Genomic DNA, 60,948 nt, shown 5'->3' on the forward strand with positions numbered 1-60,948 from the left:
TAAATTTCTGAAAAACATAAATAAATTAAGATGTTAGATAGGATATTTAATATTATATGCAAAGGCATAATGATTGGGTAATACACTTACTTCCATACTACCCTTAACCTACGGTTCACAACTAAAAACATCATTTTAGTGGCTTTATAAAAAGCACTTATCTAAGCAAAAACTACTTGGGAATAAATAATAAACAGATATTTCAAAAATACAAAAAAAAGGCCTTCGGGAAGTTGAAATATCTAAAGTGTTACAAAGTTGACTCTATTAGTCAGGGTAGGCTAACTGTTGTAACAAACAGTACCGACACCCCAGAGGCTTAACACAAGATTTACTTCTTGCTCCTGTCACATTGCTTTGCAGTCATTTAGAGTCCTGGGTTTCTTCCATTCCATGGGGCCCCAAGTCCTTCACTGCATCTTCAGCGTCTGCTGCTGAATTATGGAAGAGAGCAAGTGTGGAAGAATCTCTACCCCTAAAAAGGGGTCAGGAGATGTTTCCAACAAACTTTGAATTCTAATTCACAGTAATATTTTTATTAAGATGTGGCTACATCTAAAGGTTTTTATACAGTAAGTCAATATGAAAAGACCCATTAGATAATTAATAATACCAGTATTGAATTTCACTGATGTGGCAGAAACAAAATGTAAGGAGGTTTGTGAATGACTGAAATGTGATACCTAAGGTCCCTTCCAGGTCAAAATTCTACTGCTCTGTGACCTGGATGTGATTGCCCTCAAGTTCCTCAGTTTCAGGTAACTCATTTATAGTTAAGTATGTGTTTCTTAGCCCTTGATTTTGCTGAGGAAAACTTATTAGTATGTTGGTATAATGATTCCCTCGGGCCTCAGTAGAGCACAGGGAACCACAAGTACCTGGTACACTGACCCACCGTGAAGGACTGATATTTCCATTCTCTATATGTGCTCTGACCTGGAAATAGTTAACAAACACTAAGATACAGATACACACACACACACACACACACACATACACAACCCCAGGACCTGACTGGTTGTTTAAATATCATATAGCACTGCTGACAGGTTTTTTTTTTTTTTTTTTTTTTTTTTACAGAATATCAGGCTTGTAAAAATCCAGAGAAAGTCACAAAAAAAGCAAAATGAGGCTTAAGCATCATTATACAGATGCATGGGCCATGAAATTTTGCAATATTTGCTTGTCTCTGAAATGTTTCTAATATGTTTGACCTAATGGAATACATTCAGAAGACTGCTGGCCAAGCATTACCCATTGTTATGGGCTAAATTGTATCTCCCCGAAATTTATATGTGAGGTCCTAACCGTCAGTACGTCAGAATGTGACTGAATTTGGAGGTAGGGTATTTAAAGAAGTAGGTAAAATTAAACAAGGTCATTAGGGCGGGTCCTAATCTGACTGCTGTTTTTACAAGAAGAAATTAGGACACACGCACACACAGGGAAGACCATATGAAGACACAGGGAAAAGACAGCCATCTATTAAACTGAGAAGCCTCAGAAAAAAATCAACCCTACTCATACCTGAATCTCAGACTTCTAGCCTGAATAACTGAAAGAAAATGATTGTTGTTTAAGCAACCAGTCTATGGTACTTTGTTATGGAAGCCTTAGCAAAGTAATACACCTGTGTTTACTAAAACCCTACGCAGCTGTGTTTTCTAACACATGTTCTTCCAACTCCTGGGATAGCTTTGGTTTCCTCTAGAATAGATTTTAAAAAAACATATTGTGAACTAAAGACAGGTATCCTATCCAAGGAATTTTGTTTTTTCTTTTTAAAGGTTCAGATGTGACTCAAGACTACAAGTTATTTAATGTGGACCCATTATTTCCCAATCAAGATAGTACATGTCCAGGCATCAATGCAGAATCAATTTTTTTAGGGCAGGTTCTAAAATATAAGACAAAATTGTCACTTCGAAATCCTTTGTACCCTCTTATCTTGAGAAGAAACCTTTTAAGGGGCTTGATTCTAAAATAATACTTAGGTCAGTGTGATTGTATGCTAGGGACCCAACCAATTTGCCCAACTCTTGTAAGTTGGCTACTTCTTAGAGAGACATTATTTTTAGGGCAAAAGTCTCCAAAATATAATTTAGTAAACCACTGTTTACTATAAATATCCTGAACAGAGAAAGGCAGAGAGGAAGGGTGGTCATGTTTGAATCTGTGTCCCTTAAAGACAGATAATTTGGTCTCATCACTATCCAAAAAGCATAAACAGTAAGTCTTGAAAGTGAGACATTTTACTGCGAATTTGTAAACCACAGCAGTATTCCCAAAGTGGCCCTGTTAGAACACCAGCTTCAGTAGCTGCTCCTCATTAGAAGGGTTTTATGATCAAATGGATTTGGAAAATACTGCCGTCTCTACCACACATTTAGAAACTCGCAATTTACGTAAGTATACTAAAAGCCCCAAGAAATCTTGCAGTTAAAAAAATTAAAAAAACACTGGTTAATTCTCTCAAACCCAAAACTTCTCAAACCTATCTCTGATCGTGAAACCCCTATTAACACCATTAGCAAGCACTCTGTGATACACAGGTTGGGGCTATAGTTTTGAATGGGAGTCACGAAGAAACCCTGCCAGACAGTGACGGAACACGTAACAAATGTTTACACTAGAGTTAGAACGTGAAAGGAATTGAAAGTCCCTTCCTTTAATAATAATAGTTGTCGTTTTGAGCAAAGCAATACATTTTGGTCAGGAAAATATACCGCCTCTCTTACTTCTTAAAATTCTTATTTGATTACATATTTCTTTAACTGCATGCACCATGCTAAATGCTTATGTACATGGGAAAACTCACACATTCTGCCTTTTGTTTTTTTCCAAAGAATTTTTGGCATTTATTTGTAGTAAAGTAATGTCCCTTCTAAACTGGGTTAAGAGGCAGCAGGAAGAACAAAGAGGGAATCTTCTGTAAGCATGATTTGACTCCAATTACTCCTAACACAGTGAGCTGAGTGGTTCTTTATAATCTCTGTCAAAAAGATGACTGGCTCACAGAAGTCTGGCGCTTTCTTTCCCATTGGCAAACATTTTAGTTTTCTGATTGCTTATGCCAGAAACAATCAGCACAAACGGCACACATTTCAGACACACGCAAAGAAACACTAGCCAAAATAGTATAAAGTCAAGTGAGGAGTTAACCTTTTCAAATAAATGGATAGTACATTTGATTTACAGTTTTGTATGGAATATTTTCCTACCAGCCCTGACTCTAAAATGTACAGTACAGAACAGAAAAGGTATGTTTGAGATGTGAAATTAATATTAGGTTGATGATGTTTAATTTTAAAATATTTCACTTGCATTTTTTAAGAACATGGCATTCAGAGATCTATTCACATTTGTATGAAAAAATAGGTGCCGTCAAAACTAGAAAATCTACCCAGGATGATTCATCACAATGAAGTAGGTAGATGCTAACAAATTCTGACTAGCAGAGACCAAATTGCTTCATTATACTCAATTAATTCCAAAAATCCACAAGCAAATGAGTCACCTGCCACCATTGTTTACATGAGATTTTAAGAGGATTCAGAGACAAACTAGGACTAGCCCATTTCTTGATAAACATGTACCAATCCCTCCCCAGCAACACACCCAGTCAAAGGAAATTCTCTATCATCCATCATTGCTGAACAATGAGTATTCTGGTCAATTAAAGGTATAATTTATTTTATTTGCTAAAAAATATTATCATTATTTTAATACTTTTTAAGAAATTGTACCACTTACAAAATCAGTATGAACTTTAAAAAAATTTTATTTTTAATTTTTATGAGTACATAATAGTTGTACATACTTATAGGGTACATGTAATGGTTTGATACAGGCATACAATGTGTAATAATCAAATCAGGATAACTGGGGTATCCATCACCACAAGCATTTATCATTTCTTTGTGTTAGGAACATTCCAATTCTACTCTTTTAGTTGTTGAACATTTCAATTCCACTTTTTTAATGTATATCATAACTTGCTGACTACAGTCACTTGTGCTATCAAATATTGTTCATTCTATCTCACTGTCTATATTTTTGCACCTATTAACCATTCCCACTTTATCTCCAGCCTCCCCTCCATTACCCTTCCCAGCCTATGGTAACTGTCATTCTACTCTCTGCCTCCATGAGATCAAGTATTTTAATATTTAGCTCCCACAGATGAGTGAGAATATATGAGATTTGTCTTTCTGTGCTTGGCTTCTTTCACTTAACATAATGTTCTCCAGTTCCATCCATGTTGTTGCAAATCATAGGATTTCATTCTGTTATAGGACTGAATAATATTCCATTGTGCATATGTACCACATTTTTTATCCATTCATATGCTGATGGACACTTAGGTTGATTCCAAGACTTGACTATTATGAATAGTGCTATGATAAACATGGGAGTGCAGCTATTTTTTGGTATACTGGTTTCTTTTCTTTTGCATATATACTTAGCAGTTGGATTGCTGGGTCATATGGTAGTTTTATTTTTCATTTTTTGATGAACCTGCATACTGTACTCCATAGTGGCTGCACTAATTTACATTCCCACCAACAGTGTACGATGATTAACCTTTCTCCACATCCTTGCTAGCATTCATTATTGCCTCTCTTTCCCATAAAAGCCATGTTATCTATCTCACTATAGTTTAGATTCTCTTAGTGCTGCATTTTCTGCATCCCATAGATTTCTGTATGTTGTGTTTTCATTTTCTTGAGAAATTTTTAAATTTCCTTCATTTCCTCATTGACCCAGTGGTTATTCAGGTGCACATTGTTTAATTTCCATGTGTTTATATAGTTTCCAATGTTCCTCTTGTTGTTGATTTCTAGTTTTATTCCGTGTGTTCAGGGAGAACACTTCATAAGATTTCAATTCTTTTAAATTTTTTAAGATTTGTTTTATAGCCTAATATATGGTCTATCATTGAGAATGATCTATGAACTGAAGAGAAGAACATGTATTCTCAGCTGTTGGATGTAATGATTTGCAAACATCTATTGGGTCCATTAGTTCTATAGAACAGACTAAGTCCAATGTTTCTTTGTTAATTTTCTGTCTGGATGATCTGTCCAACACTGAAAGTAGGGTGTGAGGGTCTCCAGCGATTGGTCTCTCTCTCTCTTTACCTCTGACAATATTTGCTTTATACATCTGGGTGCTCCCGTGTCGGGTGCATATATATTTAGAATTCTTATATTTTCTTGCTGAATTGACTCCTTTATATAATGATCTTCTTTGTTTCTTTTTACAGTTCTTGTCTTGAAATCTATTTTATCTGATAGGAGTATAGCTACTCCTGTTCTTTTCTGGTTTCCATTTGCCTGGAATATCTTTTTCCATACCTTCATTTTCAGTCCATGTGTGTCTTTACAGATGAGATGGGTCTCTCATAGAAAACACATAGTTGGGCCTCGCTTTCTTATCCATTCAGCCACTCTATGTCTTTTGATTGGATTGTTTAGTTCATTTACATTCATTGTTATTATTGATAGGTAAGGATTTATTAGCGCCATGTTGTTATTTGATTTCTGGTTGTTTTGTAGTTCTCTCTTTCTTTCTTCCCTCCTTCCTGTCTTCCTTTGTGTACAAGTGACTTTTCTCTGGCAGTGTAATTTTTTTCTTTCCATTTTTTATGTATTTATTGCAGGCTTTTTAAATTTGAGGTTAGCATGAGGCTTGCAAAAAGCATTTTATAACCAATTATTTCAAACAGATGACAACTCTGCTTACATAAAACAAAACAAAAAAATAAGCAAAGAGAAATCTAAAAGGAATTATATACCTTAACTGCATCCCCCTCCCCACTTTTTGACTTTTTGTTGTTTCCATTTATATCTTTTTATACTATCTCTTGAAAAGTTATTGCATTTATTATTTTTGGTAGGTTTGTCTTTTAGTCTTCCTACTCAAGACATAATTGGTTTATATACTGCAATTATAGCAATAGAGCATTCTGTATTAGTGTACTTACTGTCACCAGTGAGTTTTATACTTTCAGATGATTTCTTATTGTTCATTAACATCCTTTTCTTTCATATTGAAGAACTCCTTTTGGCATTTCTTATAGGACAGGTCTGGTGTTGATGAAATCCCTCATATTTTGTTTGTCTGGGAAAGTCTTTATCTCTCCCTCATGCTTGAAGGATATGTTTTCAGAATATAAAATTCTAGGATTAAGGATTTTTTCCTTCAGTACTTTGAATATGTCATGTCACTCTCTCCTAGCCTGTAAAGTTTCCACCAAGAATTCTGCTGCCAGGCATGTTGGAGCTCCTTTATATGTTATTTTTTTTTCTTTTTTCTTGCATCCCTTAGGACCTTTTCCTTATTCATGACCTTTGAGAGCTTAATTATTAAATGCCACCCTAGACACATGAAGTATTTCTGAACAAAAATCTGAGAAAAGTTCCAATAATATTAAGTTACTATTTCAAAAGTCTTAGTAATGTTTCAAGGGATATAATAAAGAATAAAATTATTTATAAGAGGTGTTGGCCTTCTCTGAACAATGCTCAGGAGAAGTATACCTCTTTATTTAGTGGTTTATCATCATATGTGCCAAAGGTGATTCTCTTAAATATCATACATGTAATGAGCACATTTCTATTCTGTTCTCTCTCTAATGAATGCTGCTTATAATAAGGATGATATAGTTGTCATTGATTAACTCTGTTCTTTGTATCAGGATCTGTGTCACATGCTTTATATGTTTTGTCTCTAGTTCTCATGGCAACACAACAAAGTAGTTATTATTATTACTATCATTATCATTTCATTTTAAAGATATAAAATCTGAGATCACAAAATTTTTTAATTTTTTATTTTTTTATTTCAGCATATTACAGGGGTACAAATGTTTAGGTTACATATATTGCCTTTGCCCCACCAGAGTTAGAGCTTGAAGCGTGTCCATCCCCTAGACAGTGCACACTACACCCATTAGGTGTGAATATACCCATTCCCTCCTCCCCACTCCCACCTGCCTGACACTCAATGAATGTTACTACTATATGTGCACTTAACTGTTGGTCAGTTAAGTCAGTTACAAAAAACAATGGTGATTTAGCACCTTTTGTATTATCCTGAGATTACAAAATTTTAATTAGCCCAAAGTCACATGCCCAGTAAACATTCAATCCTACTTCTATAGTTCTCAAAAGTCCAGGATTTTTCCTCCATTCTATAATTTCATTTGCTGTTTCTTCTTGTTCAGCCAGCTATAAAACAAAATCCAAATAGGTATGTATATCCCCTTGAGGGTGAAAAATATAATGTATCCTTGACAGTCTTTCAGGTTCCAGAATAAAATACAAGAATTGTGTCGACCTGGAGCAAGAGATTCCTTGTCCTACTTTTGGCCTGTTGTATTTGTGTGTGAAGATTTGTGTTATTTCCTCAGGCTTCCTTTATGGAGCTGGGGTTGTTGTTTATTTTTAAATAGCTTCTTATTCTCAGGACACACCTGTGTTACACTTGACTTTGAACAGCTTTAAAATGTGAAATAGTGCAAGTATTGTTTTCAATTTGTGCTTTTTCAGAGTCTTCCATACCCTCTCAACTCTCAAATTTTAATGTGTGCAATGAGGCCTGTTAGATTGCAATAGCCCAGGCTCATCTCCAAAGATTCCAGTTCAATAGGTCTGGAATGAGAAGGAGGATTTCTAAATCATTCTGAGGCAGGTGATACTCAGATGATAACTCAAGAAAAACAATTGGATTTTATCCTTCTCCATGACAAACTGAATATGCTTATAATCTTTTTTAAATAATAAGGGTGACAAGAAGATGAGCTCCAAGTTCAGATGAATATATGCTTATGTTCTGCTTCTGTTGCTTGCTAGCTTTGACCTAGGACAAATGTCTTAACCTCCCTGAGCCCCAGTGTTGTGAGGAAGTAACAAGATCAAATGAGAGAGTCCTTAACTCGGGGTTTATCACTTAACAAAGCCCTCAAAAACATGTCACTTTCCCTTTTTAAAGCTCAGATCTTTGCACTCCAAATCCAGTTTTCTTTCTATTCCACAACACTGCTGCTAAGGAAAAGCCTGCTCAAAATTGTGCAGCTCAAAAATGCTGCCTGTCTTCTTAAAACTCCTATGCATCAAACCAAGGCTATTTATTTCCTTGATGATTAATCTTCTGCTCATCACTACTTGAATTTTCCACTGGCACCAGTTTGTTTTGGCATTCCGAGCCTTCTTTGGGCAATAATGCCATTTGTTTGGAGACACAGAATGAGTGTAGAAATTCAACACTTCAGCACCTAAGGTACCATGTTACAGGTAGTAGAAATTCACCTGAGCTTTGTCATGGGGACTTATTATCTCTCTGGTCCCTTTGAATATAGCTGGCAAGTAGCTTAATTCATCTTGGCTCAGCTTTTGCTCTGCCTTCAAATAGAAGTAAATTACCTTTTATTACTGGACACAATTCAGGAGACATAAGTGTCTTGGAAGAGGCTAAAAGGGTACATTCTCCACAATGTGAAATAGCTGTGCTATGGAAGAAGACAGGAAAGAAATTTAAAAGTTGGGTAATTTATACCTTAATCTTTATGTATATAGATCCTTGGTGAAATGCAAAATAATATTCTCTGATTTATTAACTTCTTACAGCCTATGGACTTTCCATCTTAACAGGGCCCTTAATTTAAAATGATTTTCTAATGGAAAGCAAATGGTAGTAAACTTTATGAAAGGATAGAATGGTATAGTCATTAAAACATTATTGAAGTAATATGGAATACTTATTTGAAATGACTACTGGCATTGCCAGAAAGGATCTTTAACCTTTCAGTAACTTCATAGTTCTGATTCTTGTTTCCAAATTTAGATTTCATCAGCATCAACAGAAAATATAAGAACAGTAGTCTCAGTGCAGGTTCGGCATATATTTAGGATTTATTTTGCCATCTTTCACTTACAGTTCACTAGTAGACCAAAGAAAATTTGGAAACAAAAATTAGATATTAATAAAAATATATTTACTAGCACTTTATTTTGTAGTTTATTTTTTTCAGGCAATAGCGTACCCTCAGGAATCTAATTTGTGGTGCTTATTGCCTCCAGAATAAAGTCAGTGCTCTAGCCCTGCAGTTCCCAGGCTGTGTGACATTGGTGATATTATTCGACATCTCCAACCCTCCATTTTCTTATGTGTAATATGGGAATAGCAATAATTTCCTCATAGAGTTACTGTGAGGATTAAATTAAGTAAGTATCTAGGACTAATGCTAAAAGATAGTAGGCACTCACCAAATAAAAATTTTTATCATGCTGTGAGTATTAAAAAGTAAAGTAAATAATAATCAAGATCAAGTAGAATTACAAATGAAGACTGATCATCTTCATGGGATGTCTAGTCGTTTGAAGGATCAAATCATAAAAAGTTAGTTGCATTGCTGGATCTAATGGTAGGTCTACTTTTAATTCTCTGAGGAATCTCCATACTGTTTTCCATAGAGTTTGTACTAATTTCCATTCCCAAGAACAGTGTATAAGCATTCCCTTTTTACCACATCCATGCCAGCATCTATTTTTTTTTTTGACTTATTATTAATGGCCATTCTGACAAAGGTAAGGTGGTATTTCATTGTGGTTTTAATTTCCATTTCCCTGAAAATTAGTGATGTTGAGCATTTTTTCATGTTTGTTTGCTATTTGTATATTCTCTTTTTAAAAAAATCTGTTCATGTATTTTGCCCTCTTTTTGATGGATTTATTTGTTTTTTTCTTGCTGATTTGTTTGAGTTCTTTGTAGATTCTAGATATTAGTACTTTGTCAGATGTATAGTTTACAAATATTTTCTGTAGATGCCTATTTACTCTGTTGATTAAATCCTATGCTGTGCAGAAACCAGACCTGCCATTTGATCCAGCCATCTCACTACTGGGCATCTACCCAAAGGAAAAGAAGTCATTATCTCAAAAAGACACCTGCACCCAAATATTTATCATAGCACAATTCATAATTGCAAAGATACGGAATCAACCTAAGTGCCCAACAACTGATAAGTGGAAAAAGAATATGTGGTATGTATATACCATGGAGTACTACTCAGTCATAAAAAGGAAAGAAATAATGTCTTTTGCAGCAACTTGGATGGAGCTAGAGACTATTACCCTAAGTGAAGTATCTCAGGAATGGAAAAACAAACACCACATGTTCTCACTTATAAGTGGGAGCTAAACAATGTGTATATATGGACATAAAGTAGTGTAATGGACATTGGAAACTAAGAAGAGGAGGGGGCTGAGGGATCAAAAATTACATGTTAGATATAATGTCCACTATTCTGGTGAAGGGTACACTAAAAGTCCTGACTTCACCACTATACAATTCATCCATGTAACAAAAATCACTTATATCCCCTAAATCTATTGATATAATAATAGTAATTTTTTAAAAAATTACATTGTTATCTCCTCTGCAAAAAAAAAATGTTAGTTGTCACAAGAAACTTAGGAAGGCAAAGTGTTTCCTTTCATTAAAACCAAATGTGTAAGCTTTTGCTGTTTTGAGGTTGAGATCATAACACACATCTTTGGTTTTGATGAAATTATTAGTTTACTATGACCATTGCATTTGAAGCTCTCCCCTATGGGTTTATCTATGGAAGAATTCAGCATACTTACCACTTCATTAATGTGGGGGTCTTTAGATTTGGAATACAGCCTAGTAACTGGAAAATACATTTCCATAAGAAAAATTTATTACAGTTATAATAAATTAAGGATATTATTTTCAAAATATTAATTGTGTATAGGCAAAATTACTGAAGCCACAAAATATGCAACAGCTTGGAGTTTAATTACAACTGGAAGACTATCCTTTGGAAAGTGCGTGTGGATGGAAATATTTATGGGTTGGCGTGGAGAGCTGGCTCAGTACATTTGCTATGGAATAATTTTAACTGTTACCTTGTTTTACAAGCTGGATTTTATCTGATCCCTTTATAGGAGTTTTGAACAAGTCTATACATTCACTCTACATGCTGAAGTTGTTGTTTTAGTTTTCAATTTCAGATATGCTTGAGAAGATTCTAATAAACTTTCACAGGAAAGGGATCAAATGCAACTAGCAACATTTTCCATATAAGAGTGACATGATATTTTGTATGCCCCATTGTTTCATTCATCATCCATTTTACACCAGACTTTGGCAAAGGAAAAGATCTTGCCTCAAGAATTTTTATTTTTTGGACCACCAACAAACAAAAATCCAAAAATAAACAAAGACCAAACCAAGGAAGAAGGCATAAAACAGTAAAAATCAGAACCATGACTTGAATGTTAAATCTAAAAAGAAACCATATAAGTTGTCTGCTCATTCTGATTACAAAGTTGGTCGAAACAAAATGGTCTTTCTCACAAAAGATCCAAAATCCTATTTACTCTTAAATATGAAACTAGTCATACTTTGAAAATACTATTAAAGATAATGTATGCACCTGTGAGTACATCTCAAAAATGTATAATTAAAATTTAAGATGAGATCTTAAGAAAATATCATGGCTCCACCAAATCTATAGGTACAAAGATGTTTATATAATACTATTAAAATGGAAAAAATTATTTAAAAATCTAAATGTGTTCAAAGAAACTGATTAATGAAACATATTTATAGTAGATTAGATTATTCTTCAGCCATTGAGAAATGATGTTGTAGCAAAATATAGTGATGGGAAAAAAGTACATTATATCTTAAGTGAAAAAACATAAAATGTGGTCCTATGGTCCTATTTTTGTTCTAAAAATTCTGCTTATTTTACCAGAAAATTGAGTTTTAGTACTATTCACCAGTAGTTTTTTCTATAAGCTTACAGTAGTTTATTTCCTTTGAAGTTAAATGTATTTTCTAAGATTTCTAGCAATTGATATTATTATTGTGAAAAGAAAGGATTTACTATAATAATGAAAAATGAAAAACTGAGTATAAGTACTGGCTACTGTCTCTTCACAAGTAATGAGATTACTTCTACATTGACATTTCTGCTTTCAAACTTAATGGCAGAGTGTTCAGGTGTTTCTAACAGGGACAAGTCACTGGAAGAGCCAAGTCATGAACCAAGGAGGAAACTTGACCAGGGGCCAAAAGTGAGTTAGGAACTAGAGAACCAAAGCAAAGTCAGAATCTAGGGAACTTAAGAATATTTTGCAGGTCCCCCCAGCAATCAAAGGGTCTGGAGCCAAAATCCAAGAGATGTAACATAACTTCCTTGCCCAGCAATATGTTCCATGTTAAAGGGCTCCTCTCTCTCTTCCTCTGTCTGTGTCTCTGTCTCCATCTCTGTGTCTCCCCGTCTCTCTCTCTCTCAAAACAACCTTCATTAAACAAACAGTGTGAGGTATTGTGTCCCTAAGGCAATAAACCTTTAAATCAAGCAACTCTTACCTTTAGAATTCATATTCTCATGGTCAGCAGAGGAATAGTCTAATTTGAGGATTATTAATGCACCCAATCTTGGGTTAATTAAGTTGAGCCACACGCATGCAAATACATATATAGTATTACTTATGTATCTTGCATTTAGACTACTTATATATATGTATCCATTTTTAAATCCTGTTATTCTCACCAAAGATTCAAGACTGCTTAGTGACTATTCTTGAAATGTAGGAAAAGTCAGATTTTAGCAGAGTTCTGGGTGAGTTATAATTTTCCAGAAATTATGTTAGAAAAGCAAACTTAAATACCTTAAATTCTAGAGGAAACCAATGGCTTGAATTTAAATTCTAAACCCCAAAACAAAACTTTAGTCCCTGTTTTTGGAGTAGTTTTCTTGTGTATATTACAAGAAGAGGATGAGGTTACACACTGCTGGGGAATGGCCCAGCTAATGTCTCACAAAACTATAAAGATCCTTCCAATATAACTATGGTGGGGAAAGAATTACTTAATCCATTTAAAAATCTTTATTTTCAGATTAAAATAATCTCAATTCAGTTGAATTTTCGTCATAGGCTAAGTGTTTTTTTCCTTCACCTCTGAATTTCTTCAATTTTTCTGAAAATGAGATGCCCAAAATTAAACCTAGCACTAATGTATACAATATACTAACTCATACTAATGCTGGAAGGATTTCACTCCCAGCACTATTATGATAAGTAATCTCAGAATATGAATAGGCAACAACTTCTAGAGCAACCTGTGCTATGGTTACAAAGATAAAATAGAGCATGTAAGTCAGATGATAATTTCAATTAATAATAATAATTTTTATTTATTAAGTTAGTAATAGTAAGGATATACTTTTAAATTCATTACACTTGATATAAAATTATGACCCAAGGGCTGGCTCTTCCAGTAGGTTTCCAGCTGACTTCCCAGAGAGTCCCATGATCTCCTATTGACAACCCAAGTATCAGAGCTGCTTCTTCAAGCACCTTACTCCTGGTCCTAAGGGTCTTTCTTTGCACTTCTTATGGGACAACTTTGCAGGTCACCTCTAGAGAGCTAACCAAAACAGCTATGTACAGTGTAGAAGCCCTTCTCTCTGTTTGTGGACAAAAATACATTTCACCTAAGTATAGGCTGGCTACTCAATTCATCTTAGCACAGGTCAACATATAAACCCAGGTTTTTCAGCCATCTCCAGTTCTACTGGTTCACTCCCTGTGAATTTGAACACTTTATATACTGCTTAATCACACCCCTAATGAGCCAACTGAGTGATTTCAAATACTCCACTAGATGGCAGAGGTGTTCACAAGGAAGTGAAGCTGAACAATGTTAAGTCTCCTTAAATAGTTTAGCAAGCAGGAAATGAAAGAACCTAATTGGAGAAATATATGGCATTCCTAAGTTACATGATAAATATGTGTTAAACTGTGAGCCACACACACACACAGGAGTTCCAATTTTAAACAAGACATAAAAGTGCAACAGCTACCTGGCTCAGCCAACACTGCTACTTGAAATAATTTTTAAACAAAATTTGCCTCATTTTTTTCCTTCATTTTTAAGGGAGAGTGCACTTTAAAGGAAATGCTGGATTACTGATGCTCCGTTGACACAGTCATTTACTTCCAGTCTGTACGCTTACAAGCCCTGGGTCTCTTCCTCTTGTCTGTCATCTGCTGCATGTCAAAACTCGTTATTTAATCAGAGCTAACATATCCCTTTTAGCCATGCAGCTGGACTCGGAATTTGACTTGGTCACAGCTTTCCAAAAGATGTCTCTTTGTTCTCTTTCTGCAGTCTTTGTTTAAGCTATCTTAGAAATTATCCTCTTGGCTTGACAACATCATCTCTACATGTGTTCTGTATGATAAAAACAAATAATGCCTAGTGGAAAGAAACTGAGACTCTTTTCAACCAAAGACCTAGATTTGAGTGCTGATTTTGCCACTTATTAACTTTCTGATCCCAGATAAGTTTCCTGACAACTATCTCCAAGCCTTGGTGTCCTTGTTAGTAAAAGGGAGAAAATAGCTCAAGCCACAGAATCACTGTGAGGATCAAAGGAGAGTATATGGGAATCATTTTAAAGTATTAGAAAAATATAAATGATTAAATATATGCAAGGACATGTGTAAATATATATGCAAATACATATTATCATTTAGTATTAACAAATCAAATGTAAAAGAAACACAGGACTCAGAGATAGCAATATTGCTCCATCCTGGACCCACTGAATCAGAAACTGCATTTTAATAAAACTCCCAAGTGATTTGCATATACTTCAAAGTTTGAAAAGAACTGGTTTTGATCATCTAATATTTATAGTTAGTTCAATTTTTACACCATTTGATCTATCCAACAATATTGACTTTCTCTGTAATTCCATGGGCGATTAGGAGGTTTCTCCTTTTAGCACTTGCACTTTTTTTTTAACCCCCATGGAACACATTATGGGATGTGAGGCTATTTGTGATTGGGCTCCCACCACCTCACGAAGCCTCTGTTCTTTCCCTCTTCATCCTTCTCTCTCTCAGGCTATGTTTTCAATGTGCTCCAATACTTGAAGCTGACATTAAGAGGCTAAATGTGCACTGTGTAGGGTCCCAGCTGGGCATTTACTTTGACTATAGCATTGCTCAAAATATTAAATATGGGGATGCTAGGAAGATGGTTAGCCAGGAAGATGTTGTAGAGACAGTTAAAAGTGGAAAATACTTGTGGCTTCATTGAGATTGGCCAGAGGCACCACAGAACATTTTCTTTCTTAATCTTTTCTCATTATATAATCTGTATATGGAATTCCTAATTCTGCATGACCTGCCATTGTGGGGAAATGGGCTTTGCTTATGGAAATAAACATGGAAACTCAATTTAAAAAAAAAAAAAAAAGGATGAATAAGAAGAATGAGGAGAAATAGGTTTCCATATAATAGAATGGTAGTTCCTCAGAGGAAATAGGAGAACATAGACTAGGAACTTTAGGTTTCAATAAGTTCCAGGGGCTAAGGGGTGAGGAAACAGCCACAGGGGTCTGGGCAAGATTAAGCCCTGAAGACCTGCATTCAGAGACACAAGGAATCCAGACTCTCTTCTTAGCATACAAAGCAAGTCTTTCAAGGTTTCATGCAATGTAAGATGAGTGCACTGGTGATAGATTTGTACCGTATTTTGATTTTAGAAATGAATCAATATTAAAAGTGATGATTTTTTAAAGCATTCTAAGTTGGAAAACGCTCAAAATTATATTGCTAAAAACATAATCTTTAAAATATCACAGCAACCCAAATATCACAATATTATTAAAGCCCCAGCAATTTGACTTGAAAATAGTTTATCATTGGTAATTACAAAGCAGCTTGCATTCTGGCACTTTCAATTAAAAAAAATCATTTTTTAAAATTGTAGACTGGTATAAACAATGGAAAGAATGACCAAGGATGACCAAATAAGCCTAATTATAAACTCACTGTAATTAAGAGAACTCAGAAGCCTTATAAAGAATTCTGCTTAACACCAGAGATTACAGTGTAAACTCAAATGGAGATTATTTGACTTTAAAGAAGTTATTTTCAGTCTTCTGGGCCTCAATTTTTCCATTTGTCTAATGCTGATTACTAACCCTCACCTTACCTGGCTTCTTCATAGAAGGTAATGACACAGGGGCCCTATTTCCTGAATGACAGTCTGACAGAAATTTTTCCCCCTGATTTTTGAAAAGTCTTGCAAAGACATGAAAATTAAATACATTTAATAAAGCATAAAGGAAATTGTCTTTCTTAAAAAGCATTATATGAAGTAGCTGCTCAGAAAAACTGGGATAGTCAATCACAGTTACTCTTGTCTTTGAAGTCAAATAATTTCTGCGTGACTGACTAAAAGTGTTTGATATCGCTAGGTATAAGATCTTAAATTAAATGCAAGCTTTTATACTGGGGAAAAATCAAGATTTTTGAGTACTCAAAAGAGTCTACCATGTTTAAGGTGTTCCACTTATTTATTCCTTGTAATTATAATTGTGTGAGTATGAAGAAATTTGGTTAGCACAGACTCCTAATTGATTTTTTACCAGAAAGAAGAAACCAGAAATAAATAAAACTTCTACTTTTCCCGGCACATAGTTAAATAGACATCTCTCCAGGACTGCTCGTTTTCATTCCTGACAGGAAGGAAACACTCAGGGAATTCATTTCCTGTAGCTACTATGGACAATCTTCCATGATGGAAGTCCCTTGCCCTTCCTTGCTATTGCATGTCCTAAAAAGTCATGCTTTCTCCTCATTTTAAAATATAAAAATAAAATACATGGATTAGAAGGAAGGGAGTATGTCTCTCTGCTGGCTGGAAACACATACTGGTTTTTGCCTAAGCCTTAGTTTGAAGACCCATTATATTTTCTTATTCTGAAATAATTTCAAACCTAGAGACATGTTGCAAGAATTATACAAACTGTTCTTATATCCTTCACTCAGATTTACCAATTGTTAACTTTGCTACATTTACTTCATCTCTCTCCAGCTCACTATTTACGTGGATGTGTATGTACACATAAAATAAATTTCTGAACTATTTGAGAGTAAGTTCTAGATATTTTACCTTTTTACTCATGTATTACTTCAGTGTGTATATCTTGAGAAAAGAAAATTATCTTACATAGCTCCAGTACAAGGACCAATTTTAGGAAACTTGACGTTGATGCTGTTACCTAACCCACAGTCCGTATTCAAATTTCACCAATTATTCAGCCACATCAACTTTTAATCAGCAAACTTAATGAATCATCTGGATATTGCATTTCTTTAAGGGACAATGGACAATCAGAAATTATAAATAGCCATTTTATTTTCCAGAATGCACTACATACCAACATGGATATATACCTAATTCATTGAACAGACATAATAGAATGTCTTCTATTGTCCGTATACAATAAAAGGAATTCCTGAACTAAGGTAACATAGCTTAACTACCTACTAGAAATGAATTAACTAAGAGAATATACAAATAATAGACAAAATTTAATATTTAATGAATTCTTTTACAATATAATAATCATAGACTAGTGGAAAGACCCTTTTTCTCTTGGAACCTCACTGAATGAATTCAAATATATGTAGAGTCTATAGGATTCTGATCTCATGGACTTACAAATTCAACTCATCTACTGCCGTCTAACAGTTTGAAGATCTGCCAATAGCATAGCAAAGGCTAAAGAACTGCAAGTAAAGAGCAAGGTTTTTTTCTCAAAATTTGATTACAGTATTTAGGGAGAGGAAAGCTTCGTTCTCCTGAACCTTTCTTAGAGCTTAACCTAAAAGCTAGCCTTCATGCCATGAGAGTTCACAATGACTTCACTAATGTGGGAAAGGTGTGATTAATAATTCAGTCAATAAGAGATCCGCTATGAGCAATCTATTTGAAAAACCACAATATTTTTTGTATGGCTGTACAGATTGTTCAGGAAACCTTGGAATATGTCCCAAGAGGTCAAAATATGAATGTTAAGGCTGATCCCAGACAACTGTACAAAATGCAGACATCATGGCTGCTTCCCTGAACAGAAGACTGTGGAACAGGAAATTCCAGCAGCTTTCGAGAAACATGATCAATTTTTGACTTAGTAAATGCATAAATCCATAAATTATTTAATTAATGCTTTTTATAAAATTAGAACATTCTAGTCAAACAGAACAATAGAATAAAGTTGAACCTAACTAAGTAGTACTAAGATGGGCATAGCTTTGGAAAGGCCAAATATGAGTAAAAAAAAATCTAAGTTTCTTATTTCTTTACCTGATAACGTTTTTCATTTCTAGTTAAATTTTCAGAATTTCAGTCACCAAAATATCAAATGTCTTCATATCTACAATGAAATCTCTTAAGTGTTAATTAAAAAATTATTATCTACTGACTGCATCACAGCTATAATAACTATATGTAAGTTGCATAACTTAATATGCTCTGTGAACAATGAGTTCTCAAGTATTTCCAAGAAAAAATAATTAAAGAATATGTGCCTAGCAGATATTTATATTTGTCTAAGGAATTTTTGTTGCAATTGCTATTGTATTTTAAAATTGCAAATATATTTAAAAACTTCTACCAACTGAAAATTTAAAAGATAATTTTTAAAAATAGATATCTCATATCCTCCCCTAAAAAATTATGTGTGTATTTATTTCAGCCACTTTTCAAAAATTTAATAAGAAAATTCTTTCTTATCTGTTTCTGGCTCAATTTAAACAATTATTTAGATTTTTTTTTCACTTAAAGATCACTTTTTAAAAGTTACTATTAACGGTTGATAATTAGGCAAACAATATAATCATTGACTAGACCCTTTGTGTGGATCTGTAAAAAAGTTTTCTATTGATTTTGTATAATTACATTATCTATATCTACACACATATATATCTTTATTGAAAATTTTTTTAAGAAAAGTATATTTAGCTAAGTTATGGAGAAAGATAGAAACTTAAAGTGGCTTGGCAAATAATTTAATTATAAAGTTCAGCCTGTAGATAAGGAATTTTAAATAAAGTAGGACAGCAAAATATCTGAACCAAATCATGTGGTGATATTTCATTTGTACATAATATTCCCATGAATAACATGGGAAAGAGAAGAAATTTAGCACAGTGCCTAAATTTTATTGCTTATTTAATTCTTATCTTCATTTCTTAGGATAATTAGGCTAAGTTTTAATTTAAAAAATTTTTTTGAAATGTATTATCTGCAGATGCTGTTACCAACAATTCCTCAAAATCTATTCAAAATAAAATATACTATACTGGATAAAATATTCCCAGACCAATCCCACCTCCCACAGCCCATCCAATACCCTCCCTGCCTAACTCATCCAACCAACTCATATCTTTGAATTGTGATATTTAGTCCCCAATTCAAAGTTATAAAAAGAATAGTCAACTAGGAAAAAAAAGTCCAAAGCTCCTTGGGATGGAGAATGTGAAAACATGGTAACAGCTGCTAGACACAGATGAAGTTTTTTGGGTTTTATCCATAATAGAAAACCACTACACACTCCAGGAAGACTCAGAAACACCCTTGATTTTCTGTCATTTGAAAGCTTTACATCACCCATGAAGGAGCAGCTGCCTTTTGCATTTATTTGAGGGCCATTTGCATGGAACAGAAACTGAGGGCACTTACTAAACAGAACAGGAAGCTACATTGTCTGAACTTCACCTCCTTAGATTTCAAATTTTCATCTTTTCTTTCTGTTCTTTAAATTTGCATCAGTAACAAGCATCGGGGTCTGGAGTTGACTTCACTGCAAACTAGTGTGGTTTAGGAACAAACAACATAAATAAAACAAGATGAGTTCTCTGCTTACCAAACTACTTAAGCTGCCCTGACCAATATTTTCTCCAAAAGTACCTGCAATTTTGACTACACTCATGCCTTTCTGAGTTTGTTTTCTGACTCATAATATAAATTAAGTTCCTAATCCAGATCATCCCTCTGCTCTGCATTTTTCACAGATTAAGAATCTTTATATTTTATTTTCAAAAGAATAAATATCATAAATGTGGACAACTTTGTCAGGCGGCCATTTAGAGAGAGAGAACACAACAAAGGGTGTTCCACTGCCTCAGCCTTTGAAACAGGCATAAGTTTGTAGGAATTCCATCAGGTTATTCATCAGCATTATGTACTGGAATCTGACAACTTGCTTTTGAATTTCAACTCTAATATGGGAAAGATCCCAAAAGAGCAAATATTTAACGTTTCCCAGTCTCATTCACCTCATTCATACATAATACTTGGCTCACAATGTCGTGAGGATGAGATCCAAGATATTGTGTGTAACTTTTGTGGTGCATGATAGTATTCAACCATGCTTTCAGCTGATAGTATTCAAGCATGTTTTTTACCGTGCAAGGACTCCTGAGTGACAACATCTTGAACTCATATATATAACAAGGAGCCTGAAGGCAGGTGGTGGCGCACATAGGCTCAGTGACTCAGCACAGTCTGGGTCTCAGCTCTGTTAGCGCTTGATCTTTTCCTCAGGTTTATAAGCGTGTAGTCACAAGATGGCTTCCTGATTTCCAAGCATCACTTTAGTGTTCTCTAGACAGTCTCCTTCTAGGTTTCATTAAGTGGAAATACATCACATACTTAGCTTTAAAAGGTGCTAGAGAAATTAGTACTTGTTTTGTTTTTGCAGGTTCTACAGTGAATGTGCCCAAGGGCAAGGGTAGTGGGAATGGGTGTCGGAAAAAATAACCAACAATATCTGCCATGTTTCCTTTGACAAACTTTGAACAGTATGTTAGTAATGTTATTAAATTCCCCCACAACAAAATATTTTGTTTTTATTTTACATAGTGTACTTTTATTTTTCTCCTGAGGTTGCCTACTTTATCAGCTCCCATAAGTCTCTCTGGCCCTGGCCTCAGCAGCAAGACATGGTATGTGTTTTTTCACAAAAGCTGATTAGTCTGCCTTCTGTGAAACCTGGCACAGGCATCAAAACAACAGACGAGGCACACCCAGGATCCCCCTAAGGAAGATAAAAACATACATATCCAATTAGATTATAGAAAGCAACATCTTAAAATTATAATTTGGTAATAACTTTATTAATAAATAATTTACATATGGTGTTTCTTTAAATACTCTGTGATTACTGAGTGTGGCAAGATGTTCTGCCTGAATCTGCAAAACCTGATTCTCTGCCTCTCCTGTTGCTTCTGCCAGTTCAAGGGCTTCCTTAATCTTTATTGCCATCTTCTGGAGGATTTGCTTTTATATGCAAATAGGTAGTACTAGGCCAATGCAGGTCCTCTCTTAAAGGAAACTGGAACCACAGGCCCTTTTCAGGGTCTTACAGCACTGAAAAAAATAGATTAACCTTAGCCTGGGCTGTGGAGGCAGTGCACCTCAGAGTGCATTTCAGAAATAATAGGAAAGCCATCTGCCTAGAAAAACAGCTCCCCATTTACAAGCAGAGGCCTGTATTTTCACTATTAAAGTTCCATTTTAATGGCATAAGGCTTTGACCCATGTCAAAATGTAGGTACCACTGGAAATAGTAACTTTTGAAACTCAAATCGATCAATTCTACTTCAGTATAAAGGAGTTTGGAGTGCTTTCCTATTATGATAGATTATGAATGGGGAACAGAGGTGAAGAACACAATATGTGAGTAATCTGAAACTCATGTCTCTGAATATCAGCCATAACTGCCCTGCTGCCCAAAAGGGAGACAGAGGACACCACAATTTGGAGTTGAAGCTACCTAGGGGAGGAGAGACCAAGCTGTGAATACAAAGACAATGACCAATATGGCAGCCAAGGGAGTAAGGCAACCATGGTGTGTAAACAGCTCACATCCAGGAATCCAATCCCATAAGACAAGCTGAGCATTCATGGGAAATCCACTGTTGGCAGTGGTGAAACTTTAGGTTGAGGGGCTGAGAGCTAGCATCAGAGAGATCTAGCGGCGGAGTAGCATCCCAGTCACCTAGCCCCTGCTTAAGGGTGGGCTCCAGCCTCTAAGTCCAGGGCTATGAAGGTTAGCACAAACATCTATCCTTAGAGGGTTTTGAAGGCTTATAAAATGTCAGGGAGCAAACCTAGGACTATGCATTTCAACTTTCTTGTATCTTGATTTATAAAGACAATGATAATATTTTTATCTTGGGAAAAATGGATGAAGCTACTCCTAGAGGTGGCTCTGGCCACTCAGCACATCTGTAACCCTCCATCTCCACATGAGGGATGGGAAGCTCTGACCTAGAGGAGAGGCTGAGGCCTGGTTCTCTAAACGGACTCCAGGGCCGAGCCAGAGGGAAGGAAGTAAGAGGATTCTAACTCAGAAGGTTAGTGAGGGACCTGGGGTTGTTGCTGTGCTAGGAATAGCAAGCAGATGGCTCTTGTTATGCAAAGACTTAAAGAGGATCTGAGATAAGAGGAGCAGGGGGAAGGATAGGGAGCAAGCATGCTTGGGTATTCCAAAAGCTGAGATTGTATAATAATGTCACCTAGGCCCAATGGTTGCAGTATCCATCCCTCCTTTTTTTTAAAGAACATAATCATACTGCCAAAGCATTAATTCATGCAATAAATATTATTATAATAAATCTGTACATGATTATCATAATTTCAATACTGCAGATAAACCCATGAGCAAAGCAAACAAGGTCTGATCTTTAATCCATGAGCTTGAAACCAGTGAGGAGACTTGACATTAAGTAATAAATCCAAATCTTTTCTCATACCTTGTAGTAAATTCTATGTGGGAAAAGAACAGAGTACTTTCTCTGAGAGAGAACATTAACAGCGAGTACTCGGCTACTTTAGATTAAGAAATTAAAAATGACATTTGTAGAAGTTATGTTAAGGTATTCTAATATGCAACAGGAAAATATTAGCAATTGTTTGATATTTTAAAATACAAATTAAACTTTATTATTAAATATCATATATACACACAGTATTATATATATGCATGTTATATGTGTAGTAATCTATGGTAATATATACAAATACATTACTTACGTAGGGGTTGTTATACAATGGCTAATGGCAAACAACTAAAGCCTACTTCTTCAAAAAAAACCACTTTTATTATGAAATATGACTCATCATTGCTGGATTCTTAATTACTTCTTTGCTCATATGGAATAACAGTTAATATTTTGCAAAAAATTAGAGACCCAGAAGAAAAAGAGGAAATCAAAGGTCCCACATTCTACTTCTAAATGCATATGCTTTTACATACACGAACTTCTAAAAAAGAATTATTTGACCTTGGTTAATCTTTATGCAATCTTAATATAATAGCTGAAATCTGGGTAAACAGACAAATGACAAAGACAAATTGGCACCTGTGTTCCAAGATCAGAGGCTTCCAAGTTGATAAAGAAATTCTGAGCAGTAGTAGATGCCCCTAGCTCGGGGGAAAATATCTAAGTAACTGCAAGTATTCACAGAATAATCACACAAGCTCTTTCTGGTATAGTACACCGTCCAACTTAAAATATAGTCAATTTCCAAAAGAGAATAAAAATTCTAAGCTTTGAAATGACCTAACTGGAGGTTGGTGGTTTTGTTTTTGTATACAAAAGTTTGTGAGCATCTAGAAGGGACTATGGAGGGGTCCTTTGAGGTGCTGATTACTCAGTGTACTCAATCTGAGAAAATTCACTGAGTGTACATTTAGGATTTGTACAAACTTTCTGTTTGTCTATTGCATGTCAATTAAAAGTGGTTCATTTGTTGTTTTTGTTTTGTTTTGGTTTTAGTTTGAGAGGGGAAAAAAATCAAGTTCAAGGAAATACAGAGACCCTCTACGGGGACACTAGAACAAATTTAAAAGAAAAGCTCAGAGCAGTTTTTACAAAATTGTAAATTAATTTATAAGACACCTCCAAGAATATTACTTATTTTCAGTAATGGAGGGATATGCAGGAGATGCACAAAAGTTAATAAAACCAGAAATCATCGTATTTGCCTAAATCAAAATTTCTCCTTAATTATAGACTTGAAAAACTAGTATCATCCTTTAATCTGTATTCTGATCACAGCTTTATCTCACATGTGTTCTTCATTTACATACACCTGGAAAGTTTTATATTTCTTCTTTTGCAATTTCAATCACTAATGCCTAAGGCAAGTACTCATAAAACTATAAACACAGCACTTGCCTCTTTCAGCTGTAAATAAAGAACAGAAATAATTGGATGACTACTCCTCAAGAAGAGTAAAATGGAGAAAAATTTGAAGTTGTACTTATTCAATGTTTATGAAACAATCTGTTAAATTTAAAATTATTTTTCTCTTTCATGTGGCAAATTTTGCTACTCTTTTCTTTATATTTTACAGATATTTTGAGACAAGAAACAACTTCTTCCCAGTATTCATTCTTATTCTTTTGGATATTTTTCCATTTATGAGCTTGGTGCAAAAGTACTTGCGGTTTTAGCATTGTTGAAATTTGCCATTCGATGTTGGAATACATTCTTAAATAAATATGGTTATGTTATGCATCATTTTAGTGCGCATTTCTCACTTTTTTTAAGCTTATGACTTATTACTTGCTGTTAATGTTTATTTTAGACTATGGAAATGATGTTAGCCAAAAAGCAAATTCTAGTGATTTTCTTATTCAAGTTGAAAATCGGTTGTAAAGCAGCAGAGACAACTCGCAACATCAACAACGCATCGGACCCAGAAACTGCTAACGAACGTACAGTGCAGTGGTGGTTCAAGAAGTTTTGCAAAGGTGACCAGAGCCTTGAAGATGAGAAGCACGGAGGATGGCCATCAGAAGTTGACAAGGACCAACTGAGAGCAATCATCGAATCTGATCCTCTTACAACTACACGAGAAGTTGCTGAAGAACTCAACATCGACCATTCTACCTCGTTCAGCATTTGAAGCAAATTGGAAAGGTGAAAAAGCTTGATAAGTGAGTGCCTCCTGCACTGACCAAAAATCAAAAAAATCATTGTTTTGAAGTGTCACCTTCTCTTGTATGCAACAACAATGAACCATTTCTTGATCGGATTGTGATGTGCAAAAAAAAAGAGGATTTTATATGACAAACAGGGATGAGCAGCTCAGTGGTTGGACCGAGAAACTCCAAAGCACTTCCCAAAGCCAAACTTGCACCACAAGAAAGGTCATGGTCACTGTTTGGTGGTCTGCTGCCAGTCTAATCAACTACAGCTTCCTGAATCCCAGCGAAACCATTACACCTGAGAAGTATGCTCAGCAAATCGATGAGATGCACCGAAAACTGTAATGCTTGCAGCCGGCACTGGTCAACAGAAAGGGCCCAATTCTTCTCCACAACAATACCCAACTGCACATCGCACAAGCAGCGCTTCAAAAGTTGAACAAATTGGGCTACAAAGTTTTGCCTCATCTGTCATATTCACCTGACCTCTCGCCAATCGACTACCACTTTTTCAAGCATCTCCACGACTTTTTGCAGAGAAAATACTTCCACAGCCAGCAGGATACAGAAAATGCTTTCCAACAGTTTGTCGAATCCCGAAACACAGATTTTTATGCTACAGGAATAAACAAACTTATTTCTTGCTGACAAAAATGTGTTGATTGTATTGGTTCCTATTTTGATTAATAAAGATGTATTTGAGACTAGTTATAATGATTTAAAATTCAGGGTCCAAAACCACAATTACTTTTGCTCTGACCTAATACTAATATATTTTTTAACTCTTAATCCACTTGAAATTTTGAATTTTCACATCATGGGTACGTATATAAGAGCAAGGCTCTTCTCCATTATATGCTGCACCACAGACACCATGGATTTTCGTCAGATATGTAGGATTGATGAAGAATATTTTAATTAGTTACTTCCCCTCTGAACATATAGCAGCTATGAAGCTGTAGGTAAGAATTAGGTTCAAATTTATCTCCTTAGTGGTTCATCATCACTCTTAGAGAACATCTCAAACAGTAACCTAGGACACAAATTATAAAGATTAATAATTGTCATTTACTTGCAAACAAAAGGCAAAGGAAAAGGCACAGTTTATGTACTATGGAAAATTACAGCTTTTGACATCCTTTATTTTCCACATGAATGGAGCCTTAAATTCACTGAAGAGGAAAAAAAAATCCCTGAGTGTTTGCTGATGTTGTGGTTTATTTCAACAGTTGTTTCAGATCATATCATACAATCCTTCATTCACTTTGTGAAACCAGTTACTCATGGTCATTCAGTTTCTTTCATATTGGGCCCTAACAGAAGCATTGACCAAGCCTATTGTTCTCAAAGGTTAAAACACCCCATGAACCATTACATCATTGCCAAAGTATGTCCAGTGCTCCAGGTCATAGGAACAAACTCAGCAACGTGATCAAAGATTCCTGGAAGGGAAAGGGGGAGATCTGAATCTTAATCTGATCTCTGCAACTAACTAGATAAGAAAAGCTCAACTAGTTGTCCTACCTTGAGTCTCTGTCCCAGATATAATTTTTTAAATAAAAGAGCAGTTGTCTAATGTAGCCTTTCCTAAAATATGTTCCAAAGCACTGAATTGCTTCATAAGAACTTGGGGCAATGCTGAGACCTATATCCCCTTCTTGGAGGTTCACAAAGAACATTAACCCAGTAAAGTTTCTGAGAATTCCTGCAGTTCTGCTTAACTTTGTTCAACCCACACTGATCATTTTACATTTTTTGTAACCTAATACCCCGTAACATCTGTGGAGGCTGCATTGAGAAATGCTGTACTGGTGATTTTCAAACTAGGTTCTGAAGAATCCTCTTAGATATTGCCAGGAAAATATAGTGAGGAGTGAGGAGCAGGGAGGCAGAGAGGAAACAGTCAGCAGGCAGGACTTTGGGGTCCTGAGCCCCACTTTAATTTTTTTACTTTTGGGGCTCTAAATAATATTCTGTCAATACCATAGAACCCTAAATCTTTAATTTAATAGATTTTACAGAATCTTTAATCTTTTTACTTTGGAACCTCAAAATATAATATTTTATATAATATTCTAAAATTATCTGACTTAGAAATGATTTATTTCTAGTCTGAATTATTATGTTGAGCTTATTATGGGTTTGCACTGTGTTTCTCAGATAGGTTCTATTATTGTTCATGATTATTCATTCCTGCCTAAACCTTGCTGTGCTTTCTTGGAGGCAGAGTTTGCTTCCCTGTCCCATTGATTTGGGCTTGGCCATGTGGCCTGCCTTGGCCAGTGGTATGTAGATGTCTAATGTGGTTTTGTGGTTGACTCATGTCCCCTTGACCTCTCTTACCATGAGAAGAGCATGCCCTAGATAGTAGATGCCTATCAGCTGAGGCACAATAATTACAAGACACATGAAGCCCAGCTGAGACCAACAAAGCTACAGCCAACCCACAGCCCTCATCTAACATAAGCAAGAAATTACCTTTCATTGTTGTAAGCCTCTGAAATTTAGGGGTTGTTTGTTGATACCGCAAAAGCTGATTGCTACAATGCTAAAACAAGTGTCTGCACTATACCCTTATGTAGCTTTAAACTAGACAGTAAGGTCCAATATGTAAGATGCTGAATATATTAATAATTTTGCAATTAATTTATGTAACATTTTAAAAGTGCATAATTCTATCTTTTCTCTCTCTACATCCAGATTCCATTCTTCTCCCTCCAAGGGTAAATGTTGCACCCTCCATGATTCACAGAACAATCAGAGGTTAACAACAATGCCAATAAAACTCACTGTATATAATTTTCCACCAGGGGAATCAAAGGATTTTCCATTTGTCCATAAAGCCAAACTCTGCCTTGGGTTTGAGATTTTAAAAGAAAAATTTTAATATGGACTATCTGTGCATATAATTGTTCTCAGATGACTTAGGTCAAAATTAAAACTCAGCTATGTTTAATCAAGCTGTAAATCAAACAAGAGCCTTTTCAACCAACACACATGAAAAGAAGTCCAGAAAAAAAAGTTATGTTTCCTCTGTCCTAAAAATTGAAACCACATCTACTAAAAGCAGGTATACAGGGAATGAACAAACTTTCACTTTCTTCAAGTTCTTTAAGTATATAGGACAGTTATTCAAAAATAATGTCTTATAGTATGTGGAATTATTCTACTTAATAGAAAATACAGTCAGTAAAGAACTCATCTTAGGAAAAAAATCTACTAGTATGATATCAATTCATGGCAGTGTACAAAGAAAAGAATAATGAAGGGCTTATGGAAGAAATATATCCTTATTGAGTTAAACATGAGCACAGAAGGGCTATAAAACCAAGAGGAGAATTGCACAAGAACAATAAGAGACAAAACAGCAAGAAGATTCATATTTTCTAAGCAGTGAATGCTGATACTAAGTGTAATGTTTAGAGTTTGTGATTCTTTTGAAAAGGGATTAAAAAAGAATTAGTGATCTACAGAGGGAAGGGAATTTGTATTGCTTGCATAATTAAAAATAATACTAGCTACTATTTATTAAGCACCAACTATGTGACAGTAAAGGGTTGAATAAAATAATGTGGCTAGGGCACACCAACCTGCACAGTACATGACACATCCATTTTGCAGATAAAGAGAAGAAAACTTCAAGAGTGAGTCACATGACCTCTCAACTGTTAAAAAGTAGATTTTTTTAACAGAAAAAGATCAACAAAATTAACAAACTCTTAGCCAGATTAAGAAAAAGAGAAAGAAGACTCAACTAAAATCAAAAATGAACATCTCAATAGATGAAGAAAAAGCATTGATAAAATCCATCCCCACTTCATGATAAAAACTCTCAACAACCTAAGCATAGAAGGAACATACCTCAAAATAATAAATGCTCTATATAGTTTTATGATCTTATTATTATACTATGACAAACCCCTGGCCAACATTACACTGAATAGAGAAAAGCAAAAGCATTCCCCCCGCAAGAACTGGAACAAGATAAGGATGTCAACTGTCACCACTTCTATTCAACAGAATACTGGAAGTCCTAGCCAGAGCAATCAGGCAAGAGAAGGAAATAAAGGGAATCCAAATTGGAAAAGAGGAGGTCAAATTATCCCTGTTTGCTGACAATATGATCTTGTATCTAGAAAACCCTAAAGACTTCACCAGAAGACTCCTGGAATTGATTAATAAATTCAGCAAAGTCTCAAGTTATAAAATCAAATACATAAATCAGTAGTTTCTATGTATTATTTAATAATAACAGTCAGGATGAAAGTCAAATCAAAAACACAATATCATTTACAATAGCTACAGAGAAAATAAAATACCTAGGATGGTAAAAGATCTCTACAAGGAGAACTACAAACACGGATGAAAGGAATCATAGATGACACAAACAAATGGAAAAAATATCCCATGTTTATGGATTGGAAGAATGAGCATTGTTAAAATGTCCATACTTCCCAAAGAAATTTACAGATTCAATGCAATTCCCATCAAAATACCAATGTCATTTTTCACAGATCTAGAAAAAATAATCCTAAACTTCATATGGAACCAAAAACAAGCCCAAATAACCAAAGCAATCTTAAGCAAAAAGAATAAATCTAGAGACATCACATTACCTCACTTCAAATTCTACGAGGCTATAGTAACCAAAACAGCATGATACCAGTATAAAATCAGAGACATAAACCAATGGAACAGAACTGAGAACCCAGAAACAAAACTGTATAGCTATGACCAACTGATTTCAACAAAGCAGACAAAAACATACACTGAGGAAAGGACACCCTGTTCAATAAATGGTGCTGGAAAAATTGGATAGCCATATGCAGAAGAATGAAACAGGATCCCTATCTCTTACCATATAGAACAATTAACTGAAGATGGATTAAACACCTGAAGCCATAAAAATTCTGGAAGAAACCATAGTAAAAACTCTTCTAGACATTGGCCTAGGCAAAGAATTTGTGACTAAGACCCCAAAGGCAAATACAACAACAACAGAAATAAATAATTGCAACCACAACAGAATGGGAGAATATATTCACGAACTATGCATCAGACAAAGGGCTAATATCCAGAATCTACAAAGAATGCAAACAAATCAGCAAGAAAAAACAAATAACCCCATCAAAAAGTGGGCAAAAGACATGAACACAGTTTTTTCAAAAGAACACACACAAATGCCTAACAGACATGAAAAAAATGCTCAACATCACTAATCATCAGGGAAATGCAAATTAAAACCAAAATAATATACTACCTTACTCCTAACAGAATGGCCATTATGAAAAAAATCAAAAAACAATAGATTTTGGATGCAATGAGAAATGAATGCTTATATACTGTTGGTGGGACTGAAAACTAGTACAACTTCTATGGAAAAGAGTAAGGAGAGTCTTCAAAGAACTAAAAGTAGACCTACCATTCAATCCAGCAATCCCACTACTAGATATCTTTCCAAAGGAAAAGACATCATTGTATCAAAAAGACATCTGCACCCCAATGTTTATCACAGCAAAATTCACAATTGTAAATATATGGAATCAATCTAAGTGTCCATCAATTCATGAATGGATAAAGAAAATGTGATACACATGCACACACACAGAAATACTACTCAGACATAAAAAGGGAAGAAATGGTGTCATTTGCAGCAACTTGGATGGAACTGAAGAACATTATCCTAAGTGAAGCATCTCAGGAATGGAAAAACAAATAGCACTTGTTCTCACTAATAAGTTGGAGCTAAATGAGGGATACACCTGGTCATAAGGTGGTATAAAGGACACTGGAAACTAAAAGAGAGGAGGGTGTGGACAGGATAAGCAATAAAAACATACACTCTTCTGGTGATGGACACACTAAAAGCCCTAGCTACACCATTATACAATTCATCCATGTATTATAACAAGAACATTTGTATTCCCTAATATTTTGAAATAAAAATTATTTTTTTAAAAAATCAAACACACTATAAGAAAACCATAAACTGATACCTCTGATGAATATTAAAGAAAAAATTCCCAACAAATACAATCAGCCCTCCATATCTGTGGGTTCTGCATGCGTGAATTCAACCAACCATGGATCAAAAATATTCAGAATAACAAATTTCATAAAGTTCTAAAAAACTAAACTTGAATTTGAAATGCTACAGACACTATATTGAATCCATGCAACTGAAGTGATACGTAGATATTATATTAGGTATTATAAATAATATAGAGATGATTTAAAATATATGGGAGGCTTGCATAGGTTATATGCAAATACAATGGCATTTTATATAAAAGATTTGAGCATCTGCAAAGTTTGGTATCAACAGGGGGCCCTGGAACCAATCCCCCACAAATACGAAGGGACTATTATGCTAGCAAACCAAATTCAACAGCACATCAAGAGGATTATACACCATGACCAAGTGGAATTTATTCCCAGGTTGCAAGAATGGTTCAACACACAAAAATCAACCAAGGTAATATACCATATTAACTGAAAAGGAAAAAAACACACATTATCACCTCAATTGATGCAGAAAAAGCATGTGACAAAATTCAGCACTCATTCATAAGGAAAATACTCAACAAACTAGGAAGAGAAAGAAACTACCTCAACATAATAAAGACTATAAATGAAAATCCCACAGATAAGATCATAATCAATGGAGAAAGACTCAAATAATTTCCTCTAAGATCTAGAAAATGTCAAGGATGCCCACTGTTACCACTTCTAGGTAACATAACCCTGGAATTCCCACCCACATCAATCAGGCAAGGAAAAGAAATAAAAGGCATCTAAATTAGAAAGGAAGAAGCAAAATTATCTCTGTTTTCAGACAAGATCATCTTATATGTTGAAAACCCTATAGAGTCTACATAAATACTGTTGGATCCAATAAGATAATTCAGAAAAAAGTTGCAGGATACAAAATCAACAGGTAAACTACATGCTAACAATAAATAATTCAAAAGGGAATTTAAGAAAACAATCCCACTTATAATCACACCAAAAAATAAAACATTTATGAATAACTAAGGAAGTGAAAACTACAAAACATTGAAGAAAGAAATTTACAAGGACACATACAAATGAAAAGACATCTCATATTCATGAGTTGAAAAACTTAATATTGTTAAGACGTCAATAATAGCCATAGAAATCTTCAGATTTGATCCAATCCTTATCAAAATCCCAATGGCATTTTTTACAGGAATAGAAAAAACAATCCTAAAATTCAAAAGACCCTGAATATCCAAATAAATCTTGAGAAAAAACAAAGTTGGAGGCCTCACACGTCTTAATTTCAAACACATTCCAAAGCTACAGTAATCAAAACAGTATGGTACTGGTATAAAGATAGACATATAAAACAATGTAATAGAACAGAGAACCTATAAATAAACCTTTGTGTATACGGTCAGATGATCTTTGACAAAAGTGCTACGACCACTTGATAAAAAAAAAGATACTTTATTCAACAAATAGTGTTGGATAGTGTTGGCAGAAGTGGATATCCACATGGAAAAGAATAAAGTTAGACCTTTACATCACGCCATATGTAAAAGTTAACTCAAAATGAACTTAAGACCTAAAAGTAAGACATAAAACAATAAAACTCCTAGAAAAAAACAAAACACAGAGGAAAACTTCATGAGATTGGATTTGGCAAGAATTTCTTGGAAATGAAACCAAAAGCACAGGTGATAAAAGAAAAAATAGAGAAACGGGAGTACATCAAACTTAAAAATTTCTGTTCATCAAAGAACATAGTCAACAGAATGAAAAGGCAACCCAAAGAATGAGATAAAATATTTGCAAATCATATATCTGATAAGAAGTAAATATTTGGAATATATTAAAATATCACTCAACAAAAAGAGTAGGTACCCTGATTTAAAAACGGGCTAAGAACTTGAATAGCCATTCCTCCAAAGAAGATATGCAAATGGTCAGTAAGCATATGAAAAGATGTTTGACATTGCTAATCATTAGAGAAATGCAAATCAAAACCACAATGAAATATGATCTCATACCCATTAGAATGGCTACCATCAAAAAAACAAAATAACAAGTGCTAGCTAGAATATGGAGAAATTGGGACCCTTATGTACTTTTAATGAGAATGTAAGATGATGCAACCACTATGGAAAACCATGGCAGTTCCTCAAAAAATTAAAAATAGAATTACTATATGATCTAGCAATTCTACATCTAGGTATATATCCATAATTGAAAACAGAATCTCATAGAGACATTTACACATCCATATTCTGAGCAGCATTATTCACAATAGCCAAGAGATGAAAGCAACTCAAATGTCCATCAATGGGTGAACGGTTAAATTAAAAACATGTGGTAGATAGATAGATGATATAGACATAGCAATATTATTTAGCCTTTAAAAAAAAAGGAAACTCTGCCACAATGCTGCAACACTGTTGAACCTTGAGGACATTATGCTGAGTGAAATAAGCCAGTCACAAAAAGATAAAAACTGTGAACTCACTTATATGAGGAATCTAAATTAGTCAAGTTCATAAAAACAGAAACTAGAATGGTGTTTGCCAAGGGCTTGGAGAGAAGGAGGAAAAGAGGAGTTTTATTTTAATGCATATAGCGTTTCAGCTTTGCAAGATGGAAAAGTTCTGGAGATCGTTGCACAACAATGTGAATATGCTTAACACTACTGAACTGTACACTTAAAAATGGCACAGATGATGACTTTTATGTCGGGTGTTTTTACCATAATTTTTTAAAAAGTTGAGAGAGAATTCAAATCCAGTTTTGACAGATGTTTTCCTACAACCTACATTGAGAGGTGGATGAAAGGAGCAGCAAGCAGTCGAGGTGGAAAGAGAGAAGGGGGCAGATGAATGGGTGCTCTGTGGGTGTGTTCAATGAGAGCAGCAGTGATAGCAATCCAGCGATGTTAAGTATACACAGGGGCTTGAACTTCAAATGCCAGAACATGGACCTTCATAAGAGATTTAAATGACTCAATGCTTTTTCTTCAAAGACTTAGTTCTTACTTCATTATCACTGTATTAGTTTTCTAGGGCTGCCATAACAAAATACCTCAAACTTGTATTTTTCTCACAGTCTTGGAGGCTGGGAGTCCAAGATCAAGGTGTTAGCAGGTTTGGTTTCTCCTGAGGTCTCTCTCCTTGGCTTGCAGATGATCACCCTCTCCCTATGTCCTCACGTGTCCATTTCTTTGTGAACAGGCATCTTTTATGTCTCTCTGGGTATGTCCTAATCTCCTGTTCTTATAAGGCCACCAAACAGATTGGATCAGGACACCACTGTAACAGCCTCATTTAACTTTCTTTACTTATTTACCGTAAAATCTGCGTCTTCAAATACAGTCACATTCTGAGGTGTAATAAGGGTTAGGACTTCAACAGAAGACTTTGGGAGGGACAAAATTCAGACCACAACAGTCACGTATCAAGTTCAGTTAAGTTGAGTTGAGTTTCCTAATTAGTTGTATATGTAGTTTTGCTAAATAAAGAAAAAGAGAAATGGACAAGTTCAGGTCATATGCTGTCAACCATAGAAAATAAAAAACTGTAATCTTTCTATGTTCTTAGCATCAATACTCACTTATCCTTCAAACCATATTTGTTGAGGCATTTACTATAGGTATTCACAATTTCACAAATTATACATTTCTACAGATTCAACATGTTTTGTCTGTTTGGTTGGTTGATTGGTGGGCTGTTTTACATTTTACTCAGTAGCAGAAAAAACATCAAAAAGCAAGCTGTCAGGGCCAAGTGAAAGTTTGAAAGAACATCTCTATAATTCTGCAAGTGTGTTCCCAAGAGATTTTACAACATCCTGGGGGAAGTCCAAAAGCAAATGTTTTCCTCAAAATGCTTTAATAATCTCGCCTACACACTTACTCTGGACTAGGAAGTCCTTAAGTATTTTAAAATAAAGTTTAAAAACTTTACAAATATTTCAGAAGGTCTTTGAAGATATCGTAGATGAAAATGGAATTAAATTTTGTTCCCTAGGAACCGGATATGTTTTCTTTTTTACCAGGTTTATTTTAAAGTTATTTCTGTAAGACCTTCAACAGTCAGTAATTTTCCCTTCTGAATTTTTACCTGATTTACAGTCTTAAGAAAATTATATTCTTGCACACACTAATTTTCCCAGTTGTCACCTGACATCAGTAAATATTTATAACAGACTAGCACAGTAAGCTGCATTAACTGAATATACACATATTATATTTCTGACAAAATATAGCTCAGGAGCTATGTTTAATTCAATGGTCTAATTGGTGTGTTTAAGTGTATATTGGTGTGTGTGTTTATTGGTTGGTTTAATTTCTCTTCATGGAAATTTACAGCATTGAGAAAAAAACACAGCTTTCTCTAATTTATGAAGAGCTATATACCGAATATTTTCCCTTTTCAGTAATATGAGATTGGACACATTTTTAATCAGTAAATTAGAAATATGTGGCATAACAATTTAGAATAGTTTCTAAATTAAAGAGAAAATGAGAGTGCTCAAATTTAAACGATATTTGAGAGATCAGTCCACCATCATAAGAACATCTTTGTTCAGATAGATTTAATGTTTTCAACTATTTTTTTAAAGTAAAATTCGTGAAATTTACATCCCAAATACTGCTTACAAAGACCCAAGCTCTTCCTCCTTAATTTTACCTTACAAATTTTGATTTACATTGAATATTTCTATTTATAAATCAAAGTGCTAATTAAACATTTAATTTAATCTCTTTAATACACCAATAACATATCGTTAAATATAGCTTCCTACATTTAAAAAAGATCATTCTACTTCAATGGGAATATTAGCAAATCGAATAGCAATAATGGTTATATTATATTCAAATGAAGAGATCAGAGGTTAAATTTCAAATAGATTGATATAATATCAAACTTGTCTTTATCAACCTGGAGATTATGGCACAGAATACTTTTCTACTTCCTTGAAAAGTCCAGGAAACAGAGAAAGCATAGTCATGTAGCAATTTAAAATGATACATCAAGGAAATACTAATGATGACCCAAATGTTGCTCTCTTTTTCTAACCTTCTCGAAGACCCAGAAGAACCAATATTTTATGACTCCTACATAGACTGGACCCCTGTGTCCATTAAAATAGCATAAAATGGTGTTGGTGATGGGTAAATTGGAGATAGACTGTATTTAATAGTCAATTTCTATCTAACATTTGGAACATTGATACCTTGTTGGCTGCTGGGTGATAACAAGGCGAGCATGAGAGCACCAATACCAGAAACAGTACTTACTGCCCGACAGTCTAAAACTATGAAAAGAAGAGGTAAGGACAGCTAGAATAAGCCCTTGTTCTCTGTGTGAGTCTTACCCAAGGCAAACATATTCATCTCCAAATTCCATCTCTGCCAAACAATGGACTCCTTGACTATCTTTTCTTATTAAATTTTTGGCCTCATGAAATGTAAATTATTTATATCAGATTAAGAAGAACACAAATGAAAATATGGAGCCACATATGGTACATGAGAGGGCCAAATAAAAATGCTTTTAGGTGGATTTTGCCATTGCTCTCTTTCTCGAGTGAGGAGTTGATTACATTTATAATTGATTTCTGTGCTTCCATTTCACCATTAAAACATTACCACGTCATCAATGATTCTGCCTTTGGTCAGAAAGTATCTCTTGCTGACACTCTTATCTTATACTGAAAAAAAAATGACATGTTTATGGATAGAAGCTGGCTGTCTGACTGCATTGGATGGTTGGCAGGCACAGGAAAGGAAACAAGCTATCCAACAAGCACATTACTAAGAAGGCAGGCTTCTTTTACAAGATTTATTCCTAATTCTTTTGGGGTTAGAGAGCAGAATGTGATAAGAACGGAGATTGCTCCTGACACAGTTACACTCTGCTTGCCTCTCTCTAGGGCTCTCTCGCTACCACAAACTCCCTGAGGCCCAGAGATCACAGGTATGTGGAAGACTCTGACCCAACTCCTGCCCCACCCTCCAGGGCAGCACTTCAGCCTCGTGCTTGACACTTCCTTCCACCTGGATATTCAGCCAACACCTCTGGCTCCAAAATGTGTACAAAATGGAATCTCTCACCTTTGCTCCCTGCCTACCTTCCTTTCCCCTAAAGGAATCTCTCTTCTCACTTTTCTATTTCCTGTTTGACACCATTATCTGTCACTCATCTTGGAAGTCATGTGTGGGTCCTTCTTCCATTGCCTCCCATGTAGATTTTTTACTCTGTTTATACCTCAGTTATGATATGTATAATATACTGCCTTTCATTATAGCTATTGGCTCATTTAATTGGTATGTCCCACATGGTAAACTTTGTGAGGTAGAGATTGTGCCATTTTATGTCTTCTTCAGGCCCAAGTCCAAGATTTTATGCAGAATATTTTTTAAGGAAATTTACTTAATTGAATGAAATCAGTAGATGTCACACCCAGTAAAAATGCATTAGATTTTTGTGATTGATTATAAGCATTTATACTCCTTAGAAGCCTTATCAAAAAGAATTTGTTTATTTATTGCCCAAAAAATAGAATTAATAATTAAGTTTTCAGTGTTTTCATCTGCCTTGTATTCCATTTGCTTTATTTCCTCAATAGCTGGATGAGCCTCGATTGCTAGTAGATATATAACCCATTAAGACATATGGTCACTATTTCATTTTGCTCAACCAAGCGGGATCAGATACGATTCTTTCTTGTCTTTGTCTTGTAAGGTTAGCCTATCCCTGATTTTATAGGTCTTCATTTCCCAACATTTTCAGTGTAAATAAATAAGAAAAGTCTTGCAGAGAAGGTGAGAGTAGTTTCTTGCTCAAAAGAAATTGGTCTTTTGAGAGCAGCTCACAGACAACTATAGGTCAGGAAGCATTTGTGGTCTTCCATCTGCTGAGACTACTATGCCACTGTGGGTTTCAAAGAAATCAAAATCTCAACCAAGTTGAGAACTTGTAATTCACTTTATCACTTTTCTGTTAAAACTATACTTAGTGCTAATAAGAAATCATTAACATTTTTTATTCAATTGGATTAATTTATAATTATGCAATAAGCACATGTTTTTTAAGGAATATCTATGTATTTCTCAGGCCCATGGAATCCCAGAACTGTGTCTAAAATCTAGACTGTGGATGCCAATTGAAGCTGGTAATGATCAACAACGCAGAGACATAAATGCAAATGAAGTTGACAATATTTATATTTTTAAATCACTTTAAAGCCCCTGGTAATTTAAGCCACAGGGATTTAAAGGTCACCTGGTCTAACATTCCCAGTCAAGTCTGAAATCCCTCTACAGCTTCTCTAACATGTGGCCATCTAGTCTCCACTTGAATTTGTCTAGCATAGAAAGCTCACTCTTGCACAAAGGAGTTTTTCCTCCTTAGGGTTAATTCCAAACTTCAGAAAGCCCTTCTTTATGGTGTACTGAAATCTAATGGTTTCTTTAACTTCCCATTAGTTCCTAGTTCTGCCTTCCAGAGCTACAAATGATAAAAAGAAATCCCCCTTTCACATTGTTACTCTTTGAATATTTAATTAAAACAGCCTTACTTTCCTTAAGTTTCTATCCAAGCTCTGCTATTTGCCACCTGTGAGATACTGGGAATGTTACTTGATATCTTTAAGCCTCAGTGTTTCCGTCTGTAACATGGAGATAATAATAGACTCCATCTCATAGGGTTATCTTAAGGATTTCAGGAGAAAGGAACTTGTAAAAGTGCTTGACACATTGTCAGTACCCTCTGTAACCATCATAAAGATCTCTTTCTCTTGTCCTCTCAGAATCTTATATGGGAAGCCCTCTTGCTCTTAGTCTATTACCATCTCTCCATATTTTGTATTATTCAAATTGCTCTTCCATGAGGGCTTTTCCACCTGACATGGCTGGTAAACAGTTAGAACGTGGCAGTGACGTTGCTAGAGCCCCACACAGTCCTGGTGAGCCCTGCTCACACACCCAAGTCCCACTCGTCCCTTTGTTGAGGTCCACCTTCCCTGCAGGCTGGAGCTTAGCACAGTGTCAGAGAAAACCACATCGGTGACTGGCATTGCCCACTTCCCTCTAGGAATCCCCAGGCTCCTCTTCCAAGCCTTTGATCCTCATGCAGAGCTGCAAAATCTAGCCTGTCGTGTAAACCCTTTCTCAACCAGCTTCTTCCAGGCCTCACCAAAAATTAATAAATAAACCCACAGCCTCTGTGCTCCTTATCCTCAGTGCTCTTGTCTGACCTGGTATGGACCAGCTAATCTGGCAAAATAATTGTGCTGCTGAGGTAATGGGAATGATGGTTTAATTTTTTACCCTTCTAACTAAAAAAAAAAAAATCATGTTAATTTTAGGCCCACCTTAGAACCTTGACACATTCTTGGAATGACTTTAAGGTTTTGAAAGTCTTTGATAACACTTGATTTGGGTTTTTTCTCTTTTTTTTTCTCTCTGCTTTTTTTTCACCCCTGCAGGTATATTTCAACAACTATCCTTACAAGTTTTTCTTAGTTCTTTAAATTTGACTTTAATTCTGTGTGTGTGTGTGTGTGTGTGTGTGTGTGTGTGTCTGTGTGTGTGTGCAGGACATTGCGAACCCCTGTTGTGTTAACAAGAAGTGGTATCCTCCTGAGGAAGGCAATAGTGGAAATCTTAGGTACTGGGAAAGGATGATAGGAGATGGGCTTCTTAATAAGAAATCTTGTGACATACCTTAAGTAAGGGTACCTCCCCTCAAAAGCTTGCACTATTATGGTTTAGTCCAATTCTGTTTACAAATTTATTCATGGTCCTATGCTATGAACATACTTATACATAAAGAGATATTTCACAATGCTGCTTGCTGCTTTGGGGGAGTGAATGTATACTGACAGCACATGATTCTCTAAAAATTAAGAAATTAACATAAAAAGATAAAGAGAAGGGTGTCAGATGTTGTGAGCTTCTCGTTCCTCAATATTTTCTTAATGCTCTTTTAATGCCAGACTTCAAAATGAATCATCCAAGAAAACTAAATAGACCCTCATAATCAAATAGATTTTTCAACCAAAGTCAACAAAAGCACGACTTTTCTGCATATTTCATATATCCCCAAAACAGGAAATGAATGAAATTCCTCTAAAAGTTAGGCTATTCTCTGACCATGTCCCCTCAACCTTTTCCATTTAGAAGTTTGAGTTCACTCTTTGAATACAAACTTACAGTAATATGTTCAAATTGATTTTGCTCACTCCAGTGGCTGGCTTTTCTGAGAAACATCTTCTATTGGCCTGTTTTCTACTTTGAGAGATGTGACAAATTTCAGGAATCCTATATTATAAAAATTTAAATGGTAATGAAATGAAAAACCAAATCAGTGTCTCACATGGTTGTGTCTGCTATTATATGACCATTCAATTCAATCAAGTTGATTGAGGGATTAAAGCATCAGTAAAGTCCATCTTCTGTTTTCACAAACATCCAACATTCTCATTTATAAACAAGGAAGAATATGATTAGTACTCCACATAAAAATTATAGAAGCAACACAGACATGTCATGAATGAAAGACATTAAAGAGATTTTGTTTTGTAGAAATTGGTCGCTGGGGGGAGGAGTGGATGGGGAGACATGAGCCAATAAGAATATTAAACTGGGGTCAACCAATTAACCAGTTAACTGGGCTTACAATCTGATGACCTGGGCAAGTCAGAAAGGATGTTTCTTTTCTCTTTTTTTATTTCAAAATAATAAGGGTGTACAAATTTTAGGTTACACGGGTTACTTTTGTAAAGCTTGAGTCCCAGCTATAGGTGTGCCCATCACCTAAATAGTGTTTACTGTAGCCATTAGGTAGGTTTTTGCCCCTCCTCTCCTACCCCCTACCCCCTGCTAGAATCCCACTGAGTTTTACTTCCCTCTGTGCACATGTGTGCTCATCAGTTAGTTACAATGTAATAGTGAATACATGTGGTGCTTGTTTTTCCATTCTTGAGATACTTCACTTAGGAGAATGATCTCCAGTTCCATCCAAATTGTTGCAAAAGACATTGATTCATCCTTTTTTAAAGTAGTAAAGAGAAGAAAACACAGAAGACCCAAAGGATCACATGTCCTTAAATACTTTAATTTTTAAGGAAATTAAATCACTTTTTGAATCAATATTCTACATATCCTAAGTGTGCCATTGTTTTCAGGAGTATAACAGAGTTTCCCCAAGATATGTATAGTCTTACTCCCTGGAAGCCTCCCTCTACCTCAAGATTCCCTTCCTTTTCCCCTTTTCCTCTTTGGGACCCTCATGGTCAGCCCCAAGCTATTGAGACCTTATCTGTAACAAGAGTTCACATGTTGGCAGTGACTTGTTCTGCAGCTCATTTTTTTTTATTCCTGACAGCTGGTGTATTCAAAAGATCCTTGGACTTGGAGTCAGCAGTCCTGAGTGTCATATCCACCATGCTACCTATTAGTTGTTCGACTTTGGGCAAATCACTGAACTTCACATAACTTCATCTTTCTTAAAGTGTTTAATGAGAATAATACTTTGTACATTTTCTTATTCTAGAAATAATTATTTAGGGCTTACTAAAACCAGACATGGCCTTAGAGGCTAGAGACATCCCTCTAAACTAGAGTCTGTCTCTGCCTTTGAGAGGTTTATGGTTTAGGAGGGGAGACAGGCATTTGGATTGGCAAGTAGAATGCAGGGCAGTAAAGTGCCAAGCAGGGGGAGGCCCCAGTGCCCTTCCTGAAAAATAAACATTTCTCAGAACTACTGATAAAATATATCCCTGGTACTTTAACTTGTAAGAAAACAGATAGAAACATGGTGAGTCAACCATCACAAAGTCGAAATATATGCAAGGCCAAAAAGTAAAATGGAAATTGTTTGTTTATGGAAGGGTATCCGGTAGATACAAGGCTGCATTTCGGGGGATCAGTAAAGATGTGTACAAAACTTTGTGGGTGTGTTCCTTTTTGGAGATAAGGTCCTTAATTCTCATAAGATTACCCAAAAGTTGAATGACCCCAAAATGCCAGTAATTGATATTTTCTAAGGTAGATACTTCGGGGAAGTTGTAAGTGAAATACTCGGGTGGAAGTATGCGTGTCTTCTGTCACCAATTTACATGCTTCAGAAATTGCTAACATTTTTGTATTAACAATTATAAGACTTTACATATGGTAAATGTCTACACTATATGGAGTTGCGGAAAATGTCCTTTGAAATTTTGAAGTAAGCTAATACGTAGCTCCCTTCCAAAACAAACAAAAAGCTTTTATAATCCCTATTTCAATAAGGAAGAAACCTAAAGTCTTATAAATTACTTACTTAAATTAATACTTTATATCATAACGTGGCTACGTACAGAGATGTCCAATAAGCTTTTATCCTAAAAGTACATGTACAAAGAAAAGATAGCTTGACGTTTTTCTGTAACTGATTCAGTGTTTTCTCAAGCCACACACTGCTGGATATCAACAGGAAAACACATTCAGTTTTCCAAGTAAAAGTATTACATTTCTTCCAGCCTAAAAGAGTAGTTACACAAGGTTTGCATCTTTTAGAGGGAATAGTGAAATATGTACAAATTAAAGTGGCATGATACCTGCATTGGCTTTAAAATATCTTTGAAAGGATGGGGAGTGGGAGGGTGAGGAAGTGGGGGGCATGGCACCAGAGGGCATGGGAGAAGAAGAAATAGAAATTTTTAAAAAGAGCTTTTTCCAAACAGGTTTGTTGTCAAAACACAGGTGTTGTGAAAACCACCACTAAATCAAAGCCAAAATCAGAAAGGAAAAGATTCATATTGACATTGTCATCATTGCACCCACAGATTCGGGCAGGTCCACTGCTACCAGTCATCTGATCTACAAATGTGGTGGGAATGACAAAAGAACCATCAAAAAATTTGAGAGGCTGCTGAGATGGAAAAGGGCTCCTTCCAGCATGCTTGGGTGCTAGATACACCGAAAACTGAGTGTGAGAATGGTGTCACCATTGCTATCTCCCTGTGGGAATTTGAGACTGCAAGTACTACGTGACTATCATTCTGACCCAGGACATAGAGACTTTATCGAAAACCTGATTATAGGCACATCTCAGGCTGACTGTGCTGTCCTGATTGTTGCTGCCAGGGTTGGTGAATTTGAAGCTGGTATCTCCGGGAATGGGCAGGCCTGTGAGCATGCCCTTCTGGCTTACACCGGGGTGTGAAACAACTAATTGTTGGTGTTAACAAAATGGATTCCCCCTGAGCCATCCTAGAGCCAGAAGAGATATAGAAAGTCATTAAGGAAGTTAACACCTACATTAAGAAAACTGGCTACAGCTCTGACAGAGCGGCATTTGTGCCAATTTCTGGTTGGAATGGTAACATGCCGGAGCCTTGTGCTCACAAGCCTTAGTTCAATGGATGAAATGTCACCCGTAAAGACAGCAATGCCAGTGGAACCTCGCTGCATGGCAATTTGGATTGCATCCTGCCACCAACTTGTTCAACCAACAAGCCCTTGTGTCTGCCCCTCCAGGTTGTCTCCAAAATTGGTGGTATCGGTACTGTCCCTGTGGGCCAAGTGAAGACTGGGGTTCTCAAACCCAGCACAAGGCACCTTTACTCCAGGTGTTTACAACCAAAGTAAAGTCTGTTGAAAGGTATCATGAAGCTTTGAGCAAAGCACTTCCTGGAGACAATGTGAGCTTCGATGTCAAGAACGTGTCTGTCAAAGATGTTCATCATGGCAACATTGCTAGTGACAGCAAAAAAAACCCACTAATGGGAACAGCTGGCTTCACTGCTCAGGTAATTATCCCGCACCACCCAGGACAAATCAGTGCTGGCTATGCCCCGTGCTGAATTGTCACACAGCTCCCATTGCTTACAAATTTGATGAGCTGAAAGAGAAGATTGATCACCGCTCTATTAAGAAGGTGGAAGATGGCCCTACATTTTTGAAATTGGGTGATGCTGCCATCACTGATATGGTTTCTGGCAAGCCCACATGTGTTGAGAGCTTCTCGGACTAACCTCCTCTGGGTCATTTTGCTGTGTGATCAGTTGTTTGTGATCAATTTCAAGTCAGTTGCTGTGAGTGTCATCAAAGCAGTGGACAAGAGGCTGCTGCTGGAGCTGACAAGGCCACCAAGTCTGCCCAGAAAGCTCTGAAGGCTGAATGAATGCTGTGCCTAATACCTGCCTCCCAGCCTTAATCAGTGGTGGACTCAGAACTGTTGGTCTCAATTGGCCATTTAAGTTTAATAGTAAAATACTAGTTAATGATTAATGGTAAAAACCTTCAGAAGGAAAGGAGAATGTTTTGTGGACGATTTGTTTTGTGTGTGTGTGTATGCGTGTGTGTTTTAACTTATGAGTTTTTAAAACCAGTACTTTTTAATGGAAACAATTTGGACAAAAATCTGTCACAGAATTTTTAGATTTATTAAAACAAGGTTTAATGAGAAAAAAAAAAGAAATAGAAAAAGAAAGAAAGAAAAAAAGGCAGGTGACACGTGCATGACAGTATCTTGATAATTCTAGAATCGGGATATGTGTTGGCTCATTATATTATTTTCTTTCATTTTTTAATGTTTGAAACCCTCACTGAATAATTTTCCTTTAAAAGAGTCTGAGTATAAAATAATTTATGTGAGGTAAATTTGAGGTGCTCAGTCTTTCAGAGTCTGTTCCCCCGTGACATCTGGGCATATGAAGGAGTTTATGGGAAATCTTTATGCTGAGGGATAAGGGGTTTTCACTCCACACCCTCAGGCCTGTGTAGTGTCTTCTGGGTTTTGCTTATATCCACAGCAAGGTGGCTCACCTGGTCACATCTCCAATGACTTGTGCTGGTGTCTGCTGAGTTGTCACTCATTTGTCTGGCCAGTTGGGCTATCATGGTGGCACCCGCTGGTGTTCTACACCGTTTGCCACCAGTAGAAAAATCCCATTCTCTTCATCCTAAACTTACATGACCTTATGTCTGAACCAGCTCAGCATCTCTACACCATCTCTACACCACCATCTCCAACACAGTCTCTCCCTCTGCCTCTCTCTCTCTCTCACACACACACACACACACACACACACACACACACACACACGCATACACGTGTGCGTGTGCACACACACACAGGTTGGAGAGGGGGAAAACAGAAGGAATCTCTGAATCTTTTGCGTGCCAGTGTTGGCCATGAGGAACCAGGCACCTTTTCCTCAAAGTTCATAAATCTAGAAAATTCCTGCTGCCGATATTCCATTATGGCTCTAAATCAGGATGTGTTACTCAAGTAAATGTGTAGGTTATTCTTGAGGCTCTGCCCGGGAAAGCAGACCACCAGCCCAGACATCTTCAGATTTCCCCGTATTCTACGGCAGCCACCCTCCCCGACCCACTGCCACAATATTCAACCCCAAGAAAGGCAAAAGCCAAGACACTACCTTTCACTCCATTTCAAATCATTTGTTTGAAAAGCTGTATTGTGTTATCTAAATTAGCTTCTAAATACGGAAATTTGCAGAACTCAAATATTGCCCCTCCATCCTTGGTCCAAGGACATGATATTGGGTAGGTCAGAACCTCAGTGAAAAAATAACCACATAATTGTTATCTTCCAGTTCCAAGTTCATCCTTCTTTCTACAGTGTCTCCTGCCTTCTTAATTATGTCTTTGCTAGTTCATCAATCTTACCACAATCCATATTTAATTAACAATGGGATTGGATGCTATTCACAGAATGTTTTCTGCATCATAGACGTATTAATCTAAGTTCAGTAACCCTAGTATTAGAGACAGGGGGTAGGATAGATATATTAAATCAGAAATGAGATGTACCACAAGTGAAAATAGAAACTTATTCACTGTAAAAGAATATGATGATGCCTCCACTCTTAAGCAAAGGTGATTACTAGAAGGAATTTTTTTATTTTGCACTCAAGCAGGGAACAAATATATATAAGTTCTAAATAGGAGAAATCACTAAGGATCTTTTATACTTCTAATTTTTTTGTAGGTACATAGTCATATAAATTACAAATAAATATATATTGCTGAACGAATTTTCTTTTAATTCAAGGTGGACTATCTTTGGCTATATTAAATTTTCTTGGAAAACTTTGCAAATAACACTAGATCTGAAAATGGAATTCAACTTCCATTTGCTATTTTGTATGTCTTCTCAAATGAGCAGCTTTTTTCCCTCAATGTGTCCAAATATATAGTTTAAAGGCTTCAGAACTGAACAATTTTAGCTGTACCAAAAATTCTATAATTAGTGAATTTGGATCATGTGACTTCTGCTTCATTCTTGGAAATGATGTACTTTCCACTAAGTTTAGAAAGTGAGAGTAAAAGAATGCCCACCCATTGTGGGGGTGGTGTTGCTTGTTGTCTTTTTTTTTTAACCTCAGTTTTATTTGATTGTATCCACAGATCAGGGCTTTGACAATTTTTCATTTCCTGTGAGCCCCACCTTCCAAGGGCTTTCTGAAACTTTACTCCAAGATCTGTCTTCAAGATACACTCAGGAATCTACCAGTTCAATATTTCCTAGCCCACCATTGAATTCCTGAAGGTCATAATATAGTATCTTTAATTTCCTGGGATTTTCCAAATCCAACTTGTACTCTGATTGTCTTGAAAATATGTTAATAGAAATTTTTAATTTCTAAATCCATTAAACATTCAGATGGTTCTGCACTCAGGATCTATACCAATCCTTTCTTAATTGCTGGTGGAAGGATATAATCTTTCTTGGGTCTGTAACTCTCCACTGCTCGTCCTATAGTCTTTGGCACCTCAGGAAAAGGCAATTTTGTTCTTCCAATAGCTCAGGCTGAAAACCTTGGAGACAGCCTTAACTCTTCTCTTTTGTGCACACCTCACATCTAATCCATCAGTTTTAATCTTAAATATACCTCAAATCTTATCACTGTTCACTACATTCACCACTCCCATGTAAGCCTAAGTCAGCAACATTGTCATGTTAGACTGTTTCCTATTAGGTCTCCACAGTTTCATCTCGAACAATAATCCCATCACCCTCAACACACATACAGTAAATTATTTACACCATAGTAAAAATGATACTGTCAAAATCCCTTATTTACATGGCAAACACTTCCATGGCATTCAGTATGTGCCAGGAACCACTCAAAACTCTTTGTAAATATTAATTCTTTTGATCCTTACTCTAATCCCATGTATTAATAGGAGGTGCCATGATCATCCTATTTTACAAGAAAGACAACAGAGGCACAGAGAAAAAATAAGAATTTGCCCAAAGTCACTCAGCTGACAGGTCAGGGAGCCAGGACTCAACCCAGGCAGCCTGATCCCCAGTGTCTATTTGCCCAGATCATGTCATTCCCCCGCCTGAGAACACCTGTTATCTTCACATCTCACACAGAGTAAAAGCCAAAGTCCTAACCATAGCTTACTATGTCCTATATACCGCTGGTCTACCTTAGATGACTCAAGCAATCTCCTGCCTCAGAGTCCTTGATCTGTTCCTCTGCCTAGAACACCCATCTTCCGTGCATACTTTTCCTTGTTCTCTTTCAAGTTCCTTCAGATTCCTGAGCAAGTATCAGTGAGGCCTTCCCTAATTCACACCCAGGCATTACCTATCTTCTCTGCTCTACTTTATCTGTCTCCAGAACACTTATTACTGCATAAATATATGCATTTGTTTGTTTGCTTTCCTCTATCTCCTCCCACTTAAGATGTAAGCTCTGCAGGCCAGAGCTTTGTCCTTTGTTCCCTGTTGTATCTCCAGGGCCTAGAATGTAGCAGGCACTCAATTACCATCTGTTAAACGACTGAGTAATGACTGCATGAATAGCAATGATCAATGGGAAGAAGATGAACAAGTAAGTAAAAGAGGTGATAGGGAAAAGCCCCATCTAATACTTGGGCATCAGCCACCTGAGACCCCCACCCCTCATGGAAGACACTCATCAGTGTAATACTAACCTATCACCTGGCCCATCAACTAACCTATTACCTGTCCTGTCGAATTAGCATAACATTAAACCTATTTCCTGGTGCATAAACTATCCTAGTTCATCAACATAATACTAACCTATTACCTGACACATCAACTAACCTATTACCTGGCAGGCATTAGCCACCTGAGACTCCACCCCTCGGACCACCCCAACTTAATAAGGGTGGGAAAAATTGGGTAGACAGGGCTCAGAATTTGATGGCTCAGAGACCCCTCTGAGCCCATCGACGAATAAACTTTGATTCTCTGACTCTCTATGTGCTGCTCGGTTTGTCCTCGGGACCACCCGCTGTAACACTTGCTGTAACAGAGGAAGTAGGCAAATTTGTTTTGACTTTACTCTTTCTGTCCTCCTGTTTTGACCCCAGGGCTATTTGACCTGACATTTTGAATCCTGATGTTTGATTTTTGCTTCAACAATGCAAAGTGATTCCAAGTATATAGAGAATTAGATTTGTAATACCATAAGCCAATCCTAGACATAGAATGATTCTAAAATATTTGTAGATTATTCAGCATTTTCTTATGGTTTTGATAAAGTTTAAATCTAACACTTTAAATCATTTATAATTACTACTATAAGTAGAAATAATCAATGCAAATTTTATAGATTAAAAGCTCACTAAAATCTATATCTCATCAACAGAACTGATACCCACATGAACAGAACAAGTAATAATTATACTTATATAAGTAATCAATGAAAATTATATTGTTGACAATAGTTAAACCTGAGCATTATATTCACTTAAAAATACTTACATAGCTTTTATAGTACCAGGCACTGTTCTAAGAGCTTTAGAAAAAATGGTGACTCCTTAACTCTCATAAAACATCCTGAGTTACATGCTGATATGATCCTTTTTTGTAAATGAAAGCAGTGAAACACAGAGAAGTTAAGTTACTGGCCCCAAGTGGCACAGCAAGCTGTGGTGGAGCCAGGATTTGAACCCATCAATCTGGTCCTAGAGTCTGTTCTATGCTCTAACCTCTTCCTAATAATCCTTCATTATTGATTAGAAAATTAATGATTCATATTTTCTTATCACAATTTAGACCTGCAAAATTTGACACAAGAAAATTGAGCTTGTTAGAAATAACAGCCACAAAAGAAAATCATAATGGCAAAAGCTAAAATAAGTACAGTTTGATATGAACTATGATTTAGTAATTTCCAGCCATTTGTACAAAAAAAGTTGATTGCAGTGAAAACAACTTCTGAAAAATAAAATGAAAGTGAAAAAACTTTTAAGTGACAGCAGGATGAAGTAGGTTTCATGGCATTTTCCCTTCTGTACCAGCCAGGATGTACTATGGCAGTAGATGACAACCACATTTCAGTCATTTCAGTGGCGAAAAGTCTATTCTTCATTCTTGCTACATGTCTATCACATGTTGGCAGGGGGTTCTGTACTTACTGTCCTCTCTTGGGTTTTTCACCATCTGGAGTGTCATTGTTTGAGGTGACAAGCATCATTTCTCATATTTCATTGGCCACTGTAAGTCACATGGCCATGCCTACCTTCAGGCCGATTGGGAAGTACCATCCTCCTCTCTATGCTCAGAAATAAAGGGGAACCACTTATTAGTAAACAGTTAATTCAATCAAAAGTTATCAGCATGTTAAATTTATCAGCTCCCAGATAAATATAAAAATCAGTGCTCAGCTTACAAGGAAGATGGAGCAGCAGAAAATGTCTCTGGAGTAACTAACTAACATCTTCTGCCACCATGAATACTGGCAATAAGGATAAACATAATAAAGTCAACATTCATCCATTAAGAACTCACAAAATGCCAGGTACTGTGCTTCTTATGTGTTTTCTAATTTAATCCCCAAAACCTACAAGGTCAACATTTTATTGCTTATTTTACAGAAAAGAATACTGAAGAGTAGAAAATAAAATACCTTTTGGATCTTAGATCCAGTAAATGTAGGAGCTGGGACAAGAACCTAAGCAGTCTGATCACTACCCTCTGAGAACTGCTCCCCTGGTGAGCTTTCCTTCCGAATCACACAGTATTCATCGGTGGATCTCGAGTGCAAAATAGAATTTGACCCTGGTGGTTTAGCTATAACTGGAAAAGACAACTTCCACAGCATTTTCTCATAAAGCTCTTTGCCAAGATCATCAAGAACAGCATGTGCTCTTCCTGATTGCAGTGATAAGAAGGTTAATGTTGCTGAGAGCTGCAAGTCCTGACGAAGCAGCACACGTGTCCAGGAGAGGAACATTTCTTCCCGCCTCCACCGAGGCTGGGCACTGGCTTCTTAGGGAGGAGCTGGCTTAGACTGATGGGAAACCACATCCACACGCAGTTGGAAGAGCCATCAACAGGAAATGGCCAGCAGATTGTCCTAAATCCCCTGAGCTTGCAGAGGGGCACTGTTGCCATTCTGTCTGGACAAAGCCATGCTGTCTACTCACTGGAAGGCAAAAGACTGCTTCCGTTCTAAAGCAGGAATGACTGAAGAAAACGAGAGTCTCTATTTAAATAAGCTGTATGCAAATTACTCCCTCACATCCAGGAATTTACGCCAATCATACCCAAATAAGTCATACCAAAATAAATATAACTATTAGTGTTTGGTGTCTGCTGAGCTGTAAATCTCTTCAACATGTGCTTGGTGTCATGGATTGGCAGACACTGATGAAAATGTCCTTGAGCCATTGCTCCCAAAGCATGCGCGCGCACGCGCGCGCGCGCGCGCGCACACACACACACACACACACACACACGCGCCATGTCTTCTTTGTCTTGCCCCAGTTTCCTTCAAGTCCAACTGAAGGAACATTTACACCCTCTTGGATCTTTTCTTTCCTCTCTGGGTAAAAAAGACTCTGTGAGGAGGTCCTCGGGCTGTCAGTCTAGGCTCTTCATCTTTCCATGGCTGGTCTGCTATTCCAACCAAGGAGCCTCAGCAGGCTTCTAGTCTCCTCTGACTATATGCTGGAACCCTAAGATACAACACAGCAATTCTTTTCTGTTCGGGAGTTAGGAAGAAGGGGAAGGACTGGGTGGGATTTGGGTCTCTCCCATTAACTCTTACATCACCATACATTCTGTTGATTTTGGCACACTCTCCATGCCTCGTTACCTTCAAGACTTTGTATTCTGGTATCCAAAGCCAAGCTTTTAAACTTTTAAAACATGTTATCTTTCACAAGCAGCTGGTTTGCAAGACTTTTATCTTTGCTATGAGTTTAAAAATTCATTCGTCAATGTAACTAATGTACCCTTTCTAAGCTGTACCTCCCTCTGAAAGCAATGTGCAAAGAAAATCATACGGTGGGAAAAGGTAACAGATTCAAACCTGCCCAGGAGCAGGAAAATGGGGTCAAGAATTCTGACTAATGTATCTCAAACTTTTATTTGTTAGATCTTCTTTCTGAAATGCTGAGTATTTCCCCCTATTTTGAGGTTATTCTAATAAGTCTAACAGCTAAATTGATGTTACATTTACTATATATCAGCACCTTACATGACTTTATTCTTCAATCCTCAGAGCAACACTAGGAGTTGGAGTTTTTATCTTCTTTCACAGATAAGAAAAGGGAGTGATGGAGACATTTATTAACTTGATCAAGTTCACAAAGGTAGAAGGAGGTGGAACCAGGCACTATGTTACTCCATGGGTGTACAAAAATTAATGATCCAAAGATGAATAACACGAAGATGAATGCATCGACTGGTGTATACCTCAAACACTTAGATGAATCCTGACAGCCCATTTGGCAGGGACTGTTGAGGTTTATACACATAGGAGGGGCATTTGATGAAGGATTATGGATGACTTTCTACAGAGATTCGTACCTAAATGGACTCATGAAGGGTAAACAGAAAAGTTAGACAAGTGAAAAGAATAGGAGAGGAAGAAAAAGAAAGGTATTTCAGGCCCAAGAAATATTATGAACAAAGCACAAAGACAAGCTGGAATAGAATGTTTTGCTCTCCGTTTTAGACCATTTCTCCAGTTCCCTACAAGTGACCCAAGACTTAGTACCTTATAACAACACCTATTTTGCTCATGAACCTGCACTTTGGACAGGACGTGGTGGGAATAGCTCATTCACCCATGCTTTTCCTGGCATCATTTGGAATAGCTCAAAGGCTGGGGACTAGATTCAGCTGAAATCTTATTTACATGTGAGTTGCTATTGGCAGTAGCCTGAGACCTAAACTGAGTCCGTGGGCTGATAAATCTACCTCCATGTGGTCTATGTGGCTTAGGCTTCCTCACAACATGGTGGCTGGATTGCAAAAGTGAGCATCCCGAGAGAGAGTAAACCAGGTGGAAGCCATAACACTTTAAAAAATTTTTTAAATTTTTTATTGATATGTAACATTTGTACATATTTATGGGGTACATGTGATATTTTGTTACATGCGTAGAATGTGTAATGATCAAGTCAGGTCATTTAGGATATCCATCACCACAAACACTTATTTCTATGTTTTGAGAACATTTCAAATCCTCATTTCTAGCTATTTTGAAATGTACGGTACATTCATAACACATTTTCAACCTAGCCTTGCAAGTCATGCAGAGTCACTTCCTCCATATTGAATTTGTTGAGAGAGCCACAAAATGCCACCCAATTTCAAGGAGAGGAGGAAAGACTTCAACCCTTGAAGGGGTATGACAGTGCTTTGGAAAAGTATGTGGATCTGGAAATATGGCTGTGGTCATTTTTTTAAATCTATAACATAACATACACTCTAAATGTGATACAACAATATAAAATGCAAACAGAGCAATATCCATAACTATATCGTGTCTTTCCAGATCTAATCACACTGTTAGTTGCTCTAGATCATTGACTGACTCATTGCTTATGAGAAGGGGGTTACCAGGAAAGAACCAAGAAAAGAATTGAAGTCATTTGCAAGGCATCAACGTGAGTTACACAGACAGCAGTCTTGGCACAGGGAATCCTGCCATTGCTGCACAAAATGCTTATTGTGTTATCCTGGCCACCTGGCAAACAACACATTCATGAACTGACCGAAGATTGCGTCCAAAGGCTTGAATTTGATTCCTGTGGTTGAAAGACCATTTCAAGCTATTTGTGCCAGGCTACCATAGGGAGCTCTTTTTCTAACGGCAGTGCTGATAAGTCTTGACCGAGAATCCCTAATAATTCTGCAGAGCCATTTCAAGAAAGGTCCTTATTGTTTGTGAAAATGTCTTCAGAATGGCTTGAATCTTTTAGCTGCCTCTCACTTACTGGGTACCACAATCAGAGCTCCATGCCATTTAATTGTTACAGACTGTAAGATGCTATTGCTTCTACATTCTACAGGGTCCATAAGGCAAGTAGCTCAGTACCGCATGCCGCGTTAATGAACTGTAAAGTTGCTTTGCTCAGGCAACTGGGGGTAGCACTAAAATGATCAGAACCTTCTCAGCTAGAGTCATTTAACTCTTCTTAACCACCTCTTCTCTCCTCCACGGATCATTACAGACACAAAGTAGAGAAGCAGCGATTCTTTTCTGTCTCCCTTAGTGATGAGAATAGACATAACGGTGAGCAAATGCAGACATGGACCCTCTTACCATGAAAATTTATGTTCAAAGAGGACTAACAGAGGTTAATCAAAAAATGAGATAAATATGGGATAGAAATGAAAAGGGGTAAATGCTACAATGGAAAAACACCTGATTCCAAGGGCATATTATAAAGAAACTGATGTACACATGGCAAGGGCTTCTTGAGGAAGTGACAGCTGAGCTGAAACCAAACAATGAGTATGAGGTAAGCTGGAGTCAGGGGGACATGGGGAAGGGGACAGAGACAGAGAGAACAATGTGAGTGAGGGCTTGGAAGCAGGGGGTACTACAGTGAGCTCAAGGAACTGACAGAAAAAGAGATGCACAACACAGGATGCTTGGAAGTGTGGTACTAGGTGGCCTGGAGAGCCCTTGTCCATGAACAGTGAAGAGCCATTCACAAGGCTTAATCCTCTAGATTTTTATTCCATTCATAAGCATGAAATCATCCACTAGAGAAAGAGTGGCACAGTAGGTTTTTGTGTTGACCTTACTCGTCTCCTGCCATAGTTTACAACTTGAATACTACAGCTGTTATCCACTCCCTTTAGCAAAACATGCTTTCCTTGCCATGATTCTCTCTCCTGGATCATCCCATTCTGCTTACTACTGACAGGTAATCTTCCCAAAATGCACTTTTCACCAAATCAACTCTCCTCAAAACCTTTTAGAGGCAAATTCAGGGTGGAAGGTAAGTTCAAACTCTCCTCTGTGTTTTGTGGTTCTGTACCATCTGTCACCCCCAAAACCAACTCCACACTTCCCCCAGTGAATCTTCTGCTTCATCCAAATTCTGTATTTATTCCCCCTTCCGTGCTAGTGCCCGTGCCTTGCCAGCTCCTTGGACTAATCTTGTTCTCTTCCTACCCTACTTTTACTCATCCATTAGAACATCACCCACATCCCACATCTGTGGAAGCGTCCATAGCCAGTGCAGTTCACATTTATTTCTCTCTCTCTCTCTCTCTCTCTCTCTCTCTCTCTCTCTCTCTCTCTCTCTCTCTCTCTCTCTCTTTCTCTGATCTTGGAGTTCTTGTTACCTCTACTCTTCACATTTGCAACTAGTCACAAATGAATGCACACTCTTGTCATATTCTGTAACTATTCACCCTAGGTTGAACTTGCCTCTTCCAAGGAAAGCACAATTTCCTTGTGGTCAGGAACCATGTGCTTTATCTCTTTTATATCACTCATAGCTCTTAGTTGAAGGGTAAACTTCAGGGAAGAACACAGAAGTCATTCAACAAACTTCACATGAACACACGGGTTGACCTGAGTGAGCTGTTCTATTTCATAAGCAACAGTGACATCTAGTGGTCCAAAGGGTGCATGGCGTCTTCTGATTTTTTAATAGCTGAGCAAGGTATTTATGAAGAGACTGTTACAGATTATTTAAGGAACCCAGATTATTCCCATCAATTACACTTGCTCATGAAGAGATTTCAAATACAGATTTATGCGTTCTGGCTGCCCAATGGTTTCCCCCAGCCTCTTGCGGTCCAGCGCCCCGCGAACTGCTCGTAAGAGGTCCCTGCGTGCGCTCCTTGCAACCGCGGCTTCCCTTTCCCGTAGGAAGATACCCAGCAGTTTTCATGGTGATTATGCGATTTTTTAATTTTCTGCTTCCTGTGAATATGGAGGTTTATGTGCATAAATATTTATTTTGGACACAAAATATGTAATTGAGGAAGAAACTTGAGATGATAAATATGATAGCCAGAGTAGAAGCTCCTTTCAAAGCCAAATGGGAGAGGCAGCGTAGCGTGCAGGAAGTTTGTGGACTTTGGCTTCTGCGGGACGTGGGATCAGATGCCAGTTCTTCTCATTAAAGTCACATGGTAGTCATGACAGACTGACGTCTCTGGGACCGGATTTCCTCATCCCAAACAGTAAGGATGACATACGGCTTACCAGACTGCTCTGGGGAGGATTCAGTCGAATCCTGTACAGTAAATCCTGCCTGGGGTAGGTAGTCCATAAATCACACCTATTATTATTATTATCTTACATTTTACTGGGGATAATTGTCCTCGGCTTTGCAATATGATATTTTAAAAAAACAAAAATCCTGGTTTTTAAACTTGGCACTGTCAATAACTCATTCTGATCTTAATTAAAACTACCTCATCCTCCTGGTTTCAGATGCTAATGCTACAAAGTAATGAGTTTGGGGAAAATACCTCAAATCTCTGAAAACAATACAAGAATTCTAATCTACCACAGACCTCAAAATTTGAATAATAGTTAAGGGTTTAGAAGATCTGAGGCAGACTATAATTATCTTTATGTATAACAGTCCAAAAAATGACCTTTTTAACTCAAGGAACTTGGCTTTGTAGGAGGAAGAAAACAGGGCTAAGAATTAATATGTACATAGATTTATCACAGGGAAATACTGCGAATACTGATTTGTGTGGCCCCCCTGTGGACAGAATGTGAATCACAAATACCCTTTTAAAATACACTTTGTTAGAAAACGGTGATGATGATGAAGACTCCCATTTATTTTGTGGTCAGAGCCTTGACTTAACATGAAATATTTCTTTGAGTCCTCAGGACACGCTAGTGAAGTAGAAGATGTTGTATCCATCTCAGTGACGAAGAATCTAGGTTCCAGAAAGGTTAAATCACACAGCCCAGAAATGACAAGGTAGAATTCACACTTACCTCTGTCTAGCTTCAAAGCTCGGCGCCTCAGCTACTCCACTGCCCAGATGTCAATGTCCCCTACAGCTTCCACGATATTCCATCAAAAAGGCCACAGGAAAAAAGTCAATGGTACCACGAGTGTCAAGGAAGCAGTATGTCGCACTTTGTGACACCTCCCAGATGGCAACAAGTCAGCAGGCTCCCCTCATCGTCCTGCCCCCTGGCTCGGCCCACCTGCAGCCCTCCTTCTCTGTCATCGTCCCTGGGAAGGCCACACCAGCTCAAGGACCACAAAGGTCACTAAACTTTCTCACTTACTGTGTGCTTTCCCAACTGTCTTATTTCCTATCCTCAAAAAAACAAAACAAAAAAACAAACAAACAAAAAAGTCCAGTATTTAACTAATGCAGAAGCCAAGGATCATAAAGATTGAGGTGATTTGTCTAAATCAGGGTTTCCCAATCTAGCTATTATTGGGCTGGATAGTACTTTGCTGTGGGGCTCTGCCCTGTGTGTCGTGGAGCATTTAGCAGCATGTGTGGATTCTACCCACTCAGTGCACCTCCACCCTTGCCAATAATGACACCCACAAATGTCTCCAGACAGTGCCAGCTGTCCTATGGGGGACAACAAGCCCTGGTTGAGAACTACTGACATAAAGTGTGCAGCAAACAAGTAGAAAATACATCCCAACCCAGATCTTCTGACTGCAAACAAGTGTTCTTTCCTTTTCACCTTTGAAGTTGCCCTAGAATCGTGGCATTTTAAGGTTCCAGTGATATCGAGCCAACTCTCTTATTTTGCTTATGGGCAAACCAAAGCTTAGAGATAGATGTAAGGTGACTATCACAATTCCACAGCTCAAAATCTTTTAAAGTAATTGTAAGCATTTCTAAGATTCCTGTGAAAAGTCATATTCTGATGCACATCATATGATATGGATGCATCTTGTCCTGTGGCCGCATGATCAGCTGTCACATCTCTTAGAGAGTGTTTCTAAAACATGCCAGTCTTGGCCAGGCATGGTGGCTCATGCCTATAATCCTGGCACTCTGGGAGGCTGAGACGGGAGGATCACTTGAGGTCAGGAGTTCAAGCCAAGCCTGAGCAAGAGCGAGACCCCATCTCTATTAAAAAAAAAAAAAAAAAGTTGAAATAAAACATGCCAGTCTTTGGATCCTGAATCTCTGTCATCCACTCCACCCCCAACCTGTCCCTAAGATTCCTATAGAGTCTCTAGTAGTGCTGATGGAGTTATTAAATTAGAATAGTGACTTAAAGGCACTAATTCTCATAAATGAGCTTCCTTTTAAAAAATCAGCTGGTAAGCAGACCATTTCATAGCAAATAAAACAAAACAGAGCAAAAAAACTAACTAGAGAATCTTTCTTTACAAATCCCAGAGACTTAAATCAGGCTAAAGGGCACAAAGGTGTTTTGACAATGGAGAAGTCAAGGTCATTTCCAAAGAGAGAAACTTTCACTGTGACAACAGACTCATCCGAGAGATGTTATCCTGCTCCACACTGTCCTTGCCAGGCTCAGAGAATGCCTCCCGTTGAAGATCATCTAGCGACTGTGTTTTCCTATTACCATTGTTGGACCTTTGGTATGATTAAGAGTATTTGTTCTTATTTTCACATCTAGCATGGTCTTTACAGGCCTTGGGGCAACTTGAGGGTGAAGACTCTCCTTGATTTACTCAGTGCTCCGTCCTCAGTGAATAACACAAACTAGATTGCCAATAAATATTTATTAGACAACTGCAAAAGGGAAAGTTAGGGCTTCCTGATTGACTCCCAGGATCCCAGTGTCCACTGAGAAGCATTTTACTTCTCTGGACAACTTTCATAATTCTGCCTTTCTGTCCCACCAGGAAAACCTACAGAAGAAGCCATCTCAATCCAGTGAGTGCTTTAGGGTATCCGACAGGAATGTTTTGACCCCCACCCACGCCCACCCCAGTCCCACATCACCAGTGGGGTGGGACCTGGAGGCGTAACTCCAATCCCTGAGTCTGGCTGGCCCAGAAACCAGCAGACCCCTAAGACTCTGGGGCCTTGCTGACCTTGGAGAGACTGCTCCTCCCAGGGTTAGCTAATTCCTGGAGACAGAAAGCAACTTACCCCACAGGAACACACCTTTTATATGCAAGCCAACCAGAGCCCATATCCTCAACCACCTCCTTTATCTGACTCTCTCACTAAACCCCTGCTCTAATCACTCCAGGGCCAGGTACCAGGCCACTAGAGACAGCCCCTATACCCCAAGGCCCATGGAAATGGTTCAAACTAGCCAATCCTAAACCTGCTGACCTCACCTTGCCTTGCTTTTCCTGAGGAAACCACAGTAAAGGCTCTTGCCTATGTTTCCTCTGCCTTCTGACTGACCCCAATGCTCCCCTGTGTAGCCCTGCATGGTCCACCACACCTCCTGTTTCTAGGGACCTGTGACTATAAACTTCTTCCTCCATGACAGTCAATTGTGTGTCTGCATGTCTTACCATACCTGGTTAAAACAAATCCTGGGTTCATTTTAATGCACACTCCAATTCTATTAACTATTTAGAAAAAAATAATTTTAGAAAACTATTTGGTAAATTTATCATTAATCTAATATTTTTAACAGTATTCAGAAGTATCCTCAAGATAAAATACATTTTTCTTTTTTGAGTGAGACTCAGAAGTAGGAGCACACAACTTCTTTGAGACTATTTGGAGATGAACCACTTCCATATTCTTTTGGAAAAACTTGGTAATAATCAAAGTCCATTAAGTTGGATTTGTGGTCTACAGAAATCTCTATAATCTTTTTTTGATACAAATAAAATACTACAAGTCATCCAAGGAAAAGTATAATTTTTCCTCTTATAGATTAAAAACGGTTTCAGAAATTTTTATAAAACTCAAATGGGAAAGGCATTGCTTCTGTAACTTGCTGAATTGTTCACTATATCCGGTGGTTCAACTTGTAATTTATGTATAGAAGAAGCTATTAACAAGCAAGTGACCCCCACATGTGACTGGCTGGTGTTCCTTGCCTGGAGGAAATTAATTTTGTGACCAATTATACCTTTCGTTTTAATTGATGTTTTAAGTAAGAATAGAATTGATGCCCTCTGAGTGGACAAAATTCATTTCTAAATGGCTGGCTGTCTGACTGGCTGGGAGATTTTACACACCACAGCTACATTAATGTAATCCTTCAGAATTCATATTATGAAATTAAAACAACATTGTCCCTGAGAAGTTATTTTTCTCTCTATTTAGAAGAGGAACTTTAACAATAACAAAATAATCTGCATATAAAAGCAATCAGAGATAGAGCCAGAGGGCCTATTATGTTATGCAGTGGATCTCAAACTCAAACTGGAATAAAATCGCTTGCAGATCTTATTAAAAATGCATATTCATAGACATACTCTCCATAGATCCTGATTCAATAGACTGAGGAAGGGCTCATGAATTTGAATTTTTATCATGCATCCCGACAAAGGTGCTTCAAGAACCACAATTTAATAAACACAAAGAAACCACTGGCCTACTTTGCTTGCTCCTAAGGACTCATTGTTGAGCTATGTATACTAGCAGGTAGCAGCTTTTGAATCTTAAAGTATCTCCTAGTAGCAGCTTCTCTCTAAACCTTGGGCTGATATTAATTTCATACATATATATGTATATATACACACATTTTATATACATTTATTTAGAGAGATATCTATATCTCTATCTGTATATCTATCCATCTACCTATAATCAACACTTCCTCTTCAGATTCAGATATAAAAGAGTAAAAACTCCAGCTTGCTTATTTACTGACTTTCCGAATTAGGGCAAGTCACACATTTTAAACCTATTTCTTCATCTTTAAAAAGGAGTTACAATGCCACTCCATAGAATTATGGTGAAGATTGTGTGAGCAATTTTAGTAATACACTTAGCCCAGTACCTAGTAAAGAGTAAGGGTTCAGCAAATAGCAGGTAATATTATTAAAGGATGGGGGCAGGAAAAACCACTGGTGCATTACATTGGTGAAGAAATTGCTATATGGTTTCCGGAGCTCTTTTATTCACACCATTTCATTATATCTTCACAATGTGCATGTGAAGGAGATGGTACAAGACATTGTTCCAATTTGCAAATAATGTGCACCTTAGTCTACCACCACAAGCTTTTGCTCACAGACTCAGTGGAAAAAAAACAGAGTCTCAAAGCAGCTGGGAGGGTAGGTGTTTCTTCTGTCTCTGAAGGCAATGAATGAGGGTGCACCCAGCATGTGTCTGTAAATTTTGGAGCTGATGGTGAGTTTCAAATGTATAGAAAGGCAGTGTAGCACAGTGGTCAAGAGCATGGATTTCGAAGTAGACAAATTCAGCTCTGCCACTTTAATAGTTGTGTTAACTAGGCAATATTGCTTAAGTCTTCTAAGTCTCAATTGCCTCTTGTAAAAATGATACTAATACATCAATGATTAAAGAGATCACTTGCATAATAATATCTAATATTTATTGAAGCTTTCAATAAAAGTTTTTTCACAGTGCCTAGCTCAGAGTAGGTGCTCATAGTGGGAGCTACTATTACGGTTGCTAGTTTTAAGGGTAAAGCAATAAATTTTTTCCTAATGTAAACAGATAGCTAATGGATAAATGATTAGTCACCATCATAGTTGCTTACTTTATTAGGCAACAGAGTAAACATGAAGAAACTATGTAGCTAGGCTCAAATCACAAAATGACTCCATGGCAGAGTTGGATTTCCACTCTATCCAAAACCCAACCATTCTCCAGAGATCACTATGATTCTTTCATTTCACTTCAAATAAAAAATTATCATTTGGGGAATTCCCTTGAAAAGTTTCATGGTTTTGTCCCAAATTCTCTTGAGTCTGGAAAATTACTGTGTTC

The 60,948-nt window shown here is 36.8% G+C and overlaps 1 pseudogene; it reads left to right on the top strand.

Moving 5' to 3' along the window:
* The first annotated feature begins 42,630 nt into the window (after window positions 1–42,630).
* LOC123646914 lies at window positions 42,631–44,013 on the top strand (annotated as a pseudogene).
* Window positions 44,014–60,948: the final 16,935 nt, after the last annotated feature.

Source organism: Lemur catta, chromosome 11, assembly GCF_020740605.2.
Source record: "Lemur catta isolate mLemCat1 chromosome 11, mLemCat1.pri, whole genome shotgun sequence".
Lineage (NCBI taxonomy): Eukaryota > Metazoa > Chordata > Mammalia > Primates > Lemuridae > Lemur > Lemur catta.